At 36.8% G+C, this 72,089-nt stretch overlaps 1 protein-coding gene across 1 annotated transcript; it reads left to right on the forward strand.

Annotated features, from left to right (window-relative positions):
* The first annotated feature begins 22,809 nt into the window (after nt 1–22,809).
* Nucleotides 22,810–44,960, forward strand: LOC140789873 (peptide methionine sulfoxide reductase A5). The gene is made up of 4 exons (XM_073139754.1): nt 22,810–23,280; nt 37,645–37,757; nt 39,069–39,213; nt 44,439–44,960. Exons 1-4 carry the CDS (start codon nt 22,999–23,001, stop codon nt 44,634–44,636), a joined length of 738 nt encoding a protein of 245 aa, XP_072995855.1. The 5' UTR covers nt 22,810–22,998; the 3' UTR covers nt 44,637–44,960.
* The last annotated feature ends 27,129 nt before the right edge of the window (nt 44,961–72,089 follow it).

A 72,089-nucleotide genomic window follows, 5' to 3' on the forward strand; every position in this document is an offset into this window, starting at 1 on the left:
GAAGAGCGAACTAGGTGCGTTCGAATGCGAGCGGGCGCGTTCGAACGCGGTCAGCGATAATGTATTGTTTAGGGTTAATTTTGAATTGTTTGGTTAGCCTCTAAAGGATGTGGATGGCAACCAGAGAGTCATTATTGAATAATTGAGTTTTGCCTTGCCTCCTTCGTCTTCTTCGCTCTCGTTCTCTCGATCCCTGGCGACGCCGCTTCTAACCTCCCTTGACCGGCCAATCACCCTAGTCCCTTAGGGTGGCCCTCTTCTTCCCCTTCTTCCAATCTATCCAACACTTGCCCTAACCCTTCCATCTATTATAACCCTTCCACCACCACTTTTCATTGGTGCCACCCTATTAATATGCCGGTCCACCCCCATCCACCATCATCTAGGATCTCGTGCCTCCATCCACGGATCCTAATTAGATCCCTTGGCGTTCATCCACTAATCAGATGATATCTCGAGATCATATCAAGCTGGTATCAGAGCCACCATTCCTCGGACACGCGCTTCTTATGACGACAACCAGAGCCATGGCTGCACGGCGAGATGATGAAGAGATTCTCCCAATAAAAGAGGAGGAAACAGTTGTGGGGACTGCCACCCGTGGAACCGCCCGATCTAATCAGAATACGGAAGAACCTAGTGGTCAAGCCGTGTTGGGGTCTCTTTTCAAACAAATGGCAATCAACAATCAGATGATGATGGAGATGATGTGGGAATTACGGGCGACAAGGGAAGCCATGGCGAATGGGAATGCACCATTGACCCCACGACGCGATTCCACTCCCATGAACCCACCGCCATCGGTTCAGAATTCGCAACCACAAGAGCCGCTGCTGCCACCACCCTATGGGCAGAGGCAAGCAAGGATGGTTCCACCATGGCCAGTTGCAGGTGAACCCATCCGACGAGTAAACCACTATGGAGATCACCTTGGAGATCAAGATCCGTGGGCGGGTCAATATGATCCGGAACCACGACGAGTTAATCAAAACCGAATGAGGGATCATCAACCCTTCATGGTGCATCTTCCTCCGGTTAGACAAGGACTTGGACATGATCCGGAATGAGACAACGATATCCGTAGACAAATCGTGCATCTCGAATTCCCCAAGTTCAAAGGTGGCGATCCGATCGATTGGCTGTATAGGGCGGAGCAATTTTTCGCTTACCAAGGTACGGCGGAAGAATACAAGGTGACGCTTGCGAGCTTCCACCTTGAAGATGCGGTGCTTCATTGGTTTCGAGCAGCCAATGCCAATGAGGCTATCGAAACTTAGGCTAAATTTTGTGTCGATATCACGCGATGATTTGGAGCGTCGGGGTATGAAGACTTCGATGCTCTCCGCTCAAAGATGGTGCAAAAGACCACGGTTGGAGCATACCAAAATGAATTTGAGAGGATAAGTAGCAGATGTCATCCCCCATGGACGGATCAACAACTTTGCAACACCTTCATCTCCATGCTGCGGGGAGACATACAAGCCGATGTGAGGGCTATAAGGCCTAGAACCTTAAAGGAAGCCTTCAAAGATGCAGTGCTCATGGAAGAAAAACATAGGGCCATAAAGTTACACCTAAAATAAAATTGGACGAGCCAAGGAAGCCGCAATCAAGCTCAACCAACCATAGCAGCGTGAAATATTATCGGCGTACCGAGGATCGCTGTTGCAATGGTGCCTCCTCGAGCACCCCTGAAGCCATCCCAAGATGTGAAGTACGCACCTAGAGGTCCAGGACGAGCACTCACACCTGCTCAAGTGGAGTAACAAAGAGCCAAAGGCCTATGCTTTCGTTGTGATGAGAAATTTGTACCCGGGCATCGCTGCGCTAAACCAATGGGATCGGTGATGCTAATAGATGGATTGGAGGATGTGAAGGATGAGTTTGCAGCTGAAAATGAAGGTGTGGCTGGACATCAAGGAGAAGTAGGTGGGGAGCAAACCGTGGAGGACATGATAGCCGAAATCTCCCTCCATGCCTATTCAGGGACAGCCGTGCCAAAGACTTTGCAGGTGACCGGTGTAGTCAAGAAAACCATAGTGAAAATCTTGATCAACACCGGGTCCACCCACGACTTCATTGACAAGAGGCTCCTTAAGAAGATTGGGCTCGAGTCGGAACCCATGGAAGGGTTTTATTTGTGGAGGTGTGGAACCACATTGGGCTTCGATGTGACGATTGGAGATGACACCACATTGCGAGCGGATTTTATTTGTGGAGGTGTGGAATTGAAGGTGTAAGGCCAAACTTTCACATTGGATCTATATCCGTTGACCTTGCGAGGTGCCGACATTATTTTGGGGACTCAATTGCTTCGAAGCTTGGGGCCCGTGACATTTGACTTTACAAACCTCTCAATGATATTTTGGAGGAATGACCAGAGAGTGTTGCTGGATGGAAATCAATAGCTGATTGAACTTCCAAGCGTAGGGGACGCAAGTGAACTCGTCCCTTTCTCAGCACCCACTTTTCCTTTTTTTCTCAAATCTGCGAAGAGCTAGCGCAGGGGATACTGAACTGGTCCGACTCACAGAGGAGCTGAGAGAGAACCCATCAAGCCACCCCAAGCACGACGAGCGCAACGGGTTGGTACTCGAGCGCGGGCGGATCAAGGTACCCACGGACAAAGAGCTACGAAGACTATTGATGGCACACTTCCATGATACTCCTATAACAGGCTATGAAGGGGTCTTACGTACCTACAAGCGGCTGGCCCAAAACTATACATGGTGTTTGTTCGAGCTCAACCGTATCGACAATCCACATTGAGGCCAATTTTAAACCAGAAGTTGGGTCACAAGTACTTTGGTCCGTACCGAGTGCTACAACGAATTGGTCCACTAGATTATTGGTTGGACCTATCTGAAGGAACCAAGATACATCTGGTCTTCCATGTATCGGCATTGAAGGCTCAGATCGGGCCTAACCCGAACCAATAGAGGAAGATGGCCCCACTGAACCGGTCCGAGTCATAGGCTGCAGAAGAAGACGCCATGGATCCAGATTGGAGACTGAAGTGCTGATTGAGTGGCGGCAAACCTACTGACGAGTCTACATGGGAGCTAGAGTCAGATATCTTAAATCGCTTCCCAAATTTCAAACCTTGAGGACAAGGTTGCGAAAGCATGGCGGATTAATACGATTCAGACTTCACCGATGTCTTCTCAAGCATGAATTTATGTTAGGAGTGTCTTTGTTTCTTATTTTAATATTTAATTTTCAAGAAAATAAGTTTTATGTAAGTCGCATTCGAATGCAGGTGGAGTGAGTTCGAACATGGTTGTGAACGCGGTTGTGAACGGGTTGTGAGAGTATGCATTGTGCGTTCGAATGCCCCGTTCAAACACACTATGAGCACCTACATCGTGTTCGCAAATCCAGAGAAGTGGGAAACAGTCGCGTTCGAACATCTCCATCGCATTCACAAATCCAGAGAAGAGCGAACTCAGTGCGTTCGAACGCTGTCGGGCGCGTTCGAACGCGGTCGGCGAAATTGTATTGTTTAGGGTTCATTTTGAGTTGTTTGGATTAGTCTCTAAAAGGGATGTGGATGGCAACCAAAAGATTATTGAAGAATTGAGTTTTGCCTTGCCTCCTTCATCTTCTTCGCTCTCATTCTCTCAATCCCTGGCGACGCCGCTTCTAACCTCCCTCGACCGTCTAATCACCCTAGACCTTTAGGGGCGGCCCTCTCCTTCCCTTTCTTCTAATCTATCTAATACTTGCCCTAACCCTTCCATCAACCATAACCTTCCATCACCACATTTCACCGGTGCCACCCCACAAACGCCGGTCCACCTCCAACCACCATCATCCTAGGATCTCGTGCCTCCATCCATGGATCCTAAATAGACCACCCTGATGTTTATCCACTAATCGAACAATATCTCGAGATCCCCATATATGATTCGCCTAGAACCTAATTTGTTAGAAAGCTATTTTCTGGGGCTACAACATAACCAGCTTTCACATCAATCCGATGGCAGCATCTTTCAAGATCTTATTTCAAAGTTTTATGTCAGATCTAGTCCAGATCAGAGAATTTAAGAGATTGAATCTTAGCCTAAGGGGAGATCGTATCACAAATCTGCCAATGAGTCAAATCGGAGATGCTCAAACCTAGCGGGCTGGTGCAACCACTACCTATACCAGAGCATATTTGGGAGGACATCTCCATGAACTTCATCGAAGGGCTGCCGGAGGTCCGAGGACAATCGGTGGTGTTTGCTGTGGTGGATAGGCTGAGCAAATATGCTCATTTCATAGCATTGTCTCACCCGTTTTCAACGAAAAAGGCTGCTGAAATTTTTGTTCGGGAAGTGGCATGCTTGCATGGGATGCCTAGGATGTTCGTGTCAGACCAGGATCGCATCTTCATTAGCGAGTTTTGGTTCGAGTTCTTCAGAATGCAAGGGACTCGAATCTGAAAAAAATCCCTAGACACAAGTATGTATCTAAATACTAGGCAATGATATTACTCGTTCGCTTAAGTAAAAGTCCGTAGAAATATTAAGAACGAAAGCAGAGATGAATGCCAAGATTTTAACGTGGAAAAACCCAAACGGAAAAAACCACGGATCCAAACTCGGATCAAAACCAATCACTAGAATAGTAGCAGTTACAAGACTGACTCTCAAAACAACCCGTCGATCCAAACGACTTTGTTCCTCTCAGTCTTGCTCGCTAGAACCCACGATTCACCGCTTCTCGTGATTGAAGTCCAATCTCAGTAACCCTCGAGATTGATCTTTCGTCTAGCTAGCCCTTAAGACGAAAGATTAAGATTTGTAGATGAGTGGAACCTTGTTAGTTGAAGAACCGATGTAGCCTCAAAAAGTCTCCTTCAATAATGTTTCTTCAACTACCCTAGAGATAGGGTTTCACAATCCTTATATATGATCTCCAAGATAGAGCCAAATCCAAATCTTATCCGTACTCACGAAAGTACAAGATAGAGCCATATCCTAATCTTATCCGTACTCACGAAAGTACAAGATAGAGTCAGATCCAAATCTTATCCGTACTCACGATCTTCAAGATAGAGCCAAATCCAAATCTTATCCATACTCACGATCTTCAAGATAGAGCCAAATCCAAATCTTATCCGCACTCATGAAAGTATAAGATAGAGCCAAATCCTAATCTTATCCGTACTCACGAAAGTACAATATTCTTAAACTTTGTTGGTGCGTTCGAACGGGCTCGAGTGCGTTCGAACGCGACAGCTTGAATTCTTCAGGTTGCGTTCGAACGCGTTTATGAACGCAGCTCTCGATCTGTGTGAACGCAGTACCCGTTCGAACACGTTTGTGAACGCGGCTCTCTGTCTATGTGAATGCAGTATCCGCGTTCGAATGCGTTTGTGAACGCGGTGTGAACTCGACGGCTTTTCTCCAATAATCTTGTAATTCTTCAAACCAGAGATATTCTAGACTTGTGTAAAACTCATATACATGAAAAAATATACTTAGAATATTTTGTACACAATTGCCAACAAATAAAAACCTAACAGAATCAATCTTAGTTTAGCTTATCACCCCGAGACGGATGACTAAACCGAGGTGGTGAATCGCGGACTAGAGCAATACTTGCGATGCTTTGTGGCGGACCGACCAAAGGATTGGGTCATACAATACCGGTCATCACACTAGCATCAGCATGACCCCCTTTGAGGCGGTTTATGGGCGCACTCCCCCGATCTTGCGTTCCTACGATAGACTCACGGCGGGAGATAGAACCGAGCTCGACATGGAACTTGCAGATCGAGATGAAACATTGAGACGACTCAAAATTCACCTAGCAACGGCCCAAAGCTGCATGAAGCAGACTCATGACAAAGGCCAGCGTGAGCGAGAATTTGAGGTGGATCAATGGGTGTTCGTTCGAGCTCAACCGTATTGGCAATCCACATTGAGACCAATTTTGAATTAGAAGTTGGGTTACAAGTACTATGGTCCGTACCGAGTGCTATAACGAATCGGTCCAGTAGTGTAACAACCTATCCTTAAAAAGAATTAAAAAAATCTTTGCATGGGCACGACGTGGCTGGCCTCGTGCCCATGCAATGGGGCATACCGTGGGGGGGGGGGGTGCCATGCACCCCCTCGCATCTCTGTAGCCAACTGGCTGCGGTGGGCGCAACGACGCCGCAGCCACCACCAACCCCCCCTTCCCCTACCGCCTCTTTCTCTATCTTTTTATTCTCCTCTCTCTCTCTCTCTCGTTCGGTCTCTCTCTCTCTCTCTCTCCCATTGTCGACCCGCCGCCGCCATCGTCGTGCTGCCGCAGGTGAGCCTCCTCCTTCTTCCTCTTCTTTCTTCTGTCTTTCTATCACTATCTCTCTCTGTTTCTCTCTTTTTCTTGCTTTGGGCTCGAGCCCATCAGAGCCGAGCCGCCGGCGAGAGGCTAGCAGCTGGCTGGCCACCAGCTGCCAGTGCCCTCCCCGTCGGCATGGGTCTGCACCTCCCTCCCCTCCTCCCTTGTTCTTCTTCTTCTTCTTCTTCTTCTTCTTTCTTTCTTTCTTTTTCTTCTCCTTCCTTGGTTTCTGCTTTTTCTTTTTCGGCACAGTGCTGGGGCAGGTTGTGCTGGGTCGAGCCCAGCACTGATGGTAGTTTTTTTTAATTAATTAATTATTTATTTATTTATTTATTTATTTATTTATTTATTTATTGATGTTATTTATTTAGGTTTTTCCTTCTTAATTAATCCAAATAGATTATTTAGACATTAATTATTTTAATAATAATCTATAATCTTCAATATGATTAGTATTAATTATAATTTGTATAATCAATCATTAATTAGGTATAAATATAAGTAATACTCATATTTATTTATTTATATCTCTATTAGATTAATATATAGATTTATAAATTATAATTATCAAATTTATATACTAATATTTTTATGAGATACATTTTAAATAATTCTAATAATTTATTATACATTATTATTTTGTAACAAATAAAATAATCAGCTTATGTATTTATTTATTATTTTATAAATCAATGACTACATAGTCCCTAATTAATCAAGATATAATTTAATTATAATTAGATTTTTATCTATATTTTTATTTTTATTTATAATTAAAAATCTAGCCAGTTATAAATATAAATAGAAATTTTAAAAATCTAATAAATCATCATATTTTACTCGAACAGATTATAATGGGATAAACAACTAACTTTTTGTTACTTGAACATTTTCAGATCCCGAACCCCTTATTTAAGACCCCGTGGACCTTGCTAGTGATGAATATCACTCGGTTGATTGGCGAATGTAAGGGATACGTGATTTGCGTCTTCTGATCAGTGTGAGTAGTCTTATCCCCTAGACGCCTTTCTCAAATTAGGTTATATTATATATTATGTACATGCATATTTTGGCCTTCAACATGATTATATGATTTTATCTAGAGATGATTACAGTCGAGCATATTTGTATCATACATAGAATTAGGCTGATCTTGGATATGAGTATGATGATAATAAATAGAGATGATTAGAGATGATTATACTATTATGACTTTGTGTCAAAGTGATTTCTAGTATAAGTGTGCGTGTGATAGACTAGCAGAAGTATGCATGTGTTAGATACATGGTTGGAGTCGACATTGCATCATTTTTCTCTTGATTCCTATTCCACCTAAATTTTTGTTATGCATTGACTCGTTATCGTACTTGATATATGCATGTGATCTGGCATTTAGAAGGAAAACATGAAATGTGATTGATAGGATAGTTGATAGAAAGGGTGGGGATACCCGAGTAAGCGCCAAGGTTAGGGGTGCCTAGAGTGATGATTATGGTCGCTGATATGCGATATCTCGTAGCCCATGTCCGAGGTATAGATGATAGTTTATATATAAATTAAGTTGTACCAATATTTGATATTTGTACTTTTTTGTATTAGACGATGATCTGTATGATACAGATCAAATCATGGCGTACTCTTGTATTAGTTATTTTAGTTGTATCTTGATGGTTTGTTGTGGCCTGTGTGGGTCCTGCTAGATTATGTAGTGGTTTAACGTATATTATTGTGGATTGGAATATTCATATGTTAATATGTTTATTTGGTTAATAGTATGATTTATCTGGTGATGGATTATGTGATTATGGATATGTTAGCAGGTTTTATTTGATGATGTCATGATTATATGTGCACAGGAGGGTATATGTGCGTGATGGGCCCCGCTCGACTTATTGCGTGCGCCGCGCGTGTCGTGTCGGCGCGTGGGCGTGCATGTGCCGTGCCGGGCCGGGGGCGTTACAAGTAGCTTATCTGTTGGACCTACCTTAGTGAACCAAATATATCTGATCTTCCATGTATCGGCATTGAAGGCCCAGATCGAGCCTAACCATGTGGTGGGTTTGGCCTTGCCCGAACCAATGGAGGAAGATGGCCCCACTGAACCAGTCCGAGTCTTAGGTTGTAGGAGAAGATGCCATAGATCTAGATTGGAGACCGAAGTGCTGATCGAGTGGCTGGGCAAACCAACTGACGAGTCTACATGGGAGCTAGAGTCAGATATCAGGATTGCTTCCCAAATTTCAAACCTTGATGACAAGGTTGTAGAAGCGTGGTGGATTGATACGATTCAGACTTCACCGATGTCTCTCCAGCATGGATTCACTTTAGGGGTGTCTTTATTTCTTGTTTTAATGTTTTATTCCTAAGAAAATAATTTTTTTGTAAGTCGCGTTTGAACGCGGGTGGAGTGCGTTCGAACGCGGTTGTGAATGCCTGCATCACGTCCAGAGAATGTGAATTGTGCGTTCAAACGCCGCATTCGAACGAGCTGTGAACACATGTATCGCATTTGCAAATCCAGAGAAGTGGGAAATAGGTGCGTTCGGTCGTGCGTTCGAATGCATACATCGCGTTCGCAAATCCAAAGAAGAGCGAACTAGGTGCGTTCAAACATGAGCAGGTGCGTTTGAACACGATCGGCGATAATGTACTGTTTAGGGTTAATTTTGAATTATTTGGTTAGCCTCTAAAGGATGTGGATAGTAACCAGAGAGTCATTATAGAAGAATTGAGTTTTGCTTTGCCTCATTCATCTTCTTCGCTCTCGTTCTCTCGATCTCCGACAACGTCGCTTCTAACCTTCCTCGACCAGCCAATTACCCTAGACGCTTAGGGGTGGCCGTCTCCTCCCCGTTCTTCCAATCTATCCAACACTTGCCCTAACCCTTCCATCAACTGTAACCCTTCCACCACCACTTTTCACCGGTGCCACCCCATTAACACCGGTCCACCCCCATCCACCATCATCTAGGATCTCGTGCCTCCATCCACGGATCCTGATTAGACCCTGTCACATTTGTCCACTAATCGGATGATATCTCGAGATCTCTATATTTGATTTGCCTGAAACTAGATTCGTTGGAAAGCTCTTTCCTAGGGCTACAATATTTCAAAATTTCACATAGATCTAATGGAGTCATCTTTCGAGATCTATTTACAGATTTTATGCCCAATCTAGTCCAGATCTGAGAATCAGAAGAGATCGAACCTTAGCCAAAAAGGGGAGATTATATCAATATCTAACTTAGAACCCTAATTCTATCTCCAAACCCTAGCCACCATCATCTCCATGAGCCACCCTACTTTGAAGTTGTCCTTGACAATCCTTGGCCGTCCGCCGTAACGTCGAATATTTTCACTATTGTCACGTTCTAACCTTCTCTCACTATTTTAGTTTTAACTTCTGACTCTGACCTCGAATTTATATGAAACAAAATCTATTAGAACCCTAATTCGTGAGATTACACTCAAAAAGAATATCATAATTTTCTCACAATCACATCAGTCTAGATCTGATTCATAATAGAGTATATCATATCATTTCTTTGTACTTCATTAAATGAAAAGCAGGAGTTGTCCAAAACTTTTAAGAAATAAGGCGAGGGCAAATTGGTACGAAAATAGAAAGAATTTGCAATAGAAACATAAAATGGAAAGAAAGTGCAACCTGAAACATATCACAGACTTTTAAGGCAAAAATCTCTTCTTCTTCTTTTCAAATTTATTCTTCTACTCTCACTCCTTTTTCTATACAAATATTTATACAAATCTCCTTAAGATAATTTGTAGTATTCGCCACTAGTAGAAGCAGGAATGGAAGGATATTGTACTATACTCTTCTTGTGGTTCATCTTCTATCTCTCGCTCATCCTCGACCTTCTTTTTCTTTTTCTTCTTTTTCTTCTTCTTCTTCTTCTTCCACCCAAAACAATTCTATTTTTCTACATTTTTTGTTCTTTATTTTAGTGCTACCATCCTAACTTTGTTAAAAAAACAAGTCTTTAGATCCTAATTTATAAAAGTAATTACTGTGAATTCAAAAGATTCGATGTTGTTGCAGGAGAAAAAGAAATAGATAAAAAAAAGATAAACTATCAAGTTTCTAGAATCGTATCATTTGTCTCTAATTTAAGAGTATTTATTTTAATCTTATTGTTGAAAGTAAATTCGTACTAAATATTAGTAATAAAGAATTGAGTCTCTTCAAATAGTTGAATTAGATAATATCTCTCACTCAATTTCTTCGTCTATTTCTTTTCTGACTGAAATTCATAGTTATTTTACATCGTTCATAATTATTTTAAAGTAATTCATAGTTATATTTAGCCAATTTGCAGTTATTCTTATGCAATTCACAATGCAATTTGTTTTCCGTTTTATTTATTTGTAGCCCCTTTTAGAGCTATATTATGATCACATTGTTAGTCTTTTTCTAGAGAAAATAGGATGGCTACAATTTAGAACATAATCTCAATTGTGGTATTTACTCACTATTCTTAAAAAATGACTCCAATTAGAATTTAATAATTTAATTATAACAGAGTTCTTTGTGATTCAACCAAAATTCAGATTGCCTGAACTTTCTTTTGTCACAGTTTAATCCCATGTGGTATTGTCCATATTTAAATTTTAATAAACATTCACCTTTACATTAAAAGACAAAATAATACCTTTTTTCTTATTTTTAATTACAGTTTGAATATTAAATCTTTATACCCTTTGTGAAAATTGATCAATCATATATTTCTTTTATCCCAAATTTCTTCCATTATTAAGTTTTAGAATTGAAAACATCCAAAATATTTTATGAAAAAATACATCCAATATATATATATATATAAGGGAAAAGCAATCACTAAGTTTAACAACTTCATTGGAAGTGATCTTCACCTTTTATATTTGGAAAGGAAAATTAGCTTCATGTATATTAGTGAAAACTATATATATAAGAGAACATAATGTCAAAAAATAAAAGATTATGAAGTAACTTCAAAGTTTCGTCAAATCACTGGGAACAGAATGCCATTCGTCTCTTGAAAAGGTCAAGCTATGCACTTCAAAGAGGAAGATGTTACGAACTGGCTTAATCCAATTTGTAACGGTTGAGATTTAGATCTACACGGGATTTAAAATCCGTGGGTGAAGGCACGAATTCCTAGGTATAGGATGGAGGTGATGATGGAGTGTAGGCCAAGTAGTTGATGAAGGTGCTCTTGGTGCAGGTTTAGCCCCCATTGCCATGGCTTGATCTGGTTTGATGGCTGCGCTTGCTCTCGTCCGTGTGCCACCTTGATTACCTTCCCCACAATTGGTATCCTTAGGTGTATGCCCTAGAAGCCTTTGGTTCATGCCCACAAGGGTCGCCTTGATCTCTAACATTGTTTGTGCCATAAAAACTATAGCTTGAGGTAGATCGGCTAAACCTGCTAGGTACTCCATGGGATCTTGTGGACGAGGAGGAGATGGTGACCTTGACGAAGCCATTTGGTCCGTCTCCAAGTCTTGGTCGCTCATTTACTTTGCTGCCTTCGATCTTGTGGTAGCCATGACGGTTCAAGAAACATTGGCTCTAATACTAATTGTTATGAATCGGCTTGATCCGATTCATAGCGGTTGAGATTCAGTTCTGTACAGGATTTGAGATCTACTGGTGGAGGCATGGATTCCTAGACATAGGATGGAGGTGATGATGGAGTGGAGGTCAAGTAGTTGATGGAGGTGGCTCGACATTAGATGATGGTGGTGGTGGTTTGCATATGCGGATGCGGATGCAATAGATGGTTGAAGGCTATGATTGGCCTATAACCGTGGTAAAAATCGTATATGAGGTAGAGATGATTAATATAAAGAGACGAAGAGGGAGAAGTAGGCCTGCCCTACATAACTGGGGGATCAATGGTAGAAGGAGATTAGAAGCTAGATGAGATCGTGTCAACGGAAGAGGTGGTGCTGGTTGGTAAAGGAGGAAGAGTGAGATATAGAGGCCGGTGGCCTAGTTGAGAGAGATGCCAGGGCAAAAGTTAATTAATCTTTCATTCTAATTATGTCTAAGATACAAGCCATAAAGCCCTATGTATAAAGGTTAAATCAAAAAATCCTAAACAAATTTAACTAAACCAGTCTTCCTTATCTTCTCAGATTAACTCTTCATTTTTCTACGGATAGATTCCAAATCTCGAGAATGTGAATACCAAAGTTGTAGATCTAGAGGTGGGCAATCTTATCAAACTGGTTTGATATTATTTCAAAGTCTGTATAATATTCTACGAATATTTTCTCAAAACAACACAGAGTTAGATTTAGCTAATTAAATAAAATTCTAACCTACTAAGACTCTAATTAAACTAAATAAATAAATAAGATAACTAGACTCAATCTATTGAGCCTAATCTCCCCATGATGTTATCTGATCTGATCCGGATTGCATCACGTTCACTATAGGCTTGGGTAAGTCCATTTAAGAATTCCTATATCAATTAATAAGATAGAGCTCGCATAACTGCACCGACTCTTTACACATTATTAATAGTAAATTTAAAACAATTTACCACAAATTGTCATAAAGTAATAATATTTAATTAATCTGCTTTGTTAAATGAAGCAATATACCTAATATATACCATTTTCTTACATTGATCTATTAGTACTCTAATAAGAGTAATTAATACAAATACACAAAGACTACCGACCCATTTGTTAAAAATTGATTTAACTAAATATTATAATTAATCATGCTAAATGCCACTTAGAGGTAATTCCTCATTAAGAGCAATTAGCAATGGCACTCTTAGGCCACAGTCTAATCTATTAAAATTAATTTATAACAATTATTATAACTAGTAATTAATCCTCTAATTAAAAATTGGGCCAAAAGCTACAACACCAAAAAGAGCTAAACAAGCCGGTTGGGTTTGGCCGCAGGCCAACCTACAAGGAAACATGGGCTAGGCCACAACCCAACCCACCAGCCCATTAGTTAGACTACACCCAACCCCACCTAACATGGGCTGGGCTAACATTAGCCTAACCCAATACCTCCAACTTTGGTCGATGATACAGAGCCTTATTCAACTCTAGAGTGGGTTGATACAAACTCGCACCTTATTTAGTAATTCCTTGTCTATGAGTTGTAGTAGTTATTTGCTAGTTTGCTGAAAAATAAAGATTTTCAAGCTAAGGCGTTCGGAAGTCTAGAAGGCCATTCGAATGCTTGCATAGGGTTCACAAAATTTGAGATCCTTTTTTGGCTGTTCGAACAGCTTCACGAGGGCATTCGAACTCGCAACAGAAGATGACTCGCCTAAAGTGTTTACTTTCTAGTCTTTTGTATGTCATTTTCTTATGAGTCATTAGTTAGTGGAGTCAAACCATATGACGTGGGTTAGGTAGCCCGAATCACAAGTACCCACCTATAAATAGTTGTGGTGTGCACCTGATTAGTCAGTTTTGGAAATTGATTTAAATCTTATTCTTATTCATCTATCTTCTCCCTCAACCTCCCTCAATCTAGCCAACCACCAATGTTGGTCGAGCTTCTTCCCCTTTTGTTTAGTTGCCCCTCTACCTAGCACAGCACATAATTATTATAATGTGGGCATTATTATTAGCAAATTTTTTGAATAGATAGGAGGTTGGCAAATGCTTGTAGACATTGCAAGATTTGTTTTAATTGCAATGGAAAGTTATTAGAGGAAAGAAGTGTGGAATTGGTGAGTGCTATGCTGAGAGTATGAGCATTGCATATAGTGATAACTTCATTGCCATGAAAAGCTCGCCGCATGTGGAAATTCTCAAGAGTTGCTATAATATCTTGGTTTGCAGCACTATCAGCATACCAAGGCTGACCGTTTTCTTTAGTAAAAGTAGCATTGTCTTGCGCAACCATGGCAGCAAGTTGACGAGGAGGAGGATGCCCTTGGTATGCAAAATCCACCCCATGTTATTAGTCAACCGCAGTGTGACCAAGTTTGAGATAGATCTAACATTTAGATCAATCTTGTGTTTGATACACATTGGTTTCAGAGGCTAGCTAGTGACGTAGTGGTAGTGGAGCATTTTTATATCCTTGTGATTTCCTAATTTTAGGAGAAAATTGTTTGAAGTTTGTAGGCATCTTTCCTTTCTTAGGAGGATATGATTTGCCTGACTTGTTAGTAAACATGGCAAAACTTTCAAAATCAGGTTGAATAGATTGATTGTGTGTCTCAATCATGGCCTTAGTTTAGAAACTCGGATTGAAAAACTTTAAAGGACATAGTAGCATCCTTGGTAGCAAATGAATATACTATGACAAAATGAGTAAAAGCTAGATTAAGACCACTTATATAGAAGCTTATATTGTCATTCATTCAAGTGGTTTCCCAACGACACCAAGTTGATCGACAAGCGCTTGGCAAGACAATGATAGTCAATGTATGACCTAGAGTTTTATTGAAGGCTTTAAAATTGTCTCTTGATTTGTGCTACTCGAGATCGCAAGTGAGATACAAACAAAGTAGCAAGAGAATCCTAAACCTTCTTGGATGTGTCCAAGCCCTAAATAGTGGCATAAACTCTTTCAGTAAGAGTTGCTTTGATCCAACTCAAAATAAATTGGTCCTTTTTTGTCCACCTGATAAACTCAAGATTGATCTAGGAGTATTGTCGATGGCAAATGCTTTAACTTCATAAACTAGATATGCCTTAGAACTATCTACAATTCATAGAGATCATAGGCTCCCAAAATTGGCAAATATTATGACACCCAATGGAGGTAATTGGCTTGATCAAGTTTGATTGAGATGAATTAATTGATATTTAGAAAAACAAAGGATCTAGAAAGCTATTTCAGCCATTTGGATTGAAGTTGTAAACTTTAGGCGCTCTGATTCCATAAAAACAAGAAAAAAGAGCTTTTATTGCATGAGTCATTACTTTATAAATACATGCTTCTCTGCTTAATTACAGTAAATGTACAGCTATCTAAAGATGAAACATATTTATATAGAATGATTCATTATTTAGCTATCACTGATTCTTCATTCATTCTTGCCTTTTCTTCAATATTATTATTGCCTAATTCTTCTTAGAAAATCTTTAATACCAAAAGAGCTTAAATTGAGAGGCTCATGCTCAATATGGTTAACACTCCTCCCATCTCTCTCTATTTCTTTAAATAAGAAAAATTAATCAATCCAAAGGAAAAAAAATCAATAGAATACTTTCATTGCACCTTTTTTTTAAAGAAAACAAATTCCTACAAGTTGAATCATATGGATTTTTTTTCTAATTACCCAAACAAGCCTTAAATGTATAAGTCGTAATAATCGCACACACATTGCATGAGTGTGCAACATGAGAACATTGATTAGCTAATAGAGACTATATTACACTTACTAGCCTTACATTGATTAGCTTTTTATGTATTATACTTCACTACTATCACAAAAAAAAAGCTTACATGTCAATAAGATTAACAGAATCAACACTCTTCTATGATACAACTCTATTAGCTATCATGAAAATATATCCATATGTTGATTTACGTGAATCAACACAGCCAGCAAAGTTAGAATCTGAGTATCCAATCACTTCCAAATTATTTGTCCATCTGTACATACGTATGTAGTCTTTAGTTCTTTAAAGATATCTCATCACTTTTTTTGCTGCTCTCTAATGGTCTATACCTAAATTACTCTAATATCGTTCTAATATTTCTATATTAGATGCAATGCAGGCCTTGTATAGACTTGAGCATACATCAGGCTTCCTATAGCATAAACATATGGAATATTCTTCATTTGTTCTTTCTCAAGATTATTTTTCGGACATTGATTTAAATTAAACTTATCACTCTTCATAATGGGAGCTACACTCGGTGAACAATCCTTCATCCTAAATCTCTCCAAAACTTTATGATGAGCTCTAAAACCAAAGATAAGCTACGCTAAGATTCCTTCAAGATCTGAATATATTATAGGAATAAATTCGCGCAACTATGGAAAAATATTCATTAGATATTCTCCAATAATCAGAATATTACAAAACCAATTGGGTTGGATCCGTAACTTCCTGAACTACAACTTTCATATTTATGCTCTTCACAGATTCAAACTGTAGCAGGGAGGAAAACACAGAATAACGTGGGTGATGGTGGTGGTGACGGATGAAGTGGATGTTAAGGTTATGGATGGGTATGGAGATGAGGGTGGATTGTGGATGTGATTAAGGGAAGTAGACGAAGGAAACGAAATGGTCGATATCCCAAAGAAGGGGGGTGGCTCGACAGTCGATGGAGATTAGAGGTTAGAAGGAACCTTGGCAACAGTAGAGGTGGAAGGATGGTGAAGAGGAAGGATAGAGGAGTCTAGAGAAAAGATAGGAGGTAAGAAATCAAGAATCCAATAGCATAATAAAGTTGGCTGCATTCCACATATTTATCGAGACTAGCCAACAAGTCTTAAAACAATATGAAACCCTAATTCTAGATGATTCTCGTCGATCGCGTTCGAACGCGCCCGATCGCGTTCGAATGCACTCAAAAAGCTCCATCTCTAGATTTGCGAACGCGATACAAACATTCGAATGCGGGCGTTCGAACTCGCCCGACTGTGTTCGAATGCAAAATATACGTTCTCCGTATTTGCGAACCTGATGCAGGCATTTACAAGGGCGTTCGAACGTGACCCTACCTGCATTCGAACGTGACCTACATGAGTTTTATTTTAATAAAAATAAAAACCTAATGTAATAAGAAAAGATCCTAACTAAGTGTATCAGCCCACCACGCTTCCCCCACCTTACCCTTAAGATGAAAAGTTGGGGAAACGCTCTAAGATATCAGTCTCCAACTCCTATGTCGCCTCGCCAGATGGCTTGCCAAGTCACTCAACTAGAATCTTCATCTCCAATATGGTACCATGTCGTTGTCAACGTCTAGCAAGTACTCGAACCAACTTTACAATCTCTATCTCCTCCAATGGCTCCGGTAGAACTAATCCAACAAACTCATGATCTCCAATGCACTCCCTCAATAATGAAACATGGAAGACAAGATGTACTCTCGACCCTTCCGGTAGCTCCAAATAATATGCAACTGGACCAATATGCTCCAACACCCGAAATGGACCAAAGTAGCGATGTGTTAACTTTTTGCTACACATCAGACGCAAGGTCACCTGTCGATATGGTTGTACCCTCACAAACACCCAACTGCCAATGTCAAACTCCTGCACCCTATGGCTAAGATCATAAACTTGCTTCATGTGGTTTTGAGCAAGTTTAAGATAAGCACGCAACCTACTCAATGTGGCGTCTCTATCCATCAATGCTAAGTCCACCTCCGTCCTATCTGTCGATGCCACTGGATTATAAGGGGAGTGAACAAGACTTTGTTCATTAGACGTGAGAACAAGAGTTTAGTTGTGACATAAATATATATGAATGATATTGTCTTCGGGGCAACAAGTCAAAATTTAGTAAAAGAGTTTGCAAATCTCATGCATAGTCATTTTGAGATGAGCATGATGGGTGAGTTGAAGTTTTTTTAGGACTTCAAATTACTCAATTGGAGATAGGATTTTTATCGCTTAAACCAAGTATACTAAGAATCTAGTGACAATATTTGGGTTAGAAAATGCAAAACATACTAGAACTCCTATGAGTACAATTACCAAACTAGGAAATGACATTTCAGGAAAAAGCGTTGATCAGACATTATATAGGAGATTGCATTTAGTGTGGATGTGTGTGCTAGGTTTCAGTCTGAACTTAAGAAGACACATTTGTTACCGTAAAATGTATCATAAAATATATTAGTGACATAGTTGATTTGAGTATCTGATTTACTTATGACTCGGGTGCTATAATATTAGAATACACAGATTCTAATTAGGCAGGTTTATGTGAGGTAGTCTTTTGTACTTAACTGCTAGTATATTAAACATTGCATTTAGTGTGGATGTGTGTGCTAGGTTTCAGTCTAAACCTAAGGAAACACATTTGTTTGCCATAAAACGTATCATAAAATATGTTAGTGGCACAATTGATTTGGATATCTAGTTTACGTCTGATTCGGATGCTATCATATCGGGATACACATATTTTAATTGGGTAGATTCAAGTGATGACAGAAAAAGTATCTCAGGTAGCTGTTTTTATGTTGGAAATAATTTGGTTGTTTGGCACAGTAAGAAATAGAACTCGATATCTTTATCTACTGTAGAGGTCGAGTATATTACAGCAGGTAGTTGTTGCTCTCAATTATTATGGATAAAACAGATGGTCAATGATTATGACATTGAACGAAATATTATGGTGTTTTATTATGACAATATGAGTGCTACTAATATATCAAAAAATCCTATTCAACACTCATGTACAAAATACATTGATATTCGACATTATTTTATACATGAGTTGGTTGAAGACAAAGTAATAGCACTAGAACATGTTAAGACGAAGAATCAGTTAGGGGATTTGTTTACAAAACCTTTAGATGTACAAAGATTTGAGTATCTTCGTACTTCTTTAGGGATTTATGCTTTGGACTAATTTCTTTTGTGTACGGGTTACATGTTTTTGTTTTTATTTTTATTTTTAAGTTCTTATTCTGCAAATCTTTTGATCTATTTTTTATTTCTAGTTCTAGATTGTATATGATTTGTTTGTTGAGAGTTTTTAAATAAATAAAAAATGGTGCACTTCTAGATTCAAAAATATGTTCTTGATATATAGATATATATCATTCTATTGATTATGAGTTATTATAGTCAATTTTGTCATCTTGTAGTATATTATGTCATTTCTGATTTATTCACTCTCTCGACTTATGTAATAGTTAAATTAAATTTAATGCTTTCATAACTTGTGTATATTCTTGAGTGAGCATGACATCATGAAATATTTTCTTAGATAGCTTACTATTGACTTTGATTTGCACAGTTTGATCTCATACTTAGTTATCAGTAATATATTCATAAAAGATCAATGAAAAGGGCTACAATGAGTTAGTGTGAAAACCATAATGTTTAGAGTCCAGTTTGACTCAGTACATTGCTTGATATTTTTTTTTTTAAAATACAGGAAAAATTCCTATCAAGTTTTGGAGAATAAGTCAAAAAGTGCATAAATATATGCTAAGTTAGTTTGACTACTGTATTGGATTATTATTTAATAGGAAAGTTTATTTAAGAAAGTTCTTTTATATTGTCAATGCTCGACTTGCATATGCATTTTGTTATGATAAATCAAGATTAATTTATAATTTGAGTGATGCATTAAAGTTGATCATAATATGCTCTTAATGATTTGATTGATCTGTGTATGACTTATTTCATTTGATTATCATATTTATGTCTTGAATTTATTATAAATTTTCAGAAAGTGCATATCTAAATATGTTTTATAATTTTCTGATTTAAATTATAAAAAAAATGTTGCATTCAAACACAGAACTTTTGAGTTCGAATGCGGGTTTTGGCGTGTTCGAATGTACAGACTAGTGCGTTCGAACACACTCAGGGTTCTTTATATAATGCGTCCGAACTCAATGTTCTCATCTTCCCATCTTCAAACCCTAAAACCCCTTTCATCTACTCTCTCAAACCATCAAGATTTTCAAGTTTTTTTACGAAATCTTTCACTCTACATTCTCTCAAAGGGCTTTTCTACTCCGGATCTAATGCTTTTGGATGTAAATCTTTAAGTTCATCATTTTTTGTAAGGTATGATTTGTGAATACTTTCTTATTTTTTATCCAAATTAGCCTCTTGATCTTGGTTGATTTTGTTTCTCCTTCATGCGATGCTTACTGGCATCTCCATTGACATCGCCATAGTCATTTATGATAGCATTGTGTCAGTAGCACTAAAAGAGGCCCCTCGTGATGGTTTGCCATTTGAGATTTTTATAACTAAACTGTGCATGCAGAGCGGTGTGAGAGTTGATTCATCAAAAGCATCTATTAAGGCACAAAAACTATTGGATCGGATCACTATGAAGAGGAGTCAAGCTAATGATCCACCTGTCAAAAAGCGGGAGAGTGAGTGAGAGATCAAATTTAGAGAGAGGGGGAATTTAGTTTAGGGGAAGTAAGGAGTGAGTTGCATTAGCATTTGCTTTATTTGCATGATTTTATATATTATGCTGAATGCTTGGCTTAGATGATATTGTGTTGCTTTGCTTTTATGATAATTGAAGTTTAGATCCTATGTGTTTACTGCTTTTAATTTTGTATCTTTTAGACTTGTTGAATGCTCCTTTAAGACTCTTTGTAATTTTTATAAACTAGATATTTTGTCACAAATTGCCAAAGGGGGAGATTGTTAAGTTTTTAGTCTTGGCAATTATATACAAGATATTCTAAGTATTTTTATACATGTACATGAGCATTTATACAAGTTTTGAAAGTATTTAGATTGAAGAATTTTAAAATTAGAGGAGAAAAGTTTCTACATTCACACCACGTTTGAACGCGACATTCGAACGCGCACTTAGGAGTTCACAAATGCAGAGAACGCATTCAGGCTATTCGAACACGTGCACATGCATTCACATATACAGAGAACACGTTCGGGTCGTTCGAACGCATACACACGCATTCACATATATAGAGAACTCATTCAGGGTGTTCAAATGCGTTCATAGGTGTTCGCAAATACAAAGAACGCTTTTTTGCCATTCGAACACAGTTAAAGGCTGTCTCGTTTATATTGCACCAAGCTTTCGTCTTAAGTATCATATAGACGAAGGATCAATCTCGAGGGCTATTGAGATTGGAGATCAACCACGAGAGGCGGTAAATCGTGGGTTTTAGTGAGCGAGATTGAGAGAAACAAAGTCGTGGGGATCGGTAGGTTATTTTTGTGAGTTAGTTTTATAACTGCTGCAATTTTAGTTATTGGTTTTGATCTGAGTTTGGATCCGTGGTTTTTTTTATTTGAGTTTTTTCCACATAAAAATCTTGGTGTTCATTTTTGCTATTATTTTTTAATATTTATTTCATATTTATTTAAGCAAAAGGGTGATATTATTGCTTAGAGTTTAGATACATACGTTTGTCTAGGTTTATTCAATTTTATTAGGTATTCCTAGGTTAAAATTAAAGGTAAAACTAGAGATTTAATGATAAATATTCATTTGATTATAAGGTGTGAATAATAATAATAATGAAGACAATTCCATACAATATTTTTGATAAATTAAAGAGTTAATTACACACGTTTTACACGTACTCTCTGAACTTTTTATTTACCTCATAGACCCTCTAATTTAAGAAAAGTTTTACTTTAGAATACATGTTGTTATTGTTTTTCTTAGTGGAAGGATTTATGTGAATTTTCTTTTAAGTTCAAGGGTTCTATGTGGATAAAAAAAGGGGGAAACTATATATTACCTCCCTCTGGTTAAGCTTAAATTCATTTCACCCTCTCTAATTTTATTTATGTCATTTTGTCTCGTTTTAAATCAGAAGTTATTTTTTCTATCATAGATGGAAAATGAAGATCCTCGTTCGAGGCAAAATTATAGATAATTTGATAAGTTTTTCAACGTATTAAAATAATATCAACTAAATTTTAGATGATAAAGATTGATAATATATTGAGTATATATATATATGTTGTTACCTCTAAATACATTTACCCCATTGCGGTTATGCCCAAATTATTTTACCCCCTTATATTTTAAAAAGTCTTAAACTATACTAGTCCATGTATTTATGACTAAAATAGGACTGTTAGCTTTTCTATTCAAGCACACCTAAATAATTTTAAAAATTAAATGGCGAGTTGAATTTCCTACATTTTTATTTTTTTATGAACAAAAATGCCATTCCCCTCTTATATAACCATTTCTTTCTTTAAATAATATCCACGTATTTCCTACTCTTACTTTCTGGATTGTGCTAACTATGTAGTATGTTTTACTAAATCTAATTCTTTTGTGAAGCTTAATAGTTATATCACATCTAGGAATAATATAAAATATAGGGTTAAAAAATTATATAAAAATCTAACTATTAGCCTAATAAACACGACGAAAGCATTTCGTGACGTTTTGATAAAGAAACTAACGGTTCAGTCATAAGTATAGGGACTAGTTTGAGATTTTTTGAAGTATATGAATGTAAAATGATTTTGGAGATAAGTATAGGGAGGTAAAATATATTTAATTTTATATTTTTATTATCTGAAATTCGATTAGTATTATTTTAGATGAGTTGACAAACTTATTCAATTATCTATACTTTTATTTTTAATGAGTATTTTCAAATTTGACTTATTGATTGATAAATATAATAAATTTTATAATAATTTTAGTTTAAATATAATTTTAAGATGGTAAAGTGATAAAAAAATTAGAAGGGTGAAGTAAATTGAGCCCTAACCACAAAACGTAAGTGTAAGTTAAAAAAGGAGTGTATATAGAAAATGATAGGAAAAAAAGTGTATATAGAAAATGATGATAGTATGGAAGACCAATTATAATTATTTCTAAATAAAAAAAAGAATTTTAATGACTAGCTCGGTATGTAAGAGAATTTTAGTCGATCGTTGCTCCATCTTTTTCGACTGGTTTGATAGTTCCCTATTCCAAAATCCAAATCGACCAATTAATTCGTCCATTTCATCTCGTTGATCGCATCTCTTCTGCAATTTCCCAATTCTAGATTCTGTTTCTCCTCTTCGCTACCCGCAATCTTCGATGAATCTCCTAAGAATTTTCGTGCTGTCCTTTCTCGCCCTCTCCGCTTCCATGGTTGATCCAGCCCTAGGTATAAGATTCCCCGAACGGACTCAGGATTCCTCCCGCCAGCCGACGAGCCAGTCCCTGAGAACCGCAGTCTTCGCCCTCGGCAGCTTCTGGCGCTCGGAGGCCGTTTTCGGATGCGTTCCCGGTGTCATTCGGACCTCTGTCGGCTACGCCGGCGGATCTAAGATCAACCCTGACTACCGGAACCTTGGAGATCACGCCGAGTGCGTAAAGGTTAACTTTCACTTTCTCCTTGCAAGTTTTAGATAGTACCTTTTGGATTCTTTTGGATTTCTTCGTAACAATTAGTATGATTTCATGATAGCTTTTATTATGTGCATTGCTGAATTTGTTTGAGAGTAAGATTGATACACTCAATACAGAGTGAATTTTGAGGGTGTTAATTTTTTTATTACAATCTTTACTCGGGTTTGGCCTTGGTTTTGGATCATTCGTGCGATCTGTTCTGTCGGAAACTCAAAGGTCAAAACCATGCTGAACCTTTTTGCCTCTTTGTGTTTGTGGTTGAATAATGGTGCATGCGCTTTAGTAAGCACCTAGAATTTGTTGTTCCTTTTCAGATTGCAAGAGTCTACAGAGTACTTCACTGTTTATTGATGATGATAGTTGAGCATCCAACAACTTCTGGATGCCATTCTTTCTATTTTCTCGTATCAGTAAATGCTTCTAGGTAAATAGATTTAAACACAAAGACTACCGGTTCAGGAGGATTGGTACATCAGATTCATTTACTTTTAGATTTTCCTCTGTGGTTCCTAGGATCCTCAGAGGTATCCCAAAGAAACTAAACTATTATTTGTCATTGGTCTCCATGAATGAAAATTCTTATTATGTTATCCACCAGGACATGCATCATTGGTGCAACATATATTTCGTGATCATATATGCCAAAAATAGGTTTATACTTGCAGGACATTCTTCAATACTTTGATCCAATCATCCAATAATATCAAATTATGATTTTCTTATTTTTATACTTGATCATGATTGATGCGAACATCATGATAGGACTCGATGGCGTGTGTACCAGCGCAGGAGGTGCCGACAGTTGATGATCCCTCTTATAGGGATTTGGTTCTGATTTTGATTTATTTATGGTGTCTTTTGTTTATTTTCTATGTAGGATGTTTTTTTGCTTAATTCCATTATAGGTCTATATATAGATCCGTTATATTTTTTTTAGAGGTGAATGAAAGTTTGTGATTTTGTTCTCTAGAGAATTTTGGTGTGAACCATTTCTTAGGGTGGAGGTGTGAAACCTTATTCCTTCCCTTCTTATATTCCTATTTCATCTTTCTTCACCACGTTTTGTATCATTTTTGGTATCAAAGCGAATGATCCTAGTTTATGGACGTCCCTCGTCCCGAATTCTACGCTGCTCCACATTTGTTCTTCGCATAACCAATCGCTTCACGAACACCGGAACGTCAAGAAATCCGGTGCACAACGAGCAAGGAAATTACCGTCGACGAGAAAACAAAAAGAGTCTATTATCATAGCGGAATCATTACCGCGTAAGATTCCAAGTCCTTCAAAAATTAATTGTTATTGCATTATTCAGTGATCTACTAGTCCATATTTATTTATTTTTTTATAGATTGAAAAAAAACCTTGAATTTTCGGTGTTTCAAAATTTTGAAAATTTCCATTTTGGCTCTTAATTTCTGTTAAAATCCCAACCAATTCCTTCTTTCCCTAAACTTCCAACCAAATTTCCTTTTTCTTCTCAACATCCCAACAAATCCCATATTTCCTAAACCTCTATCAAACTGTTTTTTTTCTTCTCCCTCCAATATTTCCAATTTTGAAATTTTTCCTCCCTAACTTGAAACCAACCCCTTCAAATCAGCTCCAAATCCAAACCCATTAGCCACCCAACCCAAACTCACTCACACCCATTAACCCAAACACTTCCAACCTAACCCAACCCCATTAAACCCATCAAACTTGAACCCAAAACCCATTAATCCAAAATCCAAAACCTATTAGACTAAATTCTCAACCCGTTAGTCATCATGATCCCAACCCGTTAGCCATCTTCATCCCCAACCTCCCCTTCACCTCACACTGAGCCCTAGCCAATTTCCCGTCGCTGCTGCCCCGACGCCGCCCCGGTTCTGCCCCGCCCCGACGACGCCACCCGACACCGTCGCTCCACCCAACGACGCCGCCTCGATGCTATTTCTCCACGACGACACTGTCTCGACCCCTTTGCTCCACCCGACGACGGCGAGGCCGCATCGACGCCTTCCACCGACGACACCGCTACCAGGGCTTCTCGACAGTGACGCCCTCCTTCTCCACCTCTGACGACTACATTCTTCACCGACGATGCCGTCCCTTTTGACGCTTGCAGCCATTACTGACGACGCCGATGCCAGTGCCTTGATCTCCCATTACCTTAACTGAGATTGATTGCCACTACCGGAGGGAGTGATCACCGTGCCTTGTTTCCCGCCGTAGCTGACTGTGACCATCCCTGCTGGACCGTCCGATCTCTCCACTGTCTCAAGTCTTGCTGCCGATGTCGCCGACATTGCTGCTGGCCATTCATTGGTGCTAACGGAAGGGACCTGACCACAAGATATTGTGGACGAAGAGAGGAGAAAGAAGGGTGAAAAGAAAATAATTAAATTTTAATTCTTTTTTTTTTTCAGATGATCAGTTACATGCTCTTTTCATCGTATTAAATATTTTTGGGCCATTCTTTTCTAGTATCATCTCTAAACTTTTATTAATTTCTGCTATCCACATATAGTGAGGGAGATATTATATAGAAACCTTATGTGCTTTAGTCCTGATATTAAGAGTTGAACTGTGTCGAATAGAATATTAGTATTATGTTAATTTTTGGAAAGAAATTTGAAGGGCTTAGCATTTATTAAATGTGACTTTTGTTTAAAAACCATTAAATCTTGACATAAATCTTTGAATCTTTTGAATAGAAAATCTAATTCAACTAAGTATTCGTTTTTAAGATTTTTTTGACTGCATAGCATATCATCTCATATCATTTAGATCAAGACATTTGTATTTGGATTAAATTTAGGAGAATCATGGCATAAACCATGCCGTTATACCCGAAGACCGGTTTTCCCGAAAAGGTCGATACGATATGTGTTAGTTTAGTAGGAGTAGGAGTAGGAACAAGCCCATCAAATAAGTGGAGGATTCATTAAATTGTGAAACGTTACCCTGCCATAATGTGATGTGTTTCCAATGCCAATAAAAAGTGATGAAAGCAGACAGACGATTTTAGGCCCATTATCTGTCAAAGTCTGGTTTTCTTCTTTTAGCAGGTTTGACGTACGCCCCGTTGACCGGTGTAAAGTTTCCTTAACTCTTTGCGCAGTTTCATAGTGTTCCTCACCAACGATCCGAGGTTGTAACATAGTTGACGTTGACCTCACGGATTGAAAACATTATCTTATGTGTGTAGCGGAAGGGCAAAGGTGAGGGAGACAAGGACAAGGAAAAGGATAAGGAGAGAAAGTCCGACTCCAAGGAGGAAGCGGCACGCCCAGGCCTCAAGGCAGAATGAGGTCTTCATTTTATTAGGTTAGAACACTATTTAATTTTGTTTAAATTAGTAAGCATAAAATAAAAATAAAGCAATACCTAACCCATTCATTGCATATTAATGTATGCCAACACGTAGAGGTAAGGTTTATTTCCTCAGTGATTCTAGTGAGTCCAGCAGTAGCAGTATGGATCTCGAACTTATTAAGAAGCTCGACGATATTATGGGTCAACTAGGTACCTTAGCTCAATAAGTCAGAGATAATCAGAATACTTTGCTTGGGTATCAATAGGTGACTGATGAACGACTACATAGGGTACAAAGACCCTGTGAGCACACCGCTCCTCAAAATAATTACTGCTTTGACCTTGAACATGGTGAATCTCCCACTCCTTTACCTCGTCAACACTTTCAAGGGAATGAGTGAGATCCTGATGAATGGTACCTTCGAAGCATTAAAGTTGATGCTCCGATGTTTGATAGTCGTTTAGATCCGTAGTGCTTCTTGGACTAGATCAAAGACATGGACTGTTACTTTAAATGGTATGATATGTCGAAAATTTGAAAGGTCAGGTTTGTTGCCATGAAATTGACTGGGCAAGCAAACCAATACTAGACCAATGTTGAGACTCTTCGTGAGATTAGGGGTGAGCTTCAAATTGAAATTTGGGTTGACATGAAAAATGAGCTAAAATGTAAATATCTCTCATCTTCTTATTACCCTAAACTTTTAGATAGATGGAACCGACTTACCCAAGGGAGTAAGTTAGCTAAGGATTACGTTGCGACTTTTGATGAATTGCTTATTCTAGAGTGATCAAATCAGAAATCCTATGCAAATTTTGTCCAGATTTAGGGTTGGCCTGCGCGAAGAGTTGAGAAGTGAACTTTTTGCCCGTAATATGATACTTTGGAAAAAGTTTACAGCTTAGTTCAAGACTTAGAGGAGTCTAGACCTAACCACATCTCAAGAAATTATGAAACAAGACCTTAAATTCATAAATCCTCCATAGGTTCTCATCAAGCCAAATCTACCAATCAATATTTTAATCGATCTACCCCTAACCCTTCACAATCCAAGGTAGAATACAAAGGTAAGAGCGTCGAGAAAGACTTTTCTAAGATTAATCCTCGGGCCAAATGCTATAAGTGTCAAGACTATGGACATGTTACTACAAATTGTGCGAGCTCGTATAAAATAATTTTAATTGAGGAACCCTTTGAAGAAGGCTCTGAGCAAGACTTTGATGGATATGTTCACCATGTAGACGGTGAAAGAGATTTTGAAGACGAAGAGGAAGAAATTACCCTAGGATGTCTGAGGCACATAGACTCCACAAGGTTACATGTTAGATGTGCCCTCTCTCAACCTAAAGTCAATGATGATTAGAGGCGTAGCTCCATTTTCCACACATTCACAAAAATTGGGGGCAACAATTGTGAAGTAATTGTGGTTTTCCGTGTCGTCCACCATTATTTCAAAACTAAACTTGAGAGTGGTTTCCCATCCTAATCCTTAAAAGGTTTTGTAGATCAATTCAACCACACTTGAGATAAAAGAGCGTTGTTTGGTTCTAATTGAATTCACGACTTATAAGGATAAAATCTGGTGCGATGTATTGACCATGGATGTGAGTCAAATTATTCTTAGAAGGCCTTGGCTATTTGATAATGATGTGTATATTTATGGTCGTTCAAATATCTGCATGTTTGAACACGAGGGTAAGAAGATCAAAATTCTTCCATCGCAGCTTAGAAATGGTAAGATGGAAAAGAAGTCTGAACCCATCCACTCGGACAGTAAAGTCAGCTTGATTAGTGTGAGAAGCATTGAACGCGAGATGAGTAAAGGAACTCCTATTTTGATTCTTGCTACTCGAGAAATTCTGAACGAGCCTAATGAATCGATTCCTTTTGAAGCCACTGCTGTGATTCAGGAATTCTCGGATGTCTTTTCGGAGGATCTCCCCGATGAATTGCCACCAATGAGAGATATTCTATATGCTATCGATTTCATTTCGAGTGCATCTTTTTCTAACTTGCCTCATTACAAACTTAATCCAACTGAACATGCTGAACTCAAACGGCAAGTTGACGAGTTATTGAAAAAATGCTTTTTGAAGGAAAGTCTAAGTCCTTGCGCAGTTCTCGCATTGTTAACGCCAAAGAAAGATGGAATGGAACTTGGCGCATGTGCGTCGATAGCTGCGCCATTAATCGAATAATGGTAAAATAACGTTTTCCCATTCCTCATTTGGATGACATGCTGGACATGATGGCAAGGGCCACGATTTTTTCAAAGATTATACGCTTTGGCGATGAATGGAAGACTGCGTTTAAAACAAAATGTGGGTTATATGAATGGACAGTTATGCCTTTTAGTTTGACTAATGCTCCAAGTACTTTCATGAGAGTGATGACTCAAATATTACAACCTTTTATGGGATAATTTTTAGTCGTATACTTTGATGACATCTTTATCTATAGTCGATCTTGGGAGCAACATATAGATCATCTTCGTCAAGTCTGTGCTGTCTTGAGAAGAGAGCAACTGTATGCAAACATTAAGAAATGTACGTTTCTGACAAACAAAGTTGTTTTCTTAGGTTTCATTGTTTCAGCTGAAGGAGTGTCTGCTGACCCTGATAAGGTCAAAGCTATTAATGAATGACCTGAACCCCATACCATAAGAGACGTGATAAGTTTTCATGGGCTCACTACTTTCTATCGTCAGTTCATCAAGGGGTTTAGTACTATTATGGCTCCGATAATATAATGCCTCAAGAAAGGTGAATTTGAGTGGTTAGCAAGTGCCACTAAAGCTTTCATTGAAATAAAAAAGAAAATGGTGGAAGCCCCTGTCATGCGACTCCCCGATTTTACTAAAGCTTTTGAGGTCACTTGTGATGCTTTTGGAGTTGGTATAAGAGGAATCCTAAGCTAAGAAGGTCATCCGATTGCTTACTTTAGTGAAAAGCTGAATGAAACTAGACAAAGATATACCACTTACGATAAGGAATTTTATGCTTTGGTTCAATCTCTTCGCCACTAGAGATATTATTTGCTCCCTCAAGAATTCGTAATCTTCTCTGACCATGAAGCTCTTCATTACCTTAACTCTCAGAAGAAGCTTAACGCTAGACATGGCAGGTTGGTTGAATTTCTCCAGGACTATACGTACACCTTGCGACACAAGTCTGGAGCAGATAACAAAACGGCTGATGCACTGAGTCGTCGTATGATTCTACTTTCAAGGATGAATGTAGAAGTAATAGGATTTGATAAAATCAAAACTGATTATGAATCATGTTCGGATTTTCATGAAGTTTATAATTTATTAAGTGATGGAGCGACTCAAGAAATAGATGGTTTCATCTTGCAGGATGGCTATCTATTTAAGTCTCGAAAGTTATGCATTCCTAGCACCTCGTTAAGGGAATTTTTAATTTGGGAATTGCATGTTGGGGTTTAGCTGGACATTTTGGGCATGCGAAAACTATTGAAGCTACGAAACATCGATTTTTTTAGCCAAGTTTAAAGAGAGATGTTATGAGACTTGTTAGTTAATGTCATCCATGTCAACTTGCTAAGCAGCGAAAGCAAAATATAGGATTGTACACGCCTTTACCTGTTCCTAATTGTCCTTGGTAAGATGTTAGTATGGACTTCGTACTTGGACTTCCAAAGACCATCCGAAAGCATGATTCCCTTCTTGTGGTGGTGGATCGATTTTCAAAGATGGCCCACTTTATACCCTGTTCTCGAATTTTTGATGCCTCTTGAGTTGCTAAAATCTATTTTGATGAAATCGTTAAGCTGCACAGGCTACCAAAAACTATTGTATCAGATAGGGATGTGAAATTCACTAGCTAATTTTGGAAAATCGTATGGCATAAAATGGGAACCAAGCTTCAGTATTCAACCGCTTTCCACCCACAAACGGACGGGCAAACTGAAGTAGTCAATAGGAGCTTAGGTAACCTACTGAGAACTCTTATCGGCGAGAATCTAAGAGACTAGGATCAAAAACTGCCAACTGCTGAATTTGCATATAATAATTTTGTTAATAGATCAATAGGTCTAAGTCCAACTGAGGTAGTATATGGTTACACACCTAGACAACCTATAGATCTCATTCCTATGTTCCTATTCTGATTCTTGCTGCTCGAGAAATTCTGAATGAGCCTAATGAATCGATTCCTTTTGAAGCCACTGTTGTGATTGAGGAATTCTCGGATGTCTTTCTGGAGGATCTCCCAGATGAATTGTCACCAATGAGAGATATTCAACATGCTATCGACTTCGTCACGGGTGCATCTTTTCCTAACTTGCCTTATTACAGACTTAACCCAACTGAACATGCTATACTCAAACGACAAGTTGACGAGTTATTGAGAAAAGACTTTTTGAAAGAAAGCCTAAGTCCTTGCGCAGTTCTCGCATTGTTAACGCCAAAGAAAGATGGAACCTGGCGCATGTGCGTCGACAGCCGCGCCATTAATTGAATAACTGTAAAATACCGTTTTTCCATTCTTTGTTTAGATGATATGCTGGACATGATGGCAGGGGCTACGATCTTTTCAAAGATAGATTTAAAAAGTGGTCATCACCAAATTTGTATATGCTTTGGCGATGAATGGAAGACTACGTTTAAAACAAAAGATGGGTTATATGAATGGACGGTTATGTCTTTTGGCTTGACTAATGCTCCAAATACTTTTATGAGAGTGATGACTCAAATATTACGATCTTTTATGGGACAATTTTTAGTCGTATATTTCGATGACATTCTTATCTATAGTCGATCTCAGGAGCAACATATAGATCATCTTCGTCAAATTTGCGCTGTCTTGAGGAGAGAGCAACTATATGCAAACCTTAAGAAATGTACCTTTCTGACAAATAAAATTATTTTCTTGGGTTTCATTATTTCATCCAAAGGAGTGTTTGCTGACCCTGATAAGGTCAAAGCTATTAATGAATGGCCTAAACCTCGTACCATAAATGACGTGAGAAGTTTTCATGGGCTCGCTACCTTCTATCGTCGGTTCATCGGGGGTTTAGTACCAAGAAATGTGAATTTGAGTGGTCAGCAAGTGCCACTAAAGCTTTCACTGAAATCAAAAAGAAAATGGTGGAAGCCTCTGTTATGCAACTCTCCGATTTTACTAAAGTTTTTGAGGTCATTTGTGACGCTTCTGGAGTTGGTATAGGAGGAATCCTAAGCCAAGAAGGTCATTCGATTGCCTACTTTAGTGAAAAGCTGAATGAAACTAGACAACAGTATACCACTTACGATAATGAATTTTATGCTCTGGTTCAATCTTTTCGCCATTGGAGACATTATTTGCTCCCTCAAGAATTCATAATCTTCTCTTACCATGAAGCTCTTCGTTACCTTAACTCCCAGAAGAAGCTTAACGCTAGACACGGCAGGTGGGTTGAATTTCTTCAGGACTATACGTACACCTTGCGACACAAGTCTGGAGCAGACAACAAAGTGGCTGATGCACTTAGTTGTCGCATGATTCTTCTTTCAAAGATGAATGCAGAAGTAATAGGATTTGATAAAATCAAAACTGATTATGAATCATGTCCGGATTTTCATGAAGTTTAAAATTTATTAAGCGATGGAGCGACTCAAGAAATAGATGGTTTCATCTTGCATGATGGCTATCTATTTAAGTCTCAAAAATTATGCATTCCCAGCACCTCGTTAAGGGAATTTTTAATTTGGGAATTGCATGCTGGGGGTTTAGCTGGACATTTTAGGCATACGAAAACTATTGAAGCTACGAAACATCGATTTTTCTAGCCAAGCTTAAAGAGAGATATTATGAGACTTGCTAGTCGATGTCATGCATATCAACTCGCTAAGCAGCGAAAGCAAAATATAGGATTGTACACGCCTTTACCTGTTCCTAATTGTCCTTGGCAAGATGTTAGTATGGACTTCGTACTTGGACTTCCAAAGACCATAAGAAAGCATGATTCCCTTCTTGTGGTGGTGGATCGATTTTCAAAGATAGCTCACTTTATACATTGTTCTCAAACTTTTGACGCCTCTCGAGTTGCTAAAATTTATTTTGATGAAATCGTTAAGTTGCACGGGCTATCAAAAACTATTGTATCAGATAGGGATGTAAAATTCACTAGCTATTTTTGGAAAACCATATGGCATAAGATGGGAACCAAGCTTCAGTATTCAATCGCTTTCCACACATAAACTGACGGGCAAACTGAAATAGTCAATAGGAGCTTAGGTAACCTACTGAGAACTCTTGTCGGCGAGAATCTAAGAGATTGGGATCAAAAACTGCCAATTGTTGAATTTGCATATATTAATTTTGTTAATAGATCAATAGGTCTAAGTCCAACTGAGGTAGTATATGGTTACAAACCTAGACAACCTATAGATCTCATTCCTATGTTCCATTATCATAGGTTGTCTGAGTTTGCATCTGCATTCGCATCACATATTCATGACTTGCATAAAGAAATCAGTAATAAAATTGTTCAAAATAATATTAATTATAAAATTTGAGCTGATCTAAGGAGACTCAAAGAATTTAATGTTGGAGATTTTGTGATGATCCAGAGACGTCTGAAACGGTTCCCACTTAGAACTTGTCAAAAGTTGCATGCACAAAGTGCCGGACCTTTTAAAATTCTCAAGAAAATTAATGATAATGCTTATGTTCTAGATCTCCCCAGAGATTTCGGCATCAGTTCTACTTTTAATATTGAGGATCTAGTAGCTTATAAAGGTCTAGATTTTACCCCTGATAACCCACTAGATACTGAGCCTACTAATAAGCCTATTTATGAGAAACCCTCTTTACCTTCACTTCCCAATATTCTACCTAACACAGCAGACGAAATTGATAAAATTTTAGATAATGAGATTATTTCAATTAGAGAAAGTGGAGCTCAACGATATCTAGTATGTTGGAAAGAACGACCTACATCTAATGATACGTGGCTTGATCGCCACGATTTGGAGGTGCATCACCCTGATACCTTAGAGCAGTATGAGAGCAGCAGAGTAGCACACTCGACGGAGTCTTCTTTGAAGGGTTTCTCAGTTAAACTTGTTTTATATGGGTTTGCACAATTTGCAGTAACATGTCCATAGCCTTGACACTTATAACATTTGACCCGAGGATTAATTTTAGAAAAGTCTTTCTCGACGCTCTTACTCTTATATTCTACCTTAGATTGTGAAGGGTTAGGGGTAGATCGATTAAAAGATTGATTGGTAGATTTGGCTTGATAGGACTTGTGGAGAATTTATGAATTTGAGGTCTTGTTTCGTAATTTCTTGAGATGAGGTTAGGTCTAGACTCCTCTACGTCTTGAACTAAGCTATAGGTTTTTTCCAAAGTATCAATGTTATGGGCAAAAAGTTCACTTCTCAACTCTTCGCGCAGGCCAGCCCTAAATCTGGACAAGATTTGCATAGGGGTTTCTGATTCGATCATGCTACATTAAACAAGCAATTCATCGAAAGCCTTAATGTAATCCTTAGCTGACTTACTCTCTTGGGTAAGTCGGTTCCATCTGTCTAGAAGTTTAGGGTAATAAAAAGTTGGGAGATATTTACGTTTTAGCTTATTTTTTATGTCAACCCAAATTTCAATTGGAAGCTCACCCCTAATCTCACGAAGAGTCTCAATGTTGGTCTAGTATTAGTTTGCTTGCCCAGTCAATTTCATGGTAGCAAACCTGACCTTTCGGATTTTCGACATATCATACCATTTAAAGTAACGGTCTATGTCTTTGATCTAGTCCAAGAAGTACTGCTAATCTAAACGACCATCAAATATTGGAGCATCAACTTTAATGCTTCGAAGGTACCATTCATCGGGATCTCGCTCATTCCCTTGAAAGTATTGACGAGGTAAAGGAGTGAGAGATTCACCACATTCAAGGTCAAGGCGGTAATTATTTTGAGGAGCAGTGTGCTCACGGGGTCTTTCTACCCTATGTAGTTGTTCATCGGTTACCCGTTGATACCCAAGCAAAATATCTTGATTATCTCTGACTTGTTGAGCTAAGGTACCTAGTTGATTCATAATATTGTCGAGCTTCATAATAAGTTCGGGATCCATACTGCTACTGCTGGACTCACTAGAATTACTGAGGAGATAAGCCTTACCTCTACGTGTTGGCATACACTAATATGCAATGAATGAGTTATGTATTATTTTATTTTTATTTTATGCTTGCTAATTTAAACAAAATTAAATAGTGTTCTAACCTAATGGAATGCAAATGTCTTGATCTAAATGATATGAGATGATATGTTATGCAGTCAAAAAAATTTTAAAAATGAATACTAAATTGAATTTAGATTTTCTATTTAGGAGATTTAATAGTTTTTGAACAAAAGTCACATTTAATAAATGCCAAGTCTTTTAAATTTCTTTCCAAAAATTAACATAATACTAATATTCTTCTATTCGGCACAGTTCAACTCTTAATATCAGGACTAAAGCATATATGGTTTCTATGTAATCTCTCCCTCACTATATGTGGACAGCAGGAACTGATAAAAGTTTAGAGATGATATTAGAAAAGAATAGCCCAAAAATATTTAATACAATGAAAAAGCATGTACCTGGCCATTTGAAAAAAAAATTAAAATTTAATTATTTTCTTTTCACCCTTCTTCTTTCTCCTCTCTTTGTCCACAATATCTTGTGGTACAGGTCCCTTTCATCAGCACCAATGAATGGTCAGCAGCAATGTCGGCGATATCGGCAGCAAGGCCTGAGACAGTGGAGAGATCGGATGGTCCGGCGGTAATGGTCGCAGTCAGCTACGGCGGGGAACAAGGCACAATGATCACTCCCTTTGGTAGTGGCGATCAATCTCAGTTAAGGTAACGGGAGATCAAGGCACGGGCGTTGGCGTCATCAATAATGGCTGCAAGCGTCAAAAGGGACGGCGTCGTTGGTGAATAATGTAGTCGTCGGAGGTGGAGAAAGAGAGCGTCGCTGTTGAGAAGCCTTGGTAGCGGCGTTGTCAGTGGAAGGCGTCGATGCGGCGTCGCCGTCGTCAGGTGGAGCAAACGGGTCGAAGCAGTGTTATCGTGGAGCAATGGCGTCACTGGGTGGAGTGACGGTGTCGGGCGGCATCAGGGCAGCAGCGACGAGAAATTAGCTAGGGCTCTGTGTGAGGTGAGGGGGAGGTTGGGGATAAAGATGGCTAATGAATTAGGATGATGATGACTAACGGGTTGAGGATTTAGTTTAATAGGTTCTAAGTTTTGGATTAATGGGTTTAAGTTTGATGGGTTTAATGGGGTTGGGTTGGGTTGGAAGTGCTTGGTTTAATGGGTGTGAGTGAGTTTCAGTTGGGTGGCTAATGGGTTTGGATTTTGAGCTAATTTGTAGTGGTTGATTTCAAGTTTGGGAGGGGAAATTTTGAAAATTGAAAATATTGGAGGGAGAAGAAAAAGAAAAGACAGTTTGGTAGAGGTTTAGAAAAGATGAGATTTGTTGGGATGTTGAGAAGAAAAAGGAAATTTGGTAGGAAGTTTAGAAAAAAAAAGAATTGGTTGGGATTTTAACAGAAATTAAGAGCCAAAATGGAAATTTTTGAAATTTTGAAACACTGAAAATTCAAGTTTTTTTTAATCTATAAAAAATAAATAAAGATGGACCAGTAGATCACTGAATAATGCAACAACAATTTATTTTTGAAGGACTTGGAATCTTACGCGGTTGTGATTCCGCTATGACAATATTCTTTTTGTTCCTCGTCGACGGTAATTTCTTTGCTCGTTGTGCGCCGAATTTCTTGACGTTTTGGTGTTCGTGGAGCGATTGGACGTGCAAAGAATAATGTGGAGCGGTGTAGAACTTGGGAGGAGGGACGTCCATAAACTAGGATCCTTCGTTCTGATATCAAAAATGATGAAAAATGTAGTAGAGAAGATGAAAGAGGAAAATAAGAAGGGAAGGAACGGGGTTTCACACCTCCACCCTAAGAAACGATTTCATACCAAAATTCTCTAGAGAGCAAAATCACATAAACTTTCATTAACCTCCAAAGAAAATATAACGGGTCTATATATAGACCTATAATGGAATTAAGCAAAAAAACACTCTACATAAGAAATAAACAAAAGACACCCTAAATAAATCAGAATCATATCCCTATAGAAGGGATCATCAACTGTCTGCGCCTCCTGCGCTGGTATATACGCCATCGAGTCCTATCAGTGATGTCCACATCAAGGCGTCACTGTACATATTTCTTTTTGAGGTTTATAGCTTGCTAGAAAAAGATGACTGGAGGAAAAGGAACCATGTAGCCACCCGCAAATACTTTGGATTAGAAGGTTTTTGCATCTTACTAGATAGGTTTGCAGATTCAGTCTTCATAGATGGATTTATAAGATCTAGTTTGGTTTGAGGAATCTTCAACAGCGTTCTTGCCTATTTTCATCAATTACAATGAACTATGGTAGCAAGGCAAATTGCTGGGATAGTAGATGAGGAGGTCTTAATAGGTGGATAATTTTTTTTCTCTTTACTTTGTACCTTCACTTAAATTCTTTACCTAACCACTTTATATGACTTAGGGTTTGCAAGTTTTGACTTGAAAATAATAGGACATACTTCTTATAATAACTTGTTGGGCATTCAGAAAATACAAAAGTCTAGTTGTCTTTAAGTGGGTTACTTCTTGGTGACCTGTACTTGAGTCATGAATTTCATCTATTGATAGATGGTTATTATAGGATGAAGTAAAGTTTATGTCATCAGCTCATTTTTTGCTCATTTCTTAATCATATGACAGAAGAACAAGGAGTCACGCAGTAAATTAATCGTCATTCTGATCTCTATGTTCATTTCCTTAAAACTTGATTTATGAATTGGACTTCTTCAGTTGTTCTTATTCTGATTTTTGAGTTCACACATTCATGCACCTTTGTAAAGATTATCTCTTCTAGTCTTAAGTATTATAAGTTCCCTTTGCTTGGACAGTTTTAGTAATGAAATTGTTGTGGCAGCCACTTTAAATCTAACTTTATAAATGCCATATAGGTTGAATATGATCCCAAGTCGATTCAATTCAAGCAGCTTTTAGATGTCTTCTGGGCCAGTCATGATCCTAGGCAGGTGTTTGGGCAAGGACCAGATGTAGGTAACCAGTATAGGTAATTGAACATTCTAGTCTGTTAACTTATTTCTCTTTTGATATTTACAATAGCATTTAGATTATATTATTGTTGACTAAGCTATATTAATGGCAAATTAGTTGCATGTACCTGTACAATTATCCCGAACAACTTGGACAATCAAAATTTTTCTTGGAATTCCTCTGATGTAATATGCAACATTGGAACTAGTAATTAGATAGGCATGCATAGGGCCAATCTCTCTGTTAGCAAGTTAATGTTGGCACAAGATATATCTTTTATCTTGCTGAAGGCTCATTAATGGTCTGATATTCTGCATATTTTGATTGAATAAATTGGTACTTTATCTTGATATATTGATTCACTTTTGCAGACAACAACCCTAATCAGGTTACAGGTAGCTAATAACAACATAAAAGACAACTAATTTAGGACCTTGTTTACTCTTGCTTTGGTGATTTAGAAATCTTAATCTTTTTTAAATCATTATCCAACTAATTTTCTCTTGGTTTGTAAAAGCAAGAAATTACCATGTCACCTTAGCTTAATCTCATGTGCATCAACTTCTAAGTTCTAATCAATTTACTCATTCTTCTCATTTAGAAAAAAATAAATTAATTAATACAAGACATTTTAATATCTTTTATAGTTTCAGAAATAGTTTTATCTTTTATTGACCTGCATCTATGGTCAACCTTCAGTTTGGAAGTTTTTATGATTGATGCTAAAGATGGTTATAAACTTATAATCTAACACTTAAAGCTCTTTAATTAAATAAATATTCAGAGAAAAACTCAGAAGAATTTATTTGTTTTCTTATAAGCCAATCTACTAATTAAATACTATTTATATGAAGCAATTATGATTCTCGAAGAAGGTTCAGATAATTCTGTATTGAGGACTTGAATAGTTGAATGCTCATCCATATTGTTCTGTACCTTCATTATGTTCTCTGAAGAGTCCTAGAAATTTTTTGACCTTAAATGGTCTTTACCTCACACCATTCGATTGTTTTGGTTCTTCTCTTCACACAAGAAAATAATGAGGGATGCTTAAAGAACACTTATGAATTAATCTGATAATTGGTTTGAATTTCTTTTGGAACATTTTTAAAGTTAATTTGATGGAGGCATGAATGAGCACATATTGAAGAAACATGGCAAGTAATATGAAGACGAGGTACTATGTTACAAATATTAGGGACATATGGAAGTATTCGTTTTCCAAGGGGAATAACATGTAGGGTCCTATGTTACAAATATTTCTGAGAGAATCTTGTTCCTTTTAAGACTGTACCGTTAGATGAGAACCTATTTTGCTTACTTGCAGATCCATCATCTTCACAAATGGGACCGTTGAGGCAAGGCTAGCTGCTGCTGGCAAAGAAAGGGAACAGGCTAAGATTAGGAGCAGTACCGTAACGACACAGATCCAACCACTGGGAACTTTCTATCCTGCCGAAGCAGAACATCAGGTATTTTATGTTTGATCTGTAAGTACTTTCAGTATCTTGATTTATGAGGGCATGATGCTTCCGTGAAGAAATCAACATATCATTTAGACTATTGGACCAGGGGTTATCTATTTTGTTTGTTCAAAATAATGAATACTATGTACGTCGAATGTGAATTCCATTAGTTACTTGGTAGTTTGAGCATTTGAAAATTGGTAGCCTCCAGTTAGTTTAGTTAGTTTAGTTAATGCACAGATAATAAATTGTTTCACATGGCAATGAATGACTAAGCGCAGTCTAGCATTGAGGCAACATCGTGGAAGTTATCCAAGTCATTGAAAAACAGCTTCACTGGTCCATCTTGCCGTAGATCCCATTCTGTACCACATCTAATACCAATTTACATGGTTAGGAATTGAGAGCCTTCTCTAGTTATCAATCTTGAAAATGTGCTTGCGACCCTCATGTTCTAGATTTTACTCATTCTAAGTTATTTGTCCAATATCATTTTCCTTATTTTCTTCAAGGTCAAAAAAGAAAAAAAATCTGCATTGATGAGATAAACCATTCCTTAGTTACCTTTTTCAATATCATATTTTCTATGTGAGCATCAGTTAATGTGATCGTAAGACTTGCCCTTTGCATTCATGAGATTATATGTTCAAATTTTCTCATAAATGAGAGTAAGATTATATGTCTCCCTCTTTAGACCTTGCGTAGGCAGGAGATTCATGTGCTAGAGAACCCTTTTTTAAATATCTCATTTTTTTTTTAATCTTATTGTTGAATTACCATTTCAAAGTCCTCTCATTGATATTTACTTGCTTCTGGTCAAGCACTTTTGTCTAATGAGCATGGCCCCACACTTATTTAGCATTGTATGGAGAGAAGAAACCTGTGTATTTTGCAAGGTTCCCAGTATTGGGATCGGGATCGGTATCGGCATGGCCCCACACTTATTTAGCATTGTATGGGGAGAAGAAACCTGTGTATTATGCAAGATTCCCAGTATTGGGATAGGGATCGGTATCGGCCGTCCAGAAAAACGATACCTATCGGCCGTTCGTATTGGATTAGACTTTTTTTTAATTATATAAAAATTTAAATATTATTTAAAAATACAGAAAAATGTAGAAAAATTTAGAAAAAATGACAGAAAAATAAGAAAATAAAAATTACTCAAATATGAAGTCTAAAAACTTAAAAAAATATATTAACTTACTCAATTTAAAATTTTGATGAATACCGAGCTGGTTCTCGTAAATTTCTATCGTCTTCATCATCATAATCACCATAAGTTTGTAAATATTGAATTCTGGGACCTAATGCTCCAAAAAGTGATTTCATCATACTAGTCATATTGTATGGATCTTATTGTGTGACTTGTGTCTGAGAAGGATAATAATCAACATTTGGATCTTTTGCTTGAAAATACTGAGGATAATAACTAGCATATGGATCTTGTGATGGCTCTAAACAATAAATACTCGATGTACCATAATCATAGGAAGCAACATTCTCATGACGACGTCACTGATATGTATATACATATTCAGTTTCTTTGTCTTTAATCCTTATGCTTCCTTGACTTTCCTCAACAAATGTAGATGGGGCGATCTCACCACCATATGTATCATTAGGACTATGACTAGTACTAGTAAGTATACTATCTCTCGCTGCTGAATGACTTGTACCAACCTCTGCCCTCGTCGTGGTCTCTCCCAATATCTCGTCTAACCATGGGTTATCTTTGTTATCTAATAACATGTCATCTATTTCTCTGATTCATGGAGTCAAGGGGTTTTCTTCATCAAAAACATGATTTAAATCAATCAGTTGTTCATTTTCTGTCTTTCTTCTTAAATTTCTCTCCTTCAATCTCATATTATAATGACAAAAAACTAACTTTTCTAATCTTTCCATTGTCAATCAATTGCGTATTTTTGTGTGGATTAAGGAGAAAGTAGTCCAATTTCTTTCACATTGTGATGAAGACATAATTTGACTTAAAATCTTCTTTGCTATTGATGTCAAATTTGGTGCCTCCTCCCATCCATAGATAGACCACCATTCAGCTGGACTGTTATGAGATATAGCTACAGTAACTTCAGTAGTACTGAATTGCCTAGCTCTTAATCTATATTTCTCCATCTGAAAATCGAAATATATTATTGCATACTAATTATATTGAAAGTTAAAACTTGAAACAAATAATAATAAAATTATTTAATTGAATCATAATTCACTTTTTTATCGCAAAGGATTTGTTTATGAATATCGGGCTCAATCTTGCTGATTACCTTCCTAACCTCCAACAAGACTTCACTATCATTATTGACATTTGTAGAGAATTGAAATCTTGGATTAAGAAAATATCTTATAGAAATTTAAAATTTATAAGCATTCAAGTTTTAAAATATTCATAAATAAAAATAAATTAGTAAATTAAAACTTAAAACTTAAAAGCAGGCCTACCAACAGCATGTATATCTCTATGTAGTTGTTTGTTCCATATAAAATCAATCATCTTCCACCACTTCCTATAACTTTGGCCCACATTTTTTTTATTGATTCTTTTGCTATATCCATTGCCTCATATAAGGAACTCATCTTCGACTTGTCATTACTATCTACAAGTCTTAATACTTTGATAAAAGGCTCAAATACTGTGGTGGCAATTATAATATTATCCCAAAATGCATTTCCAAGAGTCATATTTTTCAAAGTTTCACCTAAAAATTTATTTTTAGGTTTCATATTCTTAATTTTTATAAACCACTTCTGTGATGTAAACATCTGCATAATATCATCTTTGTAGCGCATGATACTCTTCAAGGCTAAAAAGTGTGGCAAATCTAGTGACGCTAGGTCTGATGATCTCCCTACCATCAGGCATCTACCTAAGTAAATTAAGAACCCAACCATAGTTATATATAAAATTTGTTAACCTTTGACCTTCATGTATGACCATGTCAATTTCAGGCTCTTTTGCAATATCCTCTAATATTAGATCAATACAATGTGTAACACATGGCGTCCAATATAAATGAAGTTCTTTTATCATAAAAGTAAATTTTCAGCAGCTTTATAATTTGCCCCATTATCAGTAACCATTTGGACTACTCTTTTTTCATCGATTTCTTATACTACATCATCCATCAACTGACAAATATAATCTACATTTTTAAAATGAGCAGTAGCATCCACAGATTTCAAAAATATTGTCCTCATGCCAGAGTACACTAAGAAATTAATTATATTTTTTTTCTGTTTTGTGTACTCCACCTATCACACATCAGTGTACAACCAAATTTATCTGAATACCGTTTAAATGTCTCAGTGTGAGTACGAAGTTCATCTACCTCTGAATTAAGATATTTAGTAGCAATATCATTTGAACTAGGAGGTAGAACACCAGGCCCTACTAATTGTATAGCATCCACCATTGAAAGGAATATAGTTGTAGAAGAAAAATTTAGGGATAGCCCTACCAATGTGTTTCTTTGCATTTTCAATTCCTTTGAGAGCTGTCTTGATAGAAGTTTGTGTACGATCTTTTTTTTTCTAAAAATATGTATCTATTGGTCTAATATTTCTAGACTTTGCTATAACACTAGGAGTCCTATGGGTAGAACTGCTGCCCTCATATTCTCTCTCCTCGTATATTAACTGATTAAGATTTCTGAAAGTTACCACCAGTGCTTCTTCTCATCTCTTCCTCTTCTTTATATATATTTATGCTATCTTCCATTGCCCTCCTCATCTGTCTCTCTTCACTTTGCTCACTGCTATCATCATCAATGTGTATAGGATTATGCATCAATTCTTCACGAACCATTGACTCTCTTTGTTGTGTAGATTGTTTATTCTTCTTTTTACCAATTAAATGAGCCAACATCTGCTTTGTAACTTCCAAGGACACTTTGAGTCCAAGTTGTTACATTTCCTTGTCTTCCAACTAAATATTATTTCAAATGGCTAACACCACCACTTATTTCCTTTTCACACTAGTTGCATTTAACACGTCTTTTATCTTGCCCAATAGTGCTGCAATGTCCTCACTCAATGTCGGTATCATGACTTCCCTTTTGGAGCCATTGATATTTTAACTCTGCAACTAAAAAACATAAATAAAAATCAAAATAAAATAAAAAATAATTTTAAATTTATGAGGCGGAACATCAGGCCCAATAGTGCTGCTGCTGCAGGTGCTGAGCAGCATAAGCAGCAGCAGCACTTGCAGCAGCACCTGCCGCAGGTGCAATGTGCACAATGAAAGAAAAAAGAATTATAAACTGAAAAAAACTCACCCAAAGTCGCTGGAGATCGAGGCCATCAAATCTTCGTCGAAAAACGTCATCGGAGGTCGAAGTCACCGGAGATCTACTGAGTCGCCGGTGAGAAAGAGTCCCGTGAGAGAGAGAGAGAAAGAAAGAAAAGAGAGAGAAAGAAAGAAAAGAGAGAGAAAAGAGAGAAAGAGAGGCAGGTGGTTGGGGGGATACCAATTATTGATGTCCCCCGGGTCGGATCCGACTCGTTTCCGAAACTGGAAACCTTGGTATTATGTTATATGCACCAAAAATGTGTCTAGAAGTTGAGATAACATTTCTTTTTAAATGCCATTCTATCCATTAAATCTAACTAACCACTGTTAAAATTTAAAATTAGAATAACAAAAGACCATTTTGCATGTGCCTTGTGTTGATTGCATGAGGTTTCACAAATGGCATTAGTCAAGTTCCTTCCCCTAATGGTTCCACCACTTTGAACTTCTCAGTCAGTTCATACCATCCTTGTGTGGTGTATCACACTACCTCTTGTTAAACCCTCATTTTATGCTTTTCCCGTTACATTTGGACCTGAATAAGCTCAATTGTGAGTATCCAGTTATTTTTTTTGGAAGCAACGTATATAATTTTGGGATTATGTACTGTTTTGTCTGCTTTTTATGCCAAAATGTATCTGCACTTTGTTCTGAACTTATTGAATATATAGGAGCAACTGAAATGTACAATTCAATGTCCATTTAATTGTTATGAGTACAGTTAGGTTTCAATTGGGAGAATTCCATCTATTTCTATTTTTCTCAAGAGGTAGCATGATGTGCAAGTTTTTGTAGTTCAGATTTTTCCAATTATTATTCATTGGCGAAAATAACATTCTGTAGAGTAATTGGAATAACCAATAATGTGAATGCCATATTTCATATAACTGCTTTGATTGATTGCAATTCATTTTTGTGGCAGAAATTTGAGCTGAAGCACAATAGGTTCTTGTTGCAACTGACTGGAAACATGCCTGATGAGGAATTCATTTCATCGACGCTGGCTGCAAAGCTGAATGGATATGTTGCTGAGCTATGCCCTCCAAACATTCAAAAGAAGATCGACTCTAAAATTGATGAGATCCTCAAGAATGGTTGGCCTATCTTAAGGGGTATTTAGTTTACTATGGCAAGCAATTCAACATTCTAATGAAGCTCAAGGCATTATAGATGTTGATAAGCTTCCAGAGAGTAGCGATGTAGTGGCATTTGCTGAATCTCTTGCCAGGATGCTAGCTATGTCACACAATCTCTGTTGCATCTGTTACTAATAGTATCACATCATTTATTTTGTCTTTTTTTTTTGTTTATAAAAGTTACAGCGCTCCTCGGTTTATGTTCGAAGGTTGAGTATTGCATAAGATGTCTGCGTAACGCCTTTCTAAATGTGGGTGACTTACAAGAATTTTATCTCCATCTCAAGTTTCTCTGTTTCTGCTGCACAGCCCTTTAAATCTGACTGAGCTGAGTAGAGCATTGCTGAACTATCAAAAGTTGGCTGCATCATCTATCAATATTATAGATTTCTTTCTTTTCTTTTTCTTATGATCAAAGGGGGAGTGAATCCTTCAAATTTAAGTGTAATAGTATTCTTCGAAGAATGAAATAGTTCTTAACCTCTCTAGAGGCCTGAAGGCTCCCTATTGAAATCTAGAACTGCAAAAGCCTTTTTGATGGAAAATTCGATGGTTTCTTCCTTCATTGATATGTCTGCAAGATTTGTCATTAATTTGAGTTCAATAGCTTGAGGAGTAATACTAGGCGAATTAAGAACATTGAAGGAGAAAAGAGATGTTCCATTGTTTCAGCTGCTTCATTGATGCATGAATCATCATTTCTCTAATTGAGGAAAAAAATTTGTTTGAAGCTTTTATGACGAAGTCGACCTTAAGAACAGTCTAAATTTGTGGAAGACTAAATGAAAACTGAACTACAAATTAATGACACCAACGGAGGGTGCACATCTCCATCAATATATAATTTGTAGAAAAAAGAGTAGACTGAGTAGATACCATTCTGATGGTACCTCCAGAAAATGTGAAGCCTATCAAATGAAGCCCGTTGAAGAGCAATTAGATCTAGAAGGCAATCTCTTCCGGTTTAACAACCAATGGTCCCAAGTCCTGCAACACATTCATGACTATTTTGCTTAGTTTTTAATATTCACTTTTCATCCCACAAAAGTGTTGTCTTTGAGCAACTAAAGCACCATTTCAGCACAAAGCTTATTAGACCAAGTATATCAATCAACACATAAAACTTCACTTTGCATAAATAATAAAATGTTTAAAGCAACAATGTAGTCATTCAACAAAGTCTTTCCATGTAAATCTCCCTTAAGTCATTATCGTAATTGGGTTAAATAAATGATAATGGAGCAATGACCAAGACCAAGCTGTGAAAGCGCAATTAGAAGAACATTAGTTAAAATATTTATATTAATTTCTACCCTCTTCATCCTCTTGTCCTTCGAATAATCAAAATTTAAACTTATTATTCCCCCTAGTGATGGCCGACTTGAGATTCAAAATCCTGATCCTCCTCTTCCTATACTTAGATCATCAAATTATTCCCATGTTGTCACACCTTAACTAGCCCCTCTTCCATTGTCCATTGCTTCAACTTCTTGAGCACAACTCTTCAAGAGTAATCGGCCTGACCAGGTGCTTAAGGGTGCCTAGCTATCGTCAAGTTCCTTATTGCAATGAGTTCGAGATATGTCTAGGGGCTCTACGATAATGGTCTTGAGTGGCTATAGCCGTAAGGAATATAGATTTAGTTTCATAGTTATGTTCTTTAGCCATCCTCCCCCATTTGTTTACTTGATTAAAGACCAAGTGAAGGTGGGTATGACTAGGTAACCTGGATGTAATTGACATGTCCATAATTTTCTTCTTTTACTTTTAAATTTTTGAATAAAGATGATATAGTTCGGGTACTAGTTGGTGGGCCATGGACCTTCCAAGCCATGTCCTCAATCTCATCTTTTGGGAGCTTGACTTTTGACCTATGAGTGAGAAAATTAAAAATTGCTCAATGTGAGTATAATTTATTGGTCTCCCATTTGACGATTTGTCCCTTGATATCCTAAGGAATATTGCTAACTTACTTTGGTTGACCACCTCAAGGTCTACACATACTTACAGACCAATTAAGGTAGGTTTGCTTGGGTTTGTATTGAAATATATCTATCTTTCCCCCTAAAGTAGGGCATGCATGTGGCTCACTAGGTATTAATATTTTTTTTTAAATTGTTAGGATATTCCTATTGTTTGCTTTAAATATAGTCATATTAGCTATAGGCTTTCTCTTTGTCCTAATATTCTTACTTTTGAAGGTACTTTTAAGTCCTCACCTTCTGTGTCTATCACACCAAAGAGTGGTAAGGCCTACTAGATTCTAATCCAAGAGGAGAGAAGCATTTTAGATCTTGGAACCAAGTAGCTTAGGAGCGTGAAGGTTACTCGTGGTATTGTTGCTCCACTAGGTATATGGCTACAAGTGATGGTGGCAATATGTCTCTAAGAGTTTGTGGGAGAGTTATAATTCCTACAACAACTAGAGTTAGAGATATGAAAAGTAAAAAGAATAAGTCAAAGTCAATAAAATAAATCTACACTATTTTTGGAAAACTGAATCCTATTAAGTTTTAGAAAATTGAATAAGAATTGTATTTATAAAATTAGAGAAGTTGAATCATGCTCTAATAGTGAAAACCAATGTCGAGTCAATGTGTGATAGGCTTTGATACTAATGATAAGCTCTGATACCATTTGATAGGCTCTGATACCCAATGATAGGCTCTGATACCAATTTGATAAGATCTGATACCAATTTAATATGTTCTTGTACCAAAGATAGGCTACGCAATGATTACTTCAAGATATGAATGTATTATAGGAATCAATCCGTATAATCGTGAAAAATATTTGTTAGATATTCTGCAGTAGTCAGAAAATTACGAAACCAATTGGGTTAGATCTGTAACTTCCTGATCTACAACTTTTATATTTATGCCCCTCACAAATTCGAACTGTAGCAGGGACAAAAATATGGAATAACGTGAGTGATGATAGTGGTGACGGGTGGAGTGGATGTGGGTTATGGATGGGTATGAAGGTGAAGGTGGATAGTGGATGTGATTAAGAGATTTAGGCGAAGGAAACAAAGTGGTTGAGATCCCAAAGAAGAGGGATGACTTGACAGACGAGGGAGATTAGAAGTTAGGAGAAACCTTGCCAATGGTAGAGGTGGAAAGATGGTGAAGAGAGAGAAGGGATAGAGTCTAGAGAGAAGATAGGAGGCAAACAATCAATAATCCAATAGCATAATAAAGTTGGCTGTCATCCACATATTTATAGAGGCTAGCCAACAAATTCTAAAACAACATGAAACCTTAATTCTAGAGAACTATCGTCGATCGTGTTCGAACGCGTCCGATCGCATTTGAATGTGCCCGATTACGTTCGAACGCACCAAAAAGCTCCATCTTTGTCTGTGCGAACGCGATGTAAGCGTTCGAACTCACCTGACCGTGTTCGAATGCGCAATATGCGTTCTCTGTATTTGCGAACCTAATGAAAGCATTTACAAGGTGTTCAAACGTGACCCCTCCTGTGTTCGAACGCGACCTATAGAAATTTTATTTTAATAAAAATAAATAACTAATGCAATAAGAAAAGATCCTAACTAAATGTATCAGTGTGTGGAAATCTGAATTAAAAAAATAAAAATATGAATACGAGTAGGAAAAGAATATGAATACCCTACAAAGATATTTTTCTAACATAGAAAACCTCTCTTATCAAGAGAAAAATCCATGGATAAACCCAAAGTTGATCGATCTTATTTTACTAAGCAATAGAAATAAAACTTACATACAATCCCTCCCAACACTCCAATACCATAGAAGTAGCCTATTGAACATGGATTATGTGAGCAATTATCCTTGTGAAAAAGATTGCCTCCCTTTATATCGGCCAAAATTGGAAACCTTGGTATTATGTTATATGCACCAAAAATGTGTTTAGAAGTTGAGATAGCATTTCTTTTTAAATGTCATTCTCTCCATTAAATTTAACTAATAACTGTTAAAACTTAAAATTAGAATACCAAAATACCATTTTGCATGTGCCTTGTGTTGATTGCATGAGGTTTCACAAATGGCATTAGTCAAGTTCCTTCCCCTAATGGTTCCACCACTTTGAACTTCTCAGTCAGTTCATACCATCCTTGTGTGGTGTATCACACTACCTCTTGTTAAACCCTCATTTTATACATTTCCCGTTACATTTGGACCTGAATAAGCTCAATTGTGAGTATCCAGTTATATTTTTTGGAAGCAACGTATGTAATTTTGAGATTATGTACTGTTTTGTCTGCTTTTTATGCCAAAATGTATCTGCACTTTGTTCTGAACTTGTTGAATATATAGGAGCAACTGAAATGTGCAATTCAATGTCCATTTAATTGTTATGAGTACAGTTAGGTTTCAATTGGGAGAATTCCATCTATTTCTATTTTTCTCAAGAGGTAGCATGATGTGCAAGTTTTTGTAGTTCAGATTTTTCCAATTATTATTCATTGGCGAAAATAACATTCTGTAGAGTAATTGGAATAACCAATAATGTGAATGTCATATTTCATATAACTGCTATAGGTTCTTGTTGCAACTGACTGGAAACATGCCTGATGAGGAATTCATTTCATCGACGCTGGCTGCAAAGCTGAATGGATATGTTGCTGAGCTATGCCCTCCAAACATTCAAAAGAAGATCGACTCAAATTGATGAGATCCTCAAGAATGGTTGGCCTATCTTAAGGGGTATTTAGTTTACTATGACAAGCAATTCAACATTCTAAATGGCATTATAGATGTTGATAAGCTTCCAGAGAGTAGCGATGAAGTGGCATTTGCTGAATCTCTTGCCGGGATGCTAGCTGTCACACAATCTCTGTTGCATCTGTTACTATTAGTATTGTAACAACCCAACCCTAAAAAAAAAAATTTAATTAATTTTGGGCATGACGTGGCCAGCCACACTGTGGCTGGCCTCATGCCCATGCAAGCTGCTCATGCAGCTTGCGTGGTGGGGGCGACATGCGCCTACTGCCGTTGCTGCAGCCAACGGGTTGCGGCCAGCTAACTTCGGCGGGCCCCAGCGTCGCCGCAACCCCTCCTCCACCGCCTTCCCTCTCTCTCTTTATCTATCTTGCTCTCGGTCACTCTCTCACTCTACTCTCTCTCGCACTCCTTCCTCTCCTCGTTGCCGACGTCGACCTGCCGCCACCTTCCCGAAGCCATCGCTACCGGTGAGATCCCTCATTCCCCTTTCTCTTTCCTTTTCTTCCTCTCTCTCTCTCTCTTTCTCTCTCTCTCTCTCTCTCTCTCTCTCTCTCGCCCGAGCTCAGGCTTGTCGGAGCCGAGCCGCCGGCCGCTGGCTGGCCAGTAGCGGTCGGTGCCCTCCCCGCCGACCTGGGTCCGCAACCTCCTCCCTCACTTTCTCTCTTTCTTCTCTTCCTCTTCAGGTCAGATTATAGTCTACTCTTGTATTAATTGTTTAGTTGTACATTGATGGTTTGTTGTAGCCCGTGTGGGCCCTGCCAGATTAATTAGTGGTCTGGTGTATATTATTATGGACTTGGATATTCACATGTTAGCATGTTTATTTGGTTGATAGTATGTTGAATTTGGTGTTGGATTATGTGAGCATGGATATGTTAGCATGTAATATTTGATGATATCATGATTATATGTGCACAGGAGAGTATTTGTGCATGATAGGCCCCGCCCAACCTGTCGTGTGCGCCGCGCGTGCTGTGTGGGCGCATGGGCGTGCACGTGCCCGTGCCCGACGGGGGCGTTACAAATATCGCATCATTTATTTTCTTTATATTTTTTGTTTATAAAGGTTACGGAGCTACTCGGTCTATGTTTGAAGATTGGGTATTACATGAGATGTCTGCGTAACTGCTTTCTAAATGTGGGTGACTTACAAGAATTTTATCTCCATCTCAAGTTTCTCTGTTTCTGCCGCGCAGCCCCTTAAACATGACTGAGTTGAGTAGAGCATCGCTGAACTATCGAAAGTTGGCTACATCATCTATCAATATCAAAGATTTCTTTCTTCTCTTTTTCTTGTGATCAAAGGGGGGTGAATCCTTTATATTTAAGTGTAATAGTATTCTTCGAAGAACGAAATAGTTCTTAACCTTCTCCAGAGGCTTGAAAGCTCCCTATTGAAATCCAGAACTTGTAAAAGCCTTTCGATGGAAAATTCGATGGTTTCTTCCTTCATTCATATGTGTCCGGTCTGCAAGATTTGTTATTAATTTGAGTTCAATAGCTTGAGGAGTAATACTATGCGAATTAAGAACATTGAAGGAAAAGAGATGTTCCATTGTTTCAGCTGCTTCACTGATGCATGAATCATCATTCCTCTAATTGAGGAAAAAATTTGTTTGAAGCTTTTATGACAGTCGACCTTAAGAACAGTCTAAATTTGTGGAAGACTAAATGGAAACTGAACTACAAACTGATGACACCAACGGAGGGTGCACATCTCCATCAATATATAATTTGTAGAAAGGAGAGCAGACCGAGTAGATATCATTCTGATGGTACCTCCACAAAATGTGAAACTTATCAAATGAAGCCTGTTGAAGAGCAATTAGATCTAGAAGGCAATGTTTTTCGGTTTAACAACAAATGGTCCCAATGACTATTTTGCTTAGTTTTTAATATTCAGTTTTCATCTCACAAAAGTGTTGTCTTTGAGCAACTAAAGCACCATTTCAGCACAAAACTTATTAGATCAAGTACATCAATCAACACATAAAACTTCACTTTGCATGAATAATAAAATGTTTAAAGCAACAATGTAGTCATTCAACAAAGTCTTTCCATGTAAATCTCCCTTAAGTCGTTATTAATTGCGTTAAATAAATGATAATACAGCAATGACCAAGACCAAGCTGTGAAAGCGCAATAAGAAGAACATTAGTTAAAAATTTTATATTAATTTCTACCCTCTTCGTCCTTTGAATAATCAAAATTTAAACTTGTTATTCCCCTAGTGATAGCCGACTTGAGCTTCAAGATCCTGATCCTTCTCCTCTTCCTATACCTAGATCATCAAATTATCCCCATGTCACACCTTAACTAGCCCCTCTTCTATAGTCCATAGCTTCAACTTCTTGAGCACAACTCTTCAAGAGTAATTGGCCTGACTAAGTGCTTAAGGGTGCCTAGCTATCATCAAGTTTCTTATTGCAATGAGTTCGAGATATGTCTAAGGGCTCTACAACAATCGGTCTTGAGTGGTTATAGCCGTAACAAATGGAGATTTAGTTTCATAGGTATGTTCTTTAGCCGTCCTCCCCCACTTGTCTACTTGATTAAAGACTAAGTGAAGGTGGATGTGACTGGGTAACCGGCATGTAATTGACATGTCCATAATTTTCTTCTTTTACTTTTAAATTTTTGAATAAAGATGATATAGTTCGGGTACTATTTGGTGAGCCATGGACCTTGGAAGCCATGCCCTCAATCTCATCTTTTGGGAGCTTGATTTTTGACCTTTGAGCGAGAAAATTAAAAATTGCTCAATGTGAGTATAATTTGTTGGTCTCCCGTTTGACGATTTATCCTTTGACATTCTTGGGAATATTGCTAACTTACTTTAGTCGACCACATCAAGGTCTACACGTACGTACATACCAACTAAGGTAGGTTTGCTTGGGTTTGTATTAAAATATATCTATCTTTCCCTCTAAAGTAGGGCATGCATGTGGCCCACTAGGTATTAATTTTTTTTTTCAACTTGTTAGAATATTCCTATTATTTGCTTTAAATATAATCATATTGGCCATAGGCTTTCTCTTTGTCCTAATGTTCTTGCTTCTGAAGGTACTTTTAAGTCCTCACCTTTCTGTGACTATTCCACCAGAGAGTGGTAAGGCCTACTAGATTCTAATCCCAGAGAGAAGCATTTTGGATCTTGGAACCAAGTTCAACTTAGGAGCATGAAGGTTACTCGTGGTACTATTGCTCCTTTAGGTATATGGCTATAGGCCATGGTGGCAATATGTCTCTGAGAGTTTGTGGGAGAGTTATGATTCCTATAATGACTAGAGTTAGAGATATAAAAAGTAAAAAGAATCCAAGTCAAAGTCAATAAAATAAATCTAAACTATTTTTGAAAAACTGAATCCTATTAAGTTTTAGAAAATTGAATAAGAATTGTATTTATAAAACAACAAAAATTAGAAAATTTGAATCATGCTCTAATAGTGAAAACCAATCTCGAGTCAGTGTGCGGAAATCTTAATTAAAAAAATGAAAAGATGAATACGAGTAGGAAAAGAATATGGATACCCTACCAAGATATGTTTCTAACATAGAAAACTTATTTTATAAAGAGAAAAATCTATGGATAAACCTAAAGTTGATCGATCTTATTTCACTAAGAAATAAAAATAAAACTTACATACAATTCCTCCCGTCACTCCAATACCATAGAAGTAGCCTTTTGAACATAGACTATGTGAGCAACTATCCTTGTGAAAAAGATTGCCTCCCTTTGATAAGCACTTGAAGCGATGGATTAATCATGTAACTCAACAATTCAACTCATTTTGATACTATTGGGTCATTCTCAGTAGTGGCTCGGACAACCGATAATTGATGTAGCTCTTTTCACAATACTCATATAAAATTGTGAGGAAAATAAGAGAGCTATTCTAAATTGAGAGTAGTAATTCTTGGAATTCTCTTAGATGGGTAATTCAATCTCTATCTTTTGGATTCTTAAATAGAGGTTAGGACATCTAAGATTTATATTAGGGCAAGCCACCAAAGGAATCTTTAAAATCATTTATGAATTTAAATTTTTCTTCATTGTCATGTGCACACCATCTAGACATAATTTATTTTATTTGGATCCCATTTAAGTTTCTTAAGTGATATATTTTGGTTGTTTGGACACTCATAATCCTGTATACATAAGGTTCTAAAATATTATTTTTCGAGCTTAAATCTATATCAACTTAACTTGAAATCTTTACACATTTTACCCTTCCATAAACTATGTGACTTGACCATACACTTGAATCTAGCCGAGCCCGAGCCGAGCTCGAGCCGCTCGTTTATTTTGACAGCCCTAATCACATAGCTTTCGATCATGTGTTATTTACTTCTAAAGCTATGGCTTTAGGTTTTCGTCAGTATAGTTAATATTAGTGGAGTGGTGGTCCAACTCTTTGACTCCTCACATAGTGATACCATCTTGCCCAATGGTCAAATTTTTGCCTATGACTTTGATGCAAGCTGTGTGTCAAACACTAATTAGTTACGCCTTTTTCCATTACTCTAGCCTCCTTTGATCTAATTGCTTCTGCTTCCCAAAATAAGAATGCTCCTCCCATCTTCCATGGACCTTGAGGAGCCCTCCCTCTTGGATCAACATATTAACTCTCTTATTTTATTGTCTAGTTTTTCTTTAAAATCTACCATTTTCTCCCTGTCATCTAGTATAGGTTCCTCTGAGCCTTACACTTATGCTACTTTTGAGTGCCATGTCTTTGTGGCTCACATTATTTTGGACATCGATGATGCTTATCAATAGTCCTTTATATAAACTATGGAAATCCTCGATAAGTCTCTTGACCCTGAGCTAATGTCTGCCATCTCTAGGGTACCTTTCAAGCATAAATAGCTTGCACAACCTACCTTTTTTGTCAAAGGGCTACCTTGCTATAACCTAAAATTTATATTGATCAATTTTTTCTGCACACCAACTTGAATTTGATTTTCTTTGTTAGAGAAGGATTAGATTCCATAATTGATTTTGGTTTCTATGTTCAATTCATATTCAGTTTTTCTAGACTTAAATTGACTCAATTCTTTTTTCTTTGTTACAGCAAAATTCGAGTTTCGTAATTTGTTTCGGTTTCTATATTCAATTCAGATTCGGTGTTTAACTTTTTAATATCTCTAAATCTAGTCGGTCTAGGATTCGTATCCTTAACCTTCTTAACTTGTGTGACTTTTTTCATAGGTTAAGCTTCTTGAAGGACCTCCATGGATTGTTCTTGGGATTTGAATTCTGTTTTGGAGCAAGAGGAAAATTTTAGTGGTAGGCTTTTTATTATTTATTATCTATTTCTACTTTTTAAAATTTTGTATTTTGTATTGGACTTATTGATGGTGGAATTGTTGGTGTACCAACTGGAAGAATTTTGGTTAAGGCCATATGTTCCTTAATTTGTTCTTCAGTTATTCTTTTTTTGATTTAGCTCACATTATATCAGATCATCCTCTTTTGTTGCTTTAGTTAGGTAAATTTAATAAGCCTAAGTGGGGTTCTTTCTATTTTGAGTGGTTTGGTTCAACTATTCTTAGGTTCGAGATATTGTAGCTCATGTGTGACGTGCTTTCGGGCAACCAGATGCCTTCCTCTCACCTAGGACGTCTTTCTAATCTAATATGCTTCGTATTTTTCATTTGTTTCCTAGCTTAGATTTTGATCCAATAACTCTTACTTGCCATGAGTTTCTCAGGCATTTTTGGAGGATAAGATGAAGGGGGGTCGAGTGGTAAATGCTGGCAAGCAAGACCTTGGGTCCGGATGATTTTATGAATAAGCTTTTTTTCATGTTATTAGAGCATTCTTGGTTTAGATTTCTTTACCGTTTTATTCTTCTTCCATCATAATGAAATTCTTTTCTCTAGTTAGGGAAAAATATTTTTGATATTTATCCATAAAAGGCCCAACCCGACTAGGGTGGTGCACTTAAACTGATCTTCCTCTATAATGTTTGTGGCTAAAATTTTGGTTAATAGAATTAGACCTTTACTGCATATGATTATTAGCTTTGATCGTTCACTTTTATGGTCTGGCAAAGCATATTCATGATAATACCATGTTGAAAGGAAATAACTCATTCTATCTTGGTGATTTTTATATTATTGTTAAAGTGTACTTCTTGGACTACAAATTTTGATTCTTTATCTTGCATTGGCTTTTCAATGAAATTTATCAACTGATGCTTGTATTAATCTATTTCCTTCTTGACTTTGATCAACTGGCGTTTTTCTCAATGGTTTTTGAGCCACAAAGTCATTAGGCAAGGGGATTCAATTTTCCTATACTTTTTATTGTGGTTTTGCAAATTTTCAACTCTTTGCTTAAGGAAGTAATAAACTATATTAAAGTTGTTTCATTTACTCTTGAAAAAAATTCCACTGAGCTATTTAGTGTATGTTAATGACCTTATTACAATCGAACCGAATCCAAATGTTTTTATGAATATGATGGAAGGTTTTAATGTTTATGAATATATAACCTAACTTGCAGATTAATTGTACTAAATTTGATGTATTTTTACCTTCCAAACTAAATACTAGTACTATTGTGCGAATTTTACATATTCATGTAGGTCTTTGGGGTCTTCATTTTTAAGTATCTTAGGTTTCAAATTTTTTTTCCAATCATCTTATTATCTGTGGTTATAAAAATATCCTTTCTCGTATTGATTAATAGTTTACAGGGTGGAAAAAATAAAACCTCTCATAAAATAGTTGCCTAGAGCCCTTATAAATTTTGTCTTTAGCTCTGTACCGATCTACCTTGTGTCTTTAGCCCCAGTATATATTATGGATGAAATTGAAAAGGTTGCCTATCAGTTCTTAGTGGTGTTGGGCACTGTAGGCTTCATCTCGTTGGGTGGGATTGCATTACTAGTCCTGAAAATCTTAGTGGTGTGGTTGTCAAGGATCTTAGGCCAGTTAAACTCTCATTATTGACAGGTTAAATATGAGTAATTTAAAACTGCAACACTAGTCAAGTATTCGGATATATGTTTCTAAACACGAGTATAGTAATGAGTCCAAGTTGAATTCATAAGGAGAAAATGACAATTACATCAAGTTAAAGATTATTAGTGAAATAGATTAATATTTTTAGTTATAAATAAATAAAATTTAAATATAAAGTAATCACTGAAGAGAATAGATCTGAATACTTGAGAGAAAATAATCTAAGAAAATCTTGGGTTTAGAATTCACTTAAGTCCATAGTTTAAAATCATAAAATCTCTTGCAAAGTATTTTACCCGCCTAGACATATTCTATCTACTGAAATATAATAGAATGCATCAGTAGGCATAGAATCTTGGTGATAATAAATAAAAAATATATTAATGTATGATGATCTATTTCCTAGGCATAGGTTATCTCCAAATATTAAGAATTTTCTAAAGTCATAAACCTATGTCGAATTTTATCGAGCATAACATCATATTTCGGACAAACTTATTGAAATCAAATCCATGATTCATGTAACATAATTTGGATACATCTAGGAGCCCTAAATAGAAATTAGGAAAATTTACACACACACACACACACACACGAAAGAAAAGTGATACTATACGACCACGATAGTTGAGTTAATTAGCTTAACTCGAGTTGAGCCTTACTTTTAAATTTGAATTAAAGCTAATAATTCACGTACGAAGTGATTTGGGCCTTACTAATTGTGTTCGACCCATTGTGTCTCTACTCCTATAAATAGGAGTAGTCATTGTCCATTTATTATTAGGAAAGGAATTTAGCCACTTTCTTATCTTATTTCTACTCTTTGAAGTGTAGCCGTTAATTTTCTTAGGATTAGATATAACTTGAAACCCCCTAATGCTATCTCCAAACCTTAGCCATCCTCTACCTCAATGAGCCACTCACTCATATAGACGACCTCCTCAACTTTTTTTTTCTTATAAAATACAAGGGATTAATTTTAGAAAGAAAATATAATATGGTAAGATTTGAGAGAAAAAAAGAAAGCCCATAATGCTGGTTGTTTCTTATTTTTATTTCAATATTTTTGGAATAAAAAAAGCCGAATAAATTGACGCTGTTAGATTTGTTTGTACTGATGTAATTGACAAATTGTATTTCAAAACATAATTTATATGTATGCTATTAGGTTTGTTTGTACTTATGTAATTGGCATATTGTATATCAAAATATAATTTATATTTATGTAATATGTCTAGATTTTATGTATGAGCATATGCACAAGTTATAAAATATTTGATGAAGAATATTGAAGTAAAAGATTAATTTGAAAATTAAAGTATTCAAAACAATTTTAGAATCATTATTGAAGTGCTTAAATGGTGTCATGATGGTTGAAGAAGTATGAAATAAAGATACAAGAACAAATACTCTCCATTCAACTTTTTAGTTTGTCGTTTGAACCAGGCGTTCGAATGCACTCCAAGTGCGTTCGAATGCACCAGCTATTTGCACCGCATTTGCACATATAGAAACCTTGTTTTAGTCGTTCGAACACACCCTATAGGCATTCACACATACAGCAGTGGTGTTTGCATATACATATGTTTATATTTGGTTGTTTGTAGTGTGTCCACACTACAAGTCATCGTGTTAGAACACACTCGAGCCGCGTTCGAATGCATTAAAGTAATTTGTAATTTTTAGAGTTATGTGATATTTGATTTGACTTAGATTTGATTTTATCTTTAAGATATATTTATCTTATCTCTAACAAATATTTATCATATCTCTAAGAATATAAAAGGATTTAATCTAACCCTACAAGTGAGGACCATCAAGTATTAATCTAGAGATTATCTTCTAGAGGCATTAGAGATCATTTCTCAGCTTTAAAAGGAACACGCTGAATCATTCTCATCTCAATGAATCTACATTAGATCTGAAAAAATTATGCCTCGAGGATCACTGAGATAAAAGGATCAACTTCGAGGGATACTAAGATTTGAAAACCTATCACGAAAAGTAGTGTGTCGTGGGGTCTAGTGAGTAAGGTTGGTACAGATTGAGTCGTGAGAATCGGTGGGTGATCTATAAGCTTTTTGTTAACAACTACAGGTTTTAGTGGTTGGTTTCGATCTGAGTTTGGATCCGTGGTATTTTATCCGGTTTTGAATTTTTTCACTTAAATTTTTTTGTGTTTGCGATCTTTTTTTTCACGCTTTATTTTCTGCATATTATTTTCGGTAGTGTATGATAGATCTCATTTTCTTGAGCAATTATTACGTTTTTCAATTGGTATAAGAGCATACCTAAGTATTCACGTGAGTTTTAGTTTTTTCAATTGGTATTAGGGCAGGCTCTTTTAGCTTAGAGAGAGATTTTTTAGGAGATGAATTTGTTTAGAGAAGATATTAATAGATCTCCCATGTTAGATAAATCTAAAGATTCATATTAGGAAGATACAATGTATTTTTTCTAGAGTCTGATGTGGATAATGATATTGATCCTGAGTTATTAAGGTTTTTTATGAAAATGATTAAGAATTTTTTTTAAATTGTAAACATGACTCAAGAAAAAATGTTACAAGTAATTATCAAGGGGGAGTGGTTCAATGTTATGAATGCTAAGATTATGATCATATCGTTAAAGAGTGCTCAAATCACAAAAATAAGAGCAAGCCTATGTAAACCCCTTAGTGCAGTACTAATAAATATAAGAATGATGGTTTAGAATCCGATCAAGGAAATTATTTTGCTTTTACCACTTCCATGCTATCTTCTAATGATTCTTGTGAGAATGTGAGCACAGGTGAAGAGGACGACGACAATGATGACATAGATATTCAAAAGGCATGTGATGAACTATACTAGGAGACATACAATTGAAGAAAAATTTCAACAAGACTTCTAGCAAACTAAAGCACTCACAATATGAAAGAGATAAAGTAAAGGTTCAAATGAATGGAGTCTAAGAAAAAATCTAAATTGATGAAGTTAGAAGAAGACAAGAACGAGCTTAATGATTTTCTTGAAAAATCTAAACTAGAAATAGAAAGACTTACTAAAGAAGTTACCTCTTTAAAAGGAAAAAACCAAATTGGACGAGATCTTGAATGCACAAATTATTAAAAAAGGGAAGTATGGTATTGGATATACTAAAAATTATAGTAAAACTAATACAATTTTTATTTATGCTGGCACTCAAGATCATCCAAGCAAATTTTATGTACCTAAGTTTACAAAAGCCACACCTCAATTAAATAAGAAAAAGGTACATTCAAATTTCAAAAATAATACTCAAGTGAGAAAATCTAAATTCATACCTATTTGTTATTATTGTGGAGTTAAAAGACATATTAGGCCATATTGTAAAGTTTTGTAAAAACCTAAGCATGCCTTTTATTATAGGTTGAAAACTAGACAAATTTGAGTTAGGAAAGAAGACATTTTGCCACCCTTTTAGGGTAGTGCTATTGAGTGATCCCTTAGTGGGATATGCTAGCTAGAGAGAGTTCGATTGCGTATTGATATTCCCTAGCTATATACTTTTGTGTAAATATCTAATTTTTGAGTTTTAGATATCTTTTGGATTAGTTTATAATTTGTGCGATTTAAGATTTTTTTTGGTTTATGGTTTCTCATTTGATTATAGTTGGCTTTCTTTAAAAATAAATAAATAAATAAAATTTAAAACTTTGATGCACTTATTGAATAAGAGTAACTCTTATGACATGAAGTCATCTTATTAGAGTTATTGTTGGAGTTATAGTTACTTATGTTAATATTTGATATATTATCTCTAAGTGTATTGTTTACTCTTAGATATTTTTTATCACCTTCTATGTACATCAATTGTAATTATTATGATTCAATTTTTGTATGAGCATTATCTCATGCAGTGTTCTTTAGATATCTTACTTATTAGGTTGATATTCACTATTTGACATTTTAATTTAGTATTACCCTCCTAATATTTCTCCTTATTAAAAGATTAATAAAAATGGATACCACATGTTTAGTGTGAAAGCCATCTTAAAGTGTCCACTTTGATATTATATGAAAACCATCGTCGCACCAAAATCATTATTGGTATAATAAAAAGGAGATAAAAATTAAAAATTAAAAAATTAAAAAATAAATTTATATTCTTGAATTGAAAGGGGAGAATGTGAACTAAGTTTGGCTTGACTTTAGTTTAGTGTCTTTTCTTTATGTTTGATGTTTTATAATTGCCTTATATTTTTGTGCTTTACTAGAGTGAATTATTAAAATACTACAATTTGATATTTTCTTTTGACAATTTTGAGTGATAAAACCGCTTAGTTTATGATATGCTAATGCAAATATTTTTGCATCTATTTTTTCTTGACTTTATAATGAGTTTGACTTCTTTTATAAGTCAATTTAAAATTCTTAATGCATCAATCAAAAATATTTAAATATGATATATGAACTCAAATGTTAAATCTTTTGATTTGTGAATCATTTTTGACTTTAAGTATTTGAAAATTGGATTTGAGACCTATAATATTTTTGTGTGTTTCAGAATTTATTGGCTGAAAAATGATGTGAAATAAATTATGAATTTGAGGAAAGAGAATGAGAATTTGATTGCATTTTTGGTCAATTTATGAGAAAAATGGAGAGAGTGATATATAATGGTGTTAGTCATTCAGTTTAGGAAATTTTGTCTTGTCACAAATTGTCGAAGAGGGAGATTGTTAAGTTTATTTAAACTTATATAATTGATAAATTAGATTTCAAAACATAATTTATATTCATATAATTTGTCTAGATTTTGTATATTAGCATATACACAAATTATGAAATATTTGATGAGAATATTTAAGTGGAAGATTAATTTTAAAGTCAAAGTATTCGAAACGATTTTAGAATCATAGTGCTTAAATAGTGTCATAATGGTCAAAAAGTATGAAATTTTACCTAAAAGCATAGTAACAGGCACTCTACATTCAACTATTTAGTCTGTCATTTGAACAAGACGTTCAAACGCACTCCAAGCCCGTTCGAACACACCTTACAACCGTTCACACTGTGTTTGCACATATAGAGAGCTTGTTCTGGTCGTTCGTACGCACCTTGCAAGCATTCACACATATAGCGGTGGCGTTCACATATACAGAGGTCTATATTTGGTCGTTCGCAGTGCATTCACACTTCAAATCATTGTGTTCAAACACACTCAGGCAGCGTCCGAATGCACCTAAGTAATTTGCAATTTCTAGAGTGTGAAACTTTAATTGACTTAGATTTGGCTTTATTTCTAAGAGATACTTATATTATCTCTAAGAGATATTTACTTTATCTCTAAGAGATATTTATCTTATCTCTACGAATATAAAATTGTTTAATCTAACCCTAGGATTGATGACCGTGTTAGGTTTTTAATTATTGGCAATTGTGTACAAAATATTTTAAGTGTATTTTTACATGTATATGAGCTTTATACAAGTCTAGAATATCTCTGGTTTGAAGAATTACAAAATTATTAGAGAAAAGCTGTTGAGTTCACACCGCGTTCACAAACGCGTTCGAACGCGAGTACTTGCGTTCACACAGACTAAGAGCAGCGTTCACAAACGCGTTCGAACGTGGGTACTGCGTTCACACAGACCAAGAGCTGCGTTAACAAACGCGTTCAAATGCGGGTACTACGTTCATACAGACCGAGAGCTGCATTCACAAACGCGTTCAAACGCAACTTGAAGAATTCACGTTGTCGCGTTCGAACGCACTCGGGCCCATTCGAACGCACTTGAGATCAAGTCATGCCGTTCGAACGCACCTGGGCCGCGTTCGAACGCACCAACGAAGTTTGAAAATATTGGATTCTCGTGAGTTCGGATAAGACTTGGATTTAGCTCTATCTTGGAGATCATATATAAGGATTGTGACGCCCTTTCTCTAGGGTGGTTGAAGAAGCATTATTGAAGGAGACTTCTTGAGGCTATATCGGTTCTTCCACTAACAAGGTTCCACTCATCTAAAAAACTTAATCTTTCGTCTTAAGGGCTATCTAGACGAAAGATCAATCTCGAGGGCTACTAAGGTTGGACTTCAACCACGAGAAGTAATGAATCGTCGGTTCTAGCGAGCAAGACTGAGAGGAACAAAGTCGTTTGGATCGACGGGTTGTTTTGTGAGTTAGTCTTGTAACTGCTACTATTCTAGTGATTGGTTTTGATCCGAGTTTGGATCCGTGGTTTTTCCCGTTTGGATTTTTACACGTTAAAATCTTAGCATTCATCTCTGCTTTCATTCTTAATATTTCTACGGATTTTTACTCAAGCGAACGAGTAATATCATTGCCTAGTATTTAGATACATACTTGTGTCTAGGGGTTTTTCAATTGGTATCAAAGCATGTTCTCTCACCCTTTGAGAGAGATCAGATAGGCATGGATTTTCATAGAGATGGACCATCATCTATAAGACCTCCTATCCTAGATGGATCAAATTATGGATATTAAAAAGCTAGGATGAGAGCTTACTTGAAGTCTATAGATGAACGAGTATAATTTGCCGTTGTGAACGGTTGGAGTCCACCAATGTGTTAGGTTTTTATTTGTTGGCAATTGTGTACAAAATATTCTAAGAGTATTTTTTTCATGTATATGACCTTTACACAAGTCTAGAATATCTCTCGTTTGAAGAATTGCAAGATTATTGGAGAAAAGCCGTCGAGTTCACACCGCATTCACAAACGCGTTCGAACGCGGAATCTGCGTTCACACAGACAGAGAGCCGCGTTCACTAACGCGTTCGAACGCGGGTACTGAGTTCACATAGATAGAGGGCCGCGTTCACAAACACGTTCGAACGCGGGTACTGCGTTCACACAGACCGAGAGCTGCATTCACAAACGCGTTCGAACGCAATCTGAAGAATACAAGTTGTCGCGTTCGAACGCACTCGGGCCCGTTCGAACAGACCTGAGTTCAAGTCATGCCGTTCGAACGCACCCGAGTTGGGTTCGAACGCACCAACGAAGTTTGATAAAATTGGACTTTCGTGAGTACGGATAAGACTTGGATTTGTCTCTATCTTGGAGATCATATATAATGATTGTGATGCCCTATCTTGAGGGTGGTTGAAGAAGCATTATTGAAGGAGACTTCTTGAGGCCACATCGGTTCTTCAACTATCAAGGTTCCACTCATCTACAAAACTTAATCTTTCGTCTAAAGGGCTATCTAGATGAAAGTTCAATCTCGAGGGTTACTGAGATTTGACTTCAATCACGAGAAGTAGTCAATCGTGGGTTCTAGCGAGCAAGATTGAGAGGAACAAAGTTGGTTGGATCGACGGGTTGTTTTGTGAGTCAGTCTTGTAACTGCTACTATTCTAGTGATTGGTTTTGATCCGAGTTTGGATCCGTGGTTTTTTCCCGTTATAGTTTTTCCACGTTAAAATCTTGGCGTTCATCTCTGCTTTCGTTCCTAGTATTTCTACGGACTTTTACTTAAGCGAACGAGTGATATCATTGCCTAGTATTTAGATACATACTTGTGTCTAGGGTTTTTTCAATTGGTATCAGAGCAGGTTCTCTCACCTTTGAGAGAGATCAGATAGGCATGGATTTTCATAGAGATGGACCATCATCTATAAGACCTCCTATCCTAGATGGATCAAATTATGGATATTGGAAAGCTAAGATGAGAGCTTACTTGAAGTCTATAGATGAACGAGTATGGTTTGCCGTTGTGAATGGTTGGAGTCCACCAATGTACATGGTGGATGGTAAACTTGTTGATAAACCGATTGAGTCATGGGATAAGTCAGACTATGAAAAAGTTGGATGGAATAGCAAGGCAATAAATGCAATTTTTAATTGTGTTTCCTCAGAATAATTTAGAAGAATATCTACTTGTGAGATAGCAAAAGAAGCTTGGACGATCTTAGAAATTACTCATGAAGAAACAATGGCTGTAAAACTTTCTAAACTTCAGAGGTTGACTACTAGTTTTGAAACTCTACGTATGGAGGAGAATGAGACATTTGATGAGTTTTATGCAAAGCTGAGTGATATAGTCAACTCCAGTTTCAACCTAGGAGAGAAAATTCCTGAAAACAGAATTGTCCGTAAGATCCTTAGGTCTCTTCCAGAGAGGTTTCATGTGAAAGTTACAGCTATTGAGGAAAGTAAGGACATCGATTCTATGAAAGTTGAACAATTGGTAGAAAATCTACAAACATTTGAGTCCAGCCTTTCAAAACCGAGGAAGTCCAAAGAGATTGCCCTATCCACAGTTGAACAAAGTATAAAGGAGTCTAATGATGAAGGTGATTTAGATGTTGAGATGTTGGCCATGTTCGTCAAAAGGTTCAATAAATTCTTTCGGAAGCCAAACAAGTTGAATGCTGAGAAACTTGAGAAAAACAAAGCATTTGTGAAAAAGAAAAATACCGCGAGTTCGAACACAAGTGTGAGCAACAACGGTGTCAAACAGAAAAATAAGAATTTTGAGAATAAAGTTCGATGTTTTGAATGTTCTGGTTTTGGACACATAGCACAAGAATGCCCTAATCGCCTTAAGAATAAGGGTAAAGCTATGAAAGTTACTTGGGATGACTCAGATGAATCTGATAATGATTCTAGAAAAGATGAAGAAAACTTTGTTGCTTTTGCCTCTTCTCTACTCAATATTGATTTCGTTGTTGATACTGATAGTACAGATGATCAGGATATGTTACCAGCTGAAGAAGATGAATCTGAAATACAAAATATTGATTTTGTTGTTGATACTGATAGTACAGATGATCAGGATATGTTACCAGCTGAAGAAGATGAATCTGAAATACAAAAGGCATATAATGACCTATACCTGGAGTCGTTTAAACTCAAGAAAAGCAATCTTAGACTATATCAACGACTCAAGGTAATCGAACTTGAAAGAATTCAATTTGAGGAGAAGTACAAATTGGAACTTGAACATGTCAAAGACCTTTCTGAACAACTTAACAATGCAAAAAATAAAATGAAGGCTGATGAAATTGAACTAGAGCGACTGAATAAGGAAGTGACATTTCTAAAAGGGAAGAACAAACTTGACAAGATCCTAAAGGCTCAGATCTCTGGAAAAGACAGGTATGGTGTTGGATACACTAGTAATTCAAATAATAATAAAACTGTCTTCGTTTCTGTAGGTATATAAAAGGAAGAATATTTGAAGTCATCAACCGCATTTACAAAGCAATCTTGGATGAATGCTTCTAAACTGAAGGTGAATCTACAAACTGGTGAATCATCAATGGCACCAAAGGTAAACTTTAGTCACACTCCTCGACAAAAGGTGGGTAGAAAATGGTTTGTTCCGACATGTTATCATTGCGGTATTCTAGGGCATATTCGACCTCATTGCAAATTTTTGCAAAAACATAGAACTTCTTTTATTTATGGGATAAAAACAAAGGTCATATGGGTCAAGAAAAGTGATTTGAAATGTTATGTTGTGCATACAGCTTTGAAAGCTTTAAATTCTGATTTGTGGTATTTAGATAGTGGTTGTTCAAGACATATGTCGGGTGACAAGTCCTTATTTTCTAATCTCAAAAATATGAAGGGGGAGTTGTGACATTCGGAGGTGGTAATTCATCCAAGCTAATAGGTAAAAGAAAGGTAAGTTCTCCAGGGCTTCCTATTCTTGAAAATATTTTTTATGTTAAGGGCTTGAAAGCAAATCTTTTGAGTATCAGTCAATTTTGTGATGAAGATTATGAGGTAAAATTCTCCAAAAATGATTGTACTATTCTAAATCATGGTAGTAATGTTATATGTTATGGATTTAGAAAATCTGATAATTGTTATGTTGTTGGAACGTCACATAAACTGAAATGTAATAGTGCATCTTTTGACATTGCAGATCTTTGGCATCAACGCCTTGGATATGTGAATCACAAGAAATTATTTACTCTGTCCAAACAAGAAGTGGTAAGAGGAATACCTTAGATGAAAGAAATGTCAAAAAGAGTGAGCGGTTCGTGTCAAATTGGAAAACAAACTAGGATTTCACACAAGAAGGTAAATGCAGCTACCACCGACCGTGTGCTCCAATTAGTTCACATGGACTTGATGGGTCCAACAAAAATGGAAAGTCTTAGAGATAAACGATATATATTCTTAATGGTCGATGATTACTCCAGATATACCTGGGTTGCCTTTCTACGTGAGAAGTCTGAAACCTTTGAAGTTTTTAAATCATTATGCTTAAAATTGCAGAATGAAAAATCTATTACCCTAGTTAGGATTCGTTCTGATCATGGTAGAGAATTTGGAAATGAAATTTTTTCCATATTTTACGATTCTCTTGGTATTCAACATGAATTTTCAGCTCCTATAACTCCACAACAGAACGGGATTGTGGAAAGAAAGAACCGAGTTATGCAGGAAATAACTAGGGTTATGCTTCATGCTAAAAAGGTTTCTCAAAGGTTTTGGGCAGAGGCGGTCAATACAGCGGTTCATGTGATAAATCGTGTTTATCTAAGACAAGGTACAAAAATGATTGCATATGAAATATGGAAAGGTAAGATACTTAGTGTTAAATATTTTCGAGTTTTTGGTAGTAAATGTTATATCTTGCGTGATCGAGAATATTTGACTAAATTTGACACTAGAAGTAACGAAGACATCTTCTTAGGGTGTTCGAATAATAGCAGAGCCTACAGAGTATTTAATCTTGACACTTCTACTATTATGGAATATGTTAATATTATGATAGATGAATTCACTACTGATTTAACTGAAGCTACTCCTATTTCTGTTTCTGCAGATACATATGACGAAGAAATAGGAAAGGAGCTTGATCTGAAAATTGAGAATCAGGACGAGAACAAAGTTGCAATGAACAAAGATGACTGTAATATACCGGAACCATCTACTAGAGTGAAATCAGATCATCCACTGTCACAAGTGATCAGAGACGTAAATGAACCAATTAAGACAAGACGACAAATCTAAAGTGAGGTATCATTTACTTGTTATACATCTTCTTTTGAACCTAAAAATGTGAAGGAAGCATTGTTAGACGATTTTTGGGTTAATGCTATGCATGAGAAATTAGAGCAATTTTTTATGAATGATGTTTGGTATTTAGTTCCTAGACCTAAGAATGTAAACGTCATTGGAACAAAATGGATTTACAAGAATAAAAGTGATGAACATGACAATATAGTTCGAAATAAAGCTAGACTCATAGCACAGGGATATACTCAGGTTGAGGGTATAGATTTTGATGAGACATTTGCTCTTATTGCTAGATTAGAATCTATTCGTATACTGCTTGCTATTGCTTGTCACTTAAAATTTAAATTATTTCAAATGGATGTGAAAAGTGCTTTCTTGAATGGTACTCTGAATGAAGATGTTTATGTGGAACAATCGAAAGGGTTCGAAGATCAAAAATTTCCTTCTCATGTGTTTAAACTGAAAAAGACCCTCTATGGGCTAAAACAAGCTCCAAGAGTATGGTATGAGAAGTTGACCACTTTTTTAGTGAATGCGGAGTTCACTCGAAGGGGAATGGACAAGACATTGTTCATTAGACAGTCAAACAAGAGTTTAGTTGTGGCACAAATTTATGTAGATGACATTGTTTTCGGGGCAACGAGTCGATCATTAGCTAAGGAGTTTGCAGATCTTATGCATAGTTATTTTGAGATGAGCATGATGGGTGAGTTGAAGTTCTTTTTGGGACTTAAAATTACTCAGTTGGAAAGAGGGATATTTATCGCTCAAACCAAGTATGCTAAGAATCTTGTGACTAAATTCGGTTTAGGAAATGCAAAACATGCTAAAACTCCTATGAGTACAACTACCAAACTAGGTAAGGATATTTCAGGAAAAAGTGTTGATCAGACACTGTATAGGAGCATGATTGGTAGTCTTTTGTACTTAAGTGCTAGTAGACCAGACATTGCATTTAGTGTCGGTGTGTATGCTAGGTTTTAGTCTGAACCTAAGAAGACACATTTATTTGCTGTGAAACGTATCATAAAATATGTCGGTGGCACAGTTGATTTAGGTATCTGGTTTACTTATGACTCGGGAGCTATCATATCTGGATACACGGACTCTGATTAGGCAGGTTTCCTTTTGATTTACAGAGATTTGAGTATCTTTGTACTTTTTAGGGATTTGTGCTTTGGATTAATTTTTTTTTTGTTTTGGTTTGCGTGTTTTGGTTTGCGTGTTTTTCTTATTATTTCTTTTCGGTTCTTTGTAAGTTTTCTTTACTCTGAACTTTTTTTTGGTTTTAGTTTCAGATTTGTCAAGAGTTTTTGTCATTAAAAAAATTGATGCACTCCTAGATTCAATAATATACTCTTGACATATAAATATGATTTTTCTCTTGATTATGAGTTATTATAGTCAATTTTGTCATCTTGCAGTATATTATATCATTTCTGATTTATTCACTCTCTCGACTTTTATGATAATTAAACTAAATTTAATGCACTCATAACGTGTGTATATTCTTAAGTGAGCATGACATCATGAAATTTTTTTTAAATAGTTCACTATTGACGTTGATTTGCACAGTTTGACCTCATGCTTAGTCATCACAAATGTGTTCATAAAAGATCAATGAAAAGGGCTACAATGAGTCCTAGTGGTGAGTTCAAGTATCCATTGTCTGCTCCATTTCCTGATGTCAACGAATATGCTGGTACTGTGTTAATTAAAAGGGAATGTTGGAAGGGCAACATGATGCCTCATGCGAAACTGACTTCAGTGGCTCGCATGCTTCACCTACTTTGTCTGTACAATGGCACCCCCAAGACTCGTCATTCTAGTATTAGTCATGATCGTGCTTTCCTTCTTCATGCGATGTTGTCGGGAGTTTCTGTTGATTTGGCTGCGGTGATCTACGATTCTATTCTAACAGCTGCACAGAAAGAAGCGCCCCGTGAAGGGTTGCCGTTTGGCATATTTATTATCAATTTGTGCACTTAGAGTGGGGTGCGAGTGGATGCCTCGAAACTTTCCCTTAATTCGCAAAAACCGTTGGATCGGATTACTCTTAAGCGGAGTCAAGCTCATGATCAGTCGTCTCCTCTCAAGCCGCCATATTCTGCCGCTGTACGTTCATCACACCTCGACATTTCTGATGACAGTTCGGATGATGACTCATCTCACACTGAGGGGAGTTACCACAGTTCTCTGACCGTTTCGATCAGCTTAGCACTCAGGTGCAGGACCTCCATTTGGTCATGAATGATTTACGAGCTGAGCAAGCTCGTCAGGGGATCATACTCGACTCCGTGTTGTCGATTCTTCATCGTCAGTTCCCTCCGAGTTCCTAGTCTTTGGCATTTGTGTCAAAAAGGAGGAGAGTGAGTGTGAGTTTAGACGTGTGTTTAGAGTTTAGGAGTTTACTGGTGTAGGGGGAGTAATGGCGTAGGGGGAGTTTAGACAGTCATAATAACTTTGCGTGAATACTGTGAATCTTGTTTGCTTGAGTACTTGTGAACTGCTTGCTTGATAACTTGTGTTTGGATTGTTATTCATTTCAAGTTATTTTCACTTGATCTTGGTTTAGTATATTTTTATTTGCAGGGATTGATGTGCTAAAAGTACTAGACTTGTTGAATGCTCATTTTGAATTCTTTGTAATATCTTGTAAACTAGATGTTTTGTCAAAAATTGCCAAAGGGGGAGATTGTTAGGTTTTTAATTATTGACAATTGTGTACAAAATATTCTAAGTGTATTTTTACATGTATATGAGCTTTATACAAGTCTAGAATATCTCTAGTTTGAAGAATTGCAAAATTATTGGAGAAAAGCTGTTGAGTTCACACCGCGTTCACAAATGCGTTCGAACATGGTGCGTTCACAAATGCGTTCGAATGTAGATACTTGCGTTCACACAGACCGAGAGCTGTGTTCACAAACGCATTCGAACATGGGTACTGCGTTCACACAGACCGAGAGCTGCGTTCACAAACGCGTTCGAACGCAACCTGAAGAATTCAAGTTGTCGTGTTCGAACGCATTCAGGCCTGTTCGAATGCACCTGAGATCAAGTCATGTCGTTCGAACGCACCTGGGCCATGTTCGAACGCACCAACGAAGTTTAAAAATATTGGATCCTCGTGAGTTTGGATAAGACTTGGATTTGTCTCTATCTTGGAGATCATATATAAGAATTGTGTTGCCTTATCTCTAGGGTGGTTGAAGAATCATTATTGAAGGAGACTTCTTGAGGCTACATCGGTTCTTCAACTAACAAGGTTTCACTCATCTAAAAAACTTAATCTTTCGTCTTAAGGGCTATCTAAACGAAAGATCAATCTCGAGGGCTACTGAGGTTGGACTTCAATCACGAGAAGAAATGAATCATGGGTTCTAGCGAGCAAAACTGAGAGGAACAAAGTCGTTTGGATCGATGGGTTGTTTTGTGATTAGTCTTGTAACTGCTACTATTCTAGTGATTGGTTTTGATCCGAGTTTGGATCCGTGGTTTTTCCCATTTGGGTTTTTCCACGTTAAAATCTTGGCGTTCATCTCTGCTTTCGTTCTTAATATTTCTACGGACTTTTACTCAAGCGAACGAGTGATATCATTGCCTATTATTTAAATACATACTTGTGTCTAGGGGTTTTTCAGACCGTTAAGTATTAATCTGTTGATCATCTTTTAGAGGCATTAGAGATCAATTCTTGATTTCGAACGAAACGTACTGAATCGTTCTCATATCAATGCATCTACATTAGATCTGCAAGAACTACGTCTCAAGGGTCACTAAGACGGACGGATCAACCTTGAGGGTTACTAAGATTTGAAAATCTATCGTAGAAAGCAATATGTCAACGGGTAATCTATAAGCTTCTTGTTAACTGTTATAGGTTTTAGCGATTTATTTTGATCTGAGTTTGGATCTGTGAATTTTTACCTAATTTTGAGTTTTTAGACATAAAAACTTTTGTGTTTGCAATCGTCTTCTTCATGCTTTATTTTCTGCATATTATTATTAATATTGTGTGATAGATTTTATCTCCTAGGTATTTATTACGTTTTTCAATTTGTATAAGAGCATACCTAAGTATTCAAGTAAGTTTCAATTTTTTCAAATGCGGAATTATAGAAATGTTTCGGTCTACTCAGATAGGAAAGTCAAGCTACTCCTAGGTTGGATCGGATGTCAACCTGTGGGGGCACCATTTGTTACTATTGGACAAATTCCTTCTTTCCTTTTCTTCTTGTTCTTTGCCATAACGCACATTCCGGGATGGGTTGGAAGAGGAATTCCAAATTCTTACATGGATGAGACTAATCACACCTGATCAGTAAAAAAATTAAATCACAAAGAATTTATGAGTGAGTATTACACCAAGAATTTACAAGAGTCATTTATTGATTCGAGTTGGTTCTTGCTTGACGATGATAGTTTTTGCTTACGAGTTATATGCCTTACATCGGTTGATAGTACATGTTTTCTCATTTGAAGTATAAGATTGTGATATGGATAATTAATTAAACACAAATTAAGGATGGTTACAACTATGGATGGACGTACAAATTAATCATGGGTTGTTACACTCATGATGATTGATGATTACACCCATGCATCAAAGGAGATCCTAGTTTAAATGAGAAGGATATATATATATATATATACACAATTAATTACTGAGACGATTGACAAGCTGGTCCTTCTAACGATCGTATATTACTTGCTTAACCTCTTGTAGTGTTGTGTGTGTGTGTATATATATCAAACTACAAACTTGTGCATTGCGACATATATATCA

Source organism: Typha latifolia, chromosome 5 (genome assembly GCF_019914945.1).
Source record: "Typha latifolia isolate L0001 chromosome 5, TyphaL0001v2, whole genome shotgun sequence".
NCBI lineage: Eukaryota > Viridiplantae > Streptophyta > Magnoliopsida > Poales > Typhaceae > Typha > Typha latifolia.

Bases quoted from the DNA above. Each gene is read 5' to 3' on its own strand.
- LOC140789873 (XM_073139754.1), top strand. From the start codon at position 22,999: ATGAATCTCCTAAGAATTTTCGTGCTGTCCTTTCTCGCCCTCTCCGCT. The intron at 37,758-39,068 runs GTAATTGAACAT...GCTTACTTGCAG, and splicing joins GATGTAGGTAACCAGTATAG to ATCCATCATCTTCACAAATG. The intron at 39,214-44,438 runs GTATTTTATGTT...TTTTTGTGGCAG, and splicing joins CTGCCGAAGCAGAACATCAG to AAATTTGAGCTGAAGCACAA.